At 43.8% G+C, this 60,948-nt stretch overlaps 1 protein-coding gene and 1 long non-coding RNA gene across 3 annotated transcripts; one reads left to right on the top strand and one right to left on the bottom strand.

Moving 5' to 3' along the window:
• Positions 1–12,131: 12,131 nt before the first annotated feature.
• On the bottom strand, positions 12,132–13,334 carry LOC137665345 (uncharacterized). 2 transcript variants are annotated; one of them, XR_011048481.1, is made up of 4 exons: positions 13,302–13,334; positions 12,710–12,789; positions 12,333–12,473; positions 12,132–12,196 (listed from the first exon to the last, which is right to left on the bottom strand). It is a non-coding gene; the product is annotated as an uncharacterized lncRNA (long non-coding RNA). The 2 variants fall into 2 exon arrangements; XR_011048480.1 differs by lacking the exon at positions 13,302–13,334 and having other exon boundaries at positions 12,710–12,867.
• Positions 13,335–13,454: 120 nt separating this feature from the next.
• SUCLG1 (succinate-CoA ligase GDP/ADP-forming subunit alpha) lies at positions 13,455–32,178 on the top strand. The gene is made up of 9 exons (XM_068403505.1): positions 13,455–13,591; positions 21,205–21,308; positions 24,815–24,931; positions 25,456–25,668; positions 25,757–25,814; positions 27,450–27,533; positions 28,175–28,326; positions 28,813–29,001; positions 29,974–32,178. Exons 1-9 carry the CDS (start codon positions 13,540–13,542, stop codon positions 29,998–30,000), a joined length of 996 nt encoding a protein of 331 aa, XP_068259606.1. The 5' UTR covers positions 13,455–13,539; the 3' UTR covers positions 30,001–32,178.
• The last annotated feature ends 28,770 nt before the right edge of the window (positions 32,179–60,948 follow it).

The raw sequence follows: 60,948 nt of genomic DNA, 5'->3' as shown, positions 1-60,948 counted from the left end.
AGATGTTTTGAAATTTTGAGTGAGACGTGGGTTTAAAAATCTAGGTGATTCATAGAAAAACCCCTGATGTGACACATTTGCTGGGTTTGTTCTACACCGAGGTGTGCTCAAGGGGATGATATGGAGATTCATGTGCTGAAGGTCCCACAAAACCTGGGTGGGAGTGGGAGAGGCTTTCTGGGAAATGCGACAGCCAATTTTTGCAGAGTAAGACTGATAGCAAAACACTCAAATTTATGTTGTTTACCTCACCGTCAGATGGATGATGAAAAGTGTCTGTGCTGGGGATGGGGATACTTGCCAGGCAGCGGGTCACTCTCTGCATCCGGTGCTTGCCACCGTATCAGTCCTGCCATCACTTTCGCCACCCATGAAGGTCTGATTTAATGCACTCAGTTGCCAGCAGCCAGGTTGCTAAAGAGGCTGGGTTGTGACCAAACCTGACCAGCCATGGGGATGGTTTTTTTGTGATACACTTCCAAGAAGACAAAAGAGACAAGGGCTCTCAGTTTTTTCACCTGGCGATACTAGTTGTCACCCCTGTTGATAAACAGATGGTTTGAAACCATCCTGGCTTTCTGGAAATGGACAAGGACTCTCCAGACAAATATATGCAATGCCTGGGGAGGTCAGTCCACACAGTGGAGGCAAAATACACAGTGCACCTTGGGGGTCTTGAAGATGGTCACCTAGGGCATCTCTGATACAGCTCCATCCCTCCATGCCCCAAGGATCGGCTGGTCCAAGTGGCACAGCTTGGGCAGTACGCAGAAGGGAGGAAGCCTCCCTGGGTCTCACATGGGGCTTCTCCAGGCTGACGTAGGGTAGAGGATGGGTTATATCTACAGGTATGATTATTAATATTTTCATCTAGAAATAGCTAGATTGACTTAAGAAAAGCTGGGCTATGTATTGAGGATAGGGGGGAAAAAGGTTTGGTTTTGTTTTTCTGTTCTATTCTGATCTGTTCTGTTCTATTCTATTTTAAATATCCTACCTGGGATACATTATGGGCTGAGTTTCTTTTCCCTCCAGACAAGAAGGGCAGTTGGCATCAGGCTTGGGTGAGCTGTGATGTGGTATTATCTCAAAAGAAAGCGTCACTGAGCCTCACAAAAATGCTCATTTAGCAAAGCGTGTAAGCCTGTTGGCCTCAGTTGGTTTTAGTCTGCATCTGAAGTCAGACAGACAAAAAAAGCATTGCTTTGAAGTGCAGACGAGGAATTTGACTAAAGCCGCTGTAATAAATAATCTTGTGACAGGCAAGTTGTGCAAATTAGGTGAATGTAGACAAACAGGGTGGGAACCATCTGGCCAAGCTTCCAGATGGGTGAGGCAGTTTTGGACACCTTCATGCCACTCTGGGTTCCCATTACAGTCTGTCAATGGAGAGCTGTGGTCCATCGCCTCCCCTGTGGTCCATGTTCTCCTCTGCAGTCCACCTCCTCCCCTGTGGTCCACCTCCTCCCCCGTGGTCCACTTCCTCTTCTGTGGTCCACCCCCTCCCCCGTGGTCCACTTCCTCTTCTGTGGTCCACCCCCTCCTCTGTGGTCCACCCCAATGTGGAGGAAGCAGATCCAGCAAGGTAGAAGGTCAGCGTGGATGAGCAGGGGACACTGGGCTGACCTCAAAGGCAACAGGCAAGTGCACAGGAGATGGATGTGGGGAACTAGAGACAAGGGGAATATAGGGGCATTGCTCCAGCTTGTGGGGATGAAGGTGTTGGACGGATACTCAGTGAGCAGATGACTCTGCCCCTGCAGCTAGGACCCTTGGTGGCTTTGCCCTCCTGCATGCTCAGATGATGCATTCAAGGTCTCCTCTGTGGCTGCATGTGTGCCTTTTCACATGTAATAATTTACTTGTCATCTTTGACTAATTAAGACTTCTAAGATGGTGACTCTCTGAGATCAGATTACAACCCTAGCTTTCCATTATACAATGTTTCCTTAATTTGTTTGGTCATAAGGATGATGTAAATAACTGAGAAACTGGCCTTTTTAAAACTCATCTTCTGAATGTCTGCGTCTATCATCGCAGAAGGTGCGATTTTCATATTACTGCACGGTATATCCAATCAAAACCATATTTTATCACCTGAAGATGTATGATGAGCAGCGTCTCACTGTGGCCTTCTTTGGGACTTGGCCTCTTGTAATTCTAAGCCTGTGAGTAATCCCAGCGATTTTCAACCGAATTCAGTATTGCCGATATTTCTGTTTGACGGTAAACGTCTCTGGGTGTTTCAGTGAAGTGTGAAAGCAGACAGCTAACAATCCTCTGCGGTACCCACTGAAGTGGTGTAACCAAGCAGAAACCCCACTGAGCTGAAAAATGCCCCTTGCTCAGGAGAAGCACCCTGCGCCTGCGTGCTGCCGATGCCCCGTGGTGGGACCACCTCCCAGAGAGGTGGGAGAGCCTCCAGTGGGATTCCTGTTACCCACTGCAGGTGTGATCCAAAGCTCATTCAAAAGTGCCATTTATTTTTGTGGGATTTTTAATCCTTTTCCTGTTAAATGCACTCAGCTTTTAGAAAAGAGTATTCAGGGTATGAATGAAGTTAGCTGAAGAATTTAAGTGAGGGGACACAAAGTTCCTGGACTTTTCCATTTCATCTCCATTTTAGGGACGAAATTTAATCAGGTTTTTCCTTGGTTTAATCCTTGCCTTGGATGCAGAGTAGCAGCAGCCACTTTTGTTTTCTTTTTTCCTTTTTTCTTTTTAAATTGTTTTTAGTCTTTATTTTTCACCTTCATGGAATGCTTTAATAGCAATTTCACAGTAATTCAGTTCTGGTTTTATTTGTAATAAATGTTGTCATTGGAGTGAAACAGGAATCCACAGGAGCAATTACGGGTCACGACAGAGTGAATAAATGAATTAATTCTCTTCAGTTTGTTATTATTTTCATCTGCCTAATGATGACACAAGCTGGTGCACTGACTACAGTGTGTTTAGAGAAGGAGGAAAAATTCTCTGAAGAGCTGTGGGAGATAATGAACCTACCTCTGGAAAAAGTTTATTTTTCTTTTGTGGTAACCTCAGTGCTAAGTCCTGAGGATGAGCAGGTTTCTACAGACGACACCAGAGAAGACAGAAATCAGACTATCCTGGAAAGGGGGGGAGGATATTCTTCCCCTGACCTTCACATGGGTTAAAGCAACTGTGCTCGCTCCTTCACGTTGCAATCATTTGCCTCTCTGCCACAAGCTGCTAAAATAGAGCAGAGATACAGCCAACCTCTGCAGCAGTTTGGCACTATAATTAGCTCCCTTTGACAGAAAATGCCCCGAGTTTGGCCTAATTACGTTCAAATGATGTTATTGTTATTTCTTAACTATTTCACTAGGAGGAGGAAGGGTGTTCATGAGTTCCAGGACCAGCAAGCATAAATAACCACAGCAACAACACAAATGCCACACGCTAACTCTAGAGAAAGTACAGAAAAGTTACTTCCAACACTGAAATCATCAGAATAAAGGAGACAATAATATCCTTGTGGTCACTTTGCTTTTGTGCCTTCAGCAAAGTTTTTTGTGTCCCTCTTCAAACTTCTCCCTGATTTTCTGCTGTAGCTTCAAGGAGTCAGGGAAGTCCTGCAGGTTTGATAGCTCCCTTCAGATTGAACAAGTTGAAGAGACTTTTTGTGCTTGAAACCAGAGGATTTCATAGAATCATAGAATCACAGAATGGTTTGGGTTGGAAGGGACCTTAAACACCATCTAGTTCCAACCCCCCTGCCATGGGCAGGGACACCTTCCACTAGACCAGGTTGCTCCAAGCCCCATCCAACCTGGCCTTGAACACTGCCAGGGAGGGGGCAGCCACAGCTTCTCTGGGCAACCTGGGCCAGTGTCTCACCACCCTCACGGTAAAGAATTTCTTCCTAATATCTAATCTAAACCTACTCTCTTCAGAAGCACATGAATTAATTCTTTGCTCAAGAAAGGTCTGTCCTAAAGCATCTTGCACTTCCTGAGGGCAAAAACCTGGTTTTGCTTAGTTGCATGGTCCTTGCTTTTTGCTCTTCAGCTTAACCTGCAAAGGTCCTTCTCCAGCCAAGGCTGTTCGGTAAAACAGCCCTGGGAGGAAAGTCAAACAGTGAAGCAGACGTGACATCTAGTGGTGCTTGGGGCTATTTCAGCACAGAGAAAAATACACCCTATAAATATAACCGTATATATATATATGACCACCTTATGATCAAAAGAACAAGCCTTCATGACCAACCTGCACTTTTCCTCTACGATGAGGCTGCAGGAAAAAAAAAAGTCATCAGACACCACAAGGTCTCAAGTGCTGCATTTGGAGTGGCTTCCCTGTTTGTGCTCCAAATTTAACTGCAAGTATGTGAAACGAGGATTAGCCCCTGTGTATTTAGTTTAGACATTCGTCTACATTTTGTAGACATTCAATTTTAAGCACTAATCCTGAAGCAAAGAGTTTCAGCAGAACATTAACTTGGTCCTGCAGAGCTCTGCACCGTGAAATTGCTGAGTCAGCAAGATTTCAGCTAAAGGGAAAACCTTAAAGAAAAATCTTCACTTTACAAAGAAGCTGGGTACTTTTTATGTTGTCAGTTATTTTTGCAAGGACTAAGGTGAGTTCCACACAAAAACCCTCCAATTTGAGCAAAATACTTTAGGTGCAAGACAAATCCTGCTATGGGATAAATCTATATATTTTGTCCTGGAGTTGTTCAGCCTGCAGAAAAACAGTGGACAGAACTTCTACTCTTCATCAATTCCACAATGCCTGAAAACAAAAGCAATTTTAGTATGAAAAAGTTCAACAGATGCGTTCGTGAAGCTGCTGTTACCAACACTGGGATATGCAGATTGTACAGGTGACTTATCTGACTACCGCAGATGATCTGACAGCATCCAACAAAAGATAGTAAAAAGGTGAAATCTGTCAGCTCTGCATTTCTTAAGGCTTCAACATATATTCAGATGAAAATAAGAGTTACAACTGAGCTTTGCTTTGTGCTTTCATACCTGTGTCCCCAGGGAAGGTAGGTGAACATCACTGAACCTAAGGGAATGTCCCCATGAGACTGCTAGGGGCAGAGGCTTATCACCTGGGTCTAAAAAAAGCCACCAGTTCCTGCTCCAGGGCCACACAGCACAGCCCAGCCAAGTGGTCCTCCTGTAGTTGTCCTAGCGATTTCTCCATGAAATAGCAGATGGTGAAAAAGATGGGGAACAAGAGAAGATGGAAGGAGCTGGATCTGCTGCTTTGCGTGGTGAAGGAGCTTGTTCCATGTGTCTTGCGACCTCTGGGGACACAGGACCAGACCTGATCTGTTATAGGCTCTGCTAGATTCAACTAGGCCGAGACCTTCTTTGATGTGGCTTTTGGGTGTGCAGAGGGAGGTTGTTCCCACTCCTTCCCACTCTCTTCTTTCCTGATGCTGATTTGCAGAAGTATGGCTCTCTTAAACCCCACAGTGATAAAAAAATAAAATTCCTCCATGCGTAATTATGAAGAGACAGAGGAACCAAAGTGTTTCTGGGCTGCTGAGGTCAAAGAGGAGGTGCTCATTTCAACCGCTGCAGCTCTGGCCCTTAGACATCAGGGTTGCATCAGCTTTCAGCTTAGCTCATGCTGAGATGCACCCCACGATCCTGAAGCCTTAAAAACCATCTTGGCCTCCAGGGAAGGAGAGTTGAGTTTATTTATCACACAGGGATTCTTTGTATATGCGGTGGCAGTTTCTTTCAGGGCAAAGAATTAAAACCCAAACTCAGGTGGACAAGCCATGAGGAGAGGCTTTTCTGGCTTACGCATTTCAAGGAACCTACATCCCATTTTGCTCCTGCTTCTTCCTGGATGGCAGAGGCTCTGCAGGATCCTGTATCCTGCTCCAACACCAGGATAACCCCATGCAGGGTTGTTAAGAGCAGAATTTTCCCCGAACTGCTGTTTTCCTTTTGTGAACTCCTCCCATCCTCAGATCTGCTCCGTTCCTCATGACCAGCACGGCAACCTGATCATCTGGAAGAGCTGGTCTCCAAGATGTGAACATTTCCCAGCATGGTGGGGTAGCCCCAGGTCTGACACCTGTGTTTTTAATAAACCAGATCGTTGTGCTCCACTGCCCTGTCTCCAGGAGGAGAAAGGCAGCCTGACGGCTACTCTGGCTGCAGCCCAGTAAACTGCTACAAAAGCCCATCAAATGTCAAGCTTTTCTTTAAGACCTGGAGTTGCTGAAGCATTTCTGGCAAAATTTACTGAATAAAATGAGTAAGCTCCGATAAGTCCCTGATATGTGACAGAGCCAGACTTGCTTCAGAGCACACAGCAAAGGGGAAAAAAAAGGATTTAGACAAAGATGACCACACGTCTTCAGCAGCATTTTCCTTCCTGGAGAAATCCAAGCTGTGATGGACCTGAAAGGGTCAGTCTGGGGCTGGTGGGCTGCAGGTAGCGGTTTGGTGTCCATCCTTGGAGACTTCCCCCTAAAGTGCTTCTGATGTTGATGCTGTGACCCCGATTGGTGCCAAGATGGAATTTGACGCACTGTTTGTGAAGCACCATAGAAATGTCAGGCTCTTCAGAAATACCAAGCCATGGGCACCGCTTAGGGAAGAAGCAGGTAGTGTTTGTGTGCTTATTTATTCTCATTTGGCACTGCTAATACTGAAAAAATAATTAAAATAACTATACCAATAGCAATACCACCAAAGTTTGCATGATGTTTCAGAAGCAGAGAACAGAATATAAAATTTGTTTCCTGAAATCTGTATGGGGATTGTGCAGAAAAGGAGCAAGCGAGATGACACCACCACTACCTGCCTCTCCCTCCCTCTTGTAAACTCTCAACTAGTCCTTCCCTCTGCTATCTGGAGTTGCATCAGAAGTCACAGTAAGCCCATTTCTAACCAATTCCTTAGCAGGTGCTCTCAGCCACGGCTCTGTTACTGCACAATCTCAGGCTGTAGGGAAAAAAAAAAGCAGGTTAAAGCACAAGTGTGGCTAATCCCTCCAGAGGGAATCCTCACCCCTGATTTTCTCTGTGCTCTTTACAAAGGAAAGGAGAGCAGTGGTCCAGCTCCTCCTGGTGACTCTTCCAGGGCTGAGATGCTGGAACTATTTTTGCTTACACCCTGTAAATTAAAGTATAGCAAACCACAAACGAGCCTGTTTTTGGAAGGGTCAACACCCTTACTTGATGGAGACTGGATATGGGCAAGGCCAGGGTTCAGTTTCATGCTTGTGTCCCTGGCTCAATCCAAGGGAGATGGGAGGGAGGACTGATTTGTTTGCACATTCTTAACTTCCAGTGATAGGAGGTGATGATGCCACTAAAGCTAACGAGATGCATGAGGATTTCAAGCTGCAGGGTTGTTTCAGTGAGGGTAAGAATGGGAGAGAGTGATCAAACATCAGCTGGTGCCTGGAGCGTAGGTCCAGAGTCACTGCTGATGTGAGTAAGGGCTAAACCAGCTGAAGAGCTTGTCCCTGGTTTAGCAATCCCCCAAATACAGGCTTTCCCTCAAAGGGTGGCCTTCCTGCCAAACCCTCCCTGCTGGAACCTGCGTTTGTCAAAGGGATGTCTTTTAGCTCTGGCCAGCACCAGGAGACAAACCTGTTTCTGATTCTCAGTAGGAAGTCTGGGGTATATTTTAGGCTATTAAATATCTGCCCACAAAGTCCATATTATGGCTCTACCAACTGTGTTGTTTGTACAGCTGCTAGGCTGAATACAACCGTATGTTTTCAGTATGTCTGAGTTTACTACATGGATCAAGTGTGTTACTCCTGCCATCATCCCAACGGATTTCTGTCTGGCATGAAGTTCATCACAGTTTGTGGCATGAGGGGCTGCAATCCTAGAGCAGTGAGCAGTAGGGATGTAAATGATGGAGCAGGTCTCTTGCTGGCACCAAAACATCCTCGAACAGAGCTCCAAACAGACCTTTTATCCTGGCTACACGGAAGGGAAATGCCACTTCTTATTTCCCATTTAATATGCAATCTATATTTGGAAAACTTTGAGGTTTGCTGTCTTTATGCCATGTTCAGGATGCATGTCCTGTTATGGAGAGGTCTGCAGGAGCATGATGCTCTTGACCGGCATTTTCTTCAGCTCAGAGATAAGCGCTGACAGTCCAGGCACTTCATATTCCCGGGAAGCTGTGCTGTAGTGAATGCTGAAGAGCTTGGGGTGCAAGAAGCTCGTTTCAGTTTTGAGCTTCCTTTTTGGGAAGTGGCAAGAGTCCTACAAGCACCCACACAAATCAGTGTTACAGAAAAAGATGGCAGGAGGAACTACTGGACTGGAGCAAAGAAGAAGGCATCCTGCTTCCTACTGCTCTCTTATGATAATATTTAACAAAGACATGACTGTATTGACATTTCCATCTGTGGAAACAGTGTCTGCTGAAGCTGTCAGTCAAATGCAAGGCTCAAATCCCTGAGAAACTGGTGGCAGCATTTAACCTCCGGCTGTGCAAATGTAAACGTGAACAGCAGATACCCTGTGATACACGCTGGCACAGGGATTCCCCTGGTGATCATTTTATGTTGTCACTCTCTGGCAAAGCAGTAACAGGGCTCCAAGTCATTTGTCATGACTGTGGGGTAGAAAAAAGTGTTAAAGGCTTTATTCAAGAAAAGCAACTGTACTTTCACTTTCATGCTGTAACAGACCACTCCGCCTGGTCTGCAGGTCCCATTATTTCACAGGCTTGGAACTGAACCTTTCCCCAACCACCACATTCGCCTGCCTGTCCCTGCCTCTCTTATTTAGCAACACATTTCACTGTGTTCAAAATACTTTTGAGTTGGAGTCAGGTCCAGCTTCAAACACCTCCTGCAGACATACCCACCATGCGCTGCCTCCACATGGGTGGGTTTCTAAGCTCTTGTTGCAACCAGTGGAGATTGCCTAGCCCTGTGAGGAACCCAAGAGAGCAATTCAAGCCTCTTCTTGCAGCAGACACCTACAGACAGCATGGGAACTGCTCTCTTGTCTCTGCTGGCTGCATGGACTAGGTTTCCATTGGCACAATGAGAGCTGGGACGGCACACACGTACACACCTGCCATGCAGACACCTCCAGGTGGTTGAATCTGGACCTGAATTTCAGCCTTAGTTGCATACTGTTCAGACAGAGAAGTCTCACATTAGGTGTCTAAATATAGGTGCCTAATGCCATGTGGGGTGCCCCACGGTATCTGAGAGCTCTGCAGAGGACTGGCTAATGGGATACAGGACTTATGGGAAACCCAAGCTTTCCTGGAGAGGCAGAAGGAAGCAGGACAGGGTGCTGCAGGGCGGCTCAGGCTGCACTAGATGCCAGTCCACAAGCAAGTGAATTGAGCTGCAGTTCAAACATGTCTTCTATGTTATCTGCAGCAAGACCAAGATCAGTACGAAACCCAGAAGTGGAGATACATGGATTCATACATGGAAACGTGCAGATGGAAAAAGGATGTTGTGTGAGTCAATGAGTGGGCTCCTCCTGTGGATGAGGAAGACTGAGACTGGCAGGCACTTGCTGCATCCATCAAGGCCTCGTGGAGAAGAGAGATATGGGGGGTTGGTGCAGGTGACAACTATATCTTGGTGTTTCTACGTGCCAGTGCCTGGAGCACAGTCAGTTTTTATTCCGTGGTATAATATCAAACCTGGACCCTGGGGTGTAAACAGGACACCCTGAAAAACCTGGGTATCTAAAGTGTTTTTGCTGCTCTTAGCGCTAGTAAATCCAGATGTTTAAGGGGCTAGTGATTTATTTGCGTTGTGCATTTTTGGCTGATGGTGCAAGTAAACAAAGCATGAGCAATGACTTCTCGTATGGAGAAGAAACCAAGGCTGGGAGAGATAGAGTGATTTCAGTGATGACCCAGAGGAAGCGTGCAGCCAGCCAAGCACCACACCCAGGTCCCTCAACTTCCCCACCAGGATCTAAAAGAAGAAAAATGTCTTACCATTAGTTTTAAGGAAGTACCAGAAGAAGTTGCATTTCGTGCATGCAGTGAATCTCCCTTTCATCTAAAGAGCTACGAAAGGGAAAATGTTAGCAGACAGTGTGTTTTTGTTTTCTGCTAGAGCTGGAACTCCTGGGGTAGATAAACATTAACATGGTATTCCTTTGAGCTTTTTACTAGCAGAAGGTCAAGTCCTCTGCAGAGGGATACTAAGCAGAAAGTCCTGTGTTTAATATCAGGAAGATCTGCTTTCAAACAGGATTAAAGACTGACTATGAGTAAGAAAGCAAGAAAAATGTTTTCACTAGAATTCAGTTTGTCCCGGGGTTTGTGATTTTCGTTCGGTTCAGCTCCAGGATCTGTGTTGCTCTTAAAATGCAGTTGCTTACTTAATGCGCTAGGGAGAGACTCCACCCCTTATGTGACCTTTGGGCTTTCTGCAATGGATGAAAAGTATTGTTCTTAGATTAAATCCCCAAATCTTTCTTAATCCTTTGGCTACCCCACTCTGAGCCAGCACTGGGTCTGCCCTGAACTTTGCAAGGCAGCCCCTGTCATTGCTACTTGAGTGTTGCTAATTGCTGTATTGTTTCTCCCTGGCTAAATGGTTTCTTTCTGAGCATATGATTAAATCAGCTAAATTAATGTTGGTGGGACAGAATGTTCTCTGACAGGAACTAAACCACTGCATTAAAACAATTAAAATAGGGTTATTTTTTCTCAATTCCATGTATGTCTGGCCAATTATATATTGTACTGCTGGTTTCCATACCCTGACCTTTTACTGTTAGGGTGGTAATGACGTGCATCAATATTAAGACTCAAAAGACTCTATATGCATTCAAGTTTTGAATGCAAATGACTAAAGAAATGTTTCTGCTACTGAGATTTGAAAAAAAACCACCCCAACAACACAAACCCTCATCGTACACAATCCTACTAAAAACACTAAAAAATTGCAGTCGTCCTTATTTTGTCATATTGACTTCATGCCTGAGTTATTTTAAGTGCATTTGATATCCAACAGATGGACTTCTGACACTACCCAGCTTAACATAAAGAGGGGAGAAAGACTAACCCACTGTATAATTTTGCTGGGATCAAAAGCTCCAGATCTCTCTGTTGACAGGACTGGGACTCTTCTCTGACCCCTGGCAGTGGGGACAGTCCTGCCTGTCACTGCCACCTATGAAAAAAGGTGAGGGGGATCACTTAGGAACAGTTGGGGTTCTTATTGTTCCCTTTGGTTTTCTGCTATCCAGACTCACTCGTTTCTTTTATGTGTCATTTTCTAGATCAGCGTCTCTCTCTCCCCCTCCTGAAAACAGGGTTTTGTTGAGAAACTGCTAGACGCAAAATCTTCCTGTGTACAGAATGTTCATACAGTGGCATCTAACTCAAATTCTATAATCACCACAGGAGTCTTAGTGAAAGCCTCAAGTCAAGGAAAAATTGATTTGGAAATGGATCCAGGTATAAATCTTTTAGTATTGAGTGGGTTCCTTACAAAATCAGTGTGTATGTCCTCCTGAGGGGATCATATATACCTCATAAGAAGCTGAACATTTGGTTGCTTCATTTATTTATTCTGGCCTCAGTTTTATGGACATGAAGTGAATGAAATAATCAGGATGAAATCAGAGTATGACTCTGCATGTTTACTTTTGTCCTAAAGGAATACTTTGTCCCTTCTTGCCCCACTCCCACGTGCCCCTGCCCACAGATACACAGATATATGCACGTGGCAGCTGAAGGCATAGGTGATGAACAGAGCTGTGTCTGAAGCTCGTGTGTAGAAGTTAAAGCATTTTAAAACCCCTTGTGGGAAGCCTCATTGTAGCATTCAGTGGTTTCTTGTGACACCGATCTAAGGTCAATTTACTTGTGGCTGCAAGAATTGCACATTTTTTACTAAGTGCGCTGACAGCTTTCCCTGACTTTTCCAACTTTCCTACAAGTCCCAGGTACAGATATATCCTCTGTTTGCTCTGGAGATGCATCTCCCGTAATCCCTGTGCCTGACACGTGCTCTTCTTGTGAATGTTTGCCTTAACTCCCTCATCAAAGAATAGGAGCTGAGCCTTTCTTGTGCTTCATTAACCATTTTCTCTTCCAGAACAAATGCCCCCTGAAGTTTAGCAGAAGGAAAATGCTGCTGTTAAGAATCTCTGTAGGGAGGAAAGAAAACACTAATTATTGTTTCAGAACTGTGTTGTTTCATTTATTCAAATACGTTCCTTTTCCTGGCTCAGGGTTAGCTGGGTGAGTAAACCGTCCATGGTGAATGAGAAAAAGGATTGTCAGTTCTCCTCCATTTTGTAAAACGATTTAATCTCAAACTATTTAGCCCCAATGAAGCGTTGGGTGCTCAGGACTGCTGCTTATCAGACTGACCATTACAGCTGAGTCGCTCTTCCTGGTAGCATCATGTGTGTCCTCCTTGTGTCGTCCTCGTGTCGTCCTCATGTCTCTCAGCATTTAATTAGTGCTCCCTTGGCATGGTTGAGATGGGGGTTTTGCTCTCTTTCTACAGCACTTCACAGAAATTAATAAAAAACGAGGATGCATTTGTAGAAACAGGTTACATATTTAATTTGATTGCCCGATTAACTTGTACGTGGATTTATATGTCAGGTACTCAATTAGAAGATACCATGTTTCCCTGAAAAGTGTGACTTTTTTAGAATTTGCATGCCCCCATGGCCACAGCATACTGTGAAGCCTCCCTGACTGCAAACCCCTTTGGCTTGTTTGGAAATGCTTCCCCTCACCTTTATTGACCATATCTGATGTACCAGGGTGGCTTTTAAAGGGCAGCCACAGCAGGCACCCATCAAAAACTGGCTTTGGCCTGAATTTAGCACAAGGTAGGTGCTATCAGGGCTGGCTGTCACCTTCCTCCCGCGCTGCAGTGGTGGCAGCAGCCCTGTCACCCCACCGCCCTGTCACCCCGCGGCCCCATCACCCCGCCGCCCCGTCACCCCGCCGCCCCGTCACCCGGCCGCCTTGTCACTGAGCTGCCCTGTCGCCCCGCCGCCCTTTCACAGCCCCGCCCTGTCACGGCCCGGCCCTGTCACCCCGCGGCCCTGTCACCCCGCCGCCCTGTCACCCCACCGCCCTGTCGCCCCGCCGCCCTGTCACAGCCCGGCCCTGTCACTCCGCGGCCCTCTCACAGCCCGGCCCTGTCACCCCACCGCCCTGTCACCCCGCCGCCCTGCCACAGCGCGGCCCTGCCACCCCGTCACCGCCGCCCTGCCACAGCGCGGCCCTGCCACCCCGTCACCCCACCGCCCTGTTGCCCCGCCGCCCTGTCACAGCCCGGCCCTGTCACTCCGCGGCCCTGTCACAGCCCGGCCCTGTCACCCCGCCTGCCCCCGAGGCCGTCGCGGACTACCACACCCACAATGCCTTGCGGCGCGTCCCCCGGCCCCGCCCCGCCGGCTCATCTTTGATTGGCTGCCGCTACCGGGGGGCCCTTCGGCTGAGCCAATGCGCGCGCGGGGCTGCCCGGAACCGCGCCGGGGTGGGCAATGCTCAGGCGCCGAACGGGGCCGCCCGCCCGCCGCGCTGTGCCGGGCCGGTGTCATTGCCGAAGGGGACGATGTCTCACTGCAGCCGCGCCGCCGCCCGCCTCCTGGGCCGCTTCCTCCGCCGTGAGTACCGAGCCGCCGGCAGCCCCCCACCACGCGCCGGGCCGCGGGCGCTGCGGGGCCCTCCTTGCTGCCTGGCAACCGCTCTCCGCCGGGGCCTGCTCCCCCCGCGGCGCCCCTCAGTACTAGGCCGCGGAGCCTGGGGTGGGAGGGGGGCCGCCGGGGCCCAGCCGCCTCCGCCCGCCACGGGAGGGGAAGAGGCCGGGCCTGTGGCGGGGCAAGGTCACCCGGGGGAGCGTCCCGACCGTGCCTCTGGGCGCGGGGTGTGGCGAGTAAACCCCTCTCCCGGGCCTCGGTCTGCTGGCGGGGCTGGGTCTCCTCAGTGCGGAAGGCCCGAGCGGGGTTTGAGTGCTGTTCTCCGGTGCCGGCAGCCGCTCCTCCGGAGCGTGAGGTGAAGACGCAGGCAGGCTCTTGTCGGAGGTGCGCGGCAGCATCGGGGACGGGGCATAGGTGGCTGCAAGGAGAACTGCTTTTAAAAGTTCGGAAAAGTTTTCGCATTGCCGGTGGTCAGACGCTGGTGTGGGGACCCAGAGAGATTGTTCTTTCCGTTATATCGCCGGAAATACTGAAAGCTCGGGAAGGCCCAGAGGAAGTTGATGGAGTTGGATCTGGTCACTTCAAGTGGTGGTTTGGACTAGAGACCTCTTGAGGTCCCTAAATTATCCTGTGGTTTCAACACAAGTTGATAAAGTTGTTCTTTTTTTGTCAAGAATAAGAACATTAGCCTTTGGTTGTGGAGAACATGAGCAGTCTGATGCTTCAGCTCTAAAGTTTTTGTATGTGTTGTTCTGAAGATCGCAATAAAAAATAAAGTGCTTTTTTTTTTTTTTTTCTTTTCAGTGTGCTTTATTTGTGCAGTTACTGCTGCATCCCTTACTGAAATCCGTATGGGTATGCCTAGGCGTAAGAGCAGTTTCTTGGAATCTAAACTGAGGAATTGGTGTATAAGTCTTGGTTCTTGCAGCTGAGAATAAATGGACAAACTTAAATCTACCTCACTTCACTGCACGCAAAGTTTTTTTTGTCTCAATGTGGTGGTAACTTGCAGGTCAGGGTCTAGTAACATGATCCCACAACATTTTAAGCTGGTCTGCATTGTTCCTGTGGCACACCTACCATCCCCTTGGGTATCCCTTCCTGCCTCTTGTCCTCCATGAGGAGAAAACTGTTTTCTTACTGTTAATTTCTGCCAGTTCAGCTCGTTGAATTGGCTCCCCTGAGTCTGATGAGAATTGGTTCTGATGGAGGGGAACAGATGGGAATGTAGCACCTCCAATTTAGCTTAGTTTATACTCCCAGCAAAGCTACTCTTGGGTGCAGTTTTGTGTGTTAAAAACCTACATCGTTCCCTTTACAAATAGCAGTAAGATACTCAGGGAAGACTGCTTAAGATGATTTTGGGGGGTGCAGGGGAAAAAGTGGCCTAGGTGGCTCAAGAACTGTTCTGTTTGCAACAGTTCATGAAGTCTTTTAAAGAGACTCGTGCAAGATGAAATAGTCCTTCATTTGAAGGACTTCAATTAAAAGACTGCTGAAACCTTAAATTTGGACTTTGCACATACATTTTCAGTAACAAATAATTAACATCTGCTTCTCTCGGTGATTTAAAATCATGAGTTTCTATTGTGTTCTGTTGCAAAAGAGATGCAATATCTGTTTTTGTTGGTGCATTGCTGAAGCAAACATGCAGGGTGTGTATCTGTTAAAGTTCAGTTCAGGAAGTTGTGAAAACGTAGTATGAAATATGTCAATGAATGGTAAGTGCTTGCTCAAAGGTCAGCTTAAAGCACTGTTTGTATATGGACAGAGTCAAGAAAGGCCTGTGATGGTCCATACCACATTTTGAAGAGAGTCTTTGTAGGTACCTTAACTGTGGTCGCAGAGTCAGGATTAGGGATTTTATGTTCTGGGCATGTTAGAAGACTTTGGAGAGTTCTTAGATTAAAAGATTACAGTAAATTTTGTGAATAACCCTGGCAAAGAATTGCTGCAGAAATAAAAATCCAAACTGAAGAATTCATTAGTAGTTTTTATGTCAACAGTGTGGAGGGAGGAAAGCTCACAAACCTCACAAAGCTGCACATAGTGGAGTGGGGAAAAAGTTTGTTGGCTTACAAGAAGTAGTTGGTTTGTGCTGCAAAGAACATGCCTCTTTCCTCAAGGGCCTTCTGTTTCACCGAGATACTTCACTTCAGCTTCATAAATTTGGGAGAAAGTTTTTCTTTCAAATGCCGTCGTGTCTTCCGTGCCCCCCTGTAGCCAGTAATGTCCATTGCAATGAGCGGGGATTTTTGATTAGGAAAGAGAGGTGTGTTGAAAGGTCTGAAATTTTTCTGAATGTCATTTCCCGTTAGTCCTAGTTTTGTTATAATGTGGTAGATGTAGCGTAGTCATTGCGTCTGTCCTTTACAGCCTGATTAATTTGCTTAATTTCTCAACTCCTATGCCGTGTTCATAGATTGGGGTTTCCATAATTAACGGGAATTTGGCAAGGGAAGGGTGAGAGAAGAGAGGCTGGGGAGTGATACCTAGAAATCCTCTGAGCACATAATCTTAAACAAAGGAATAAGATATTTTGAGCAATCCCTCAATAGCATGAAAACTTCTTTGTCAATAAGGATCATCCTCTACTAATGTAACTGATATCTTTAAGGGTGGATTCTATAGATGGGTTTGGGGAGGGGAGAGAATTATCCGAATGTAGTTGTGTGTGTGAATACATACATATGGCCTGATAATGAAAACTGAAACCTAATAAAGAACAAGATGGGAAACTGCATGTGGAATGTTCTTGTCAATATCAAGGTTCTAGTCAGTAAACTCTGAAATTTTCTGCAGCGCTTCAGTCTTTGGGAAACTTTTTTAAATGTCTATACTCTTCTGTAATGTAAGAAGCTGTCCAGAACTGTCTCTGTTCTGTCCTCTTCAGGCCATGCATTTGTAGGCAGAGGAAGGAGAAAGGACATGGTCATAAAAATGCAAATTAAATGTGTACAAAATATTGAAAGGATTTCTCAGAAACAAACTGAAGGTCCGTAACTGATGGGAAATAAAAGGGGCGGGAGGAATGTGTGTGTGGAAAAAAGACTTCTTGGCATTCTAAGTAGTGCTCTTTGTACCTCAGTCCTTCCCTGAGTTTCCCCTGCGGTGGCCTCCATTTTCCCCATTTCTTTTGGAGCCCTTGTGATTTCTAAGGCTTTCTTCTTTCTTTACGTAGGTAATAGAAAGGAAAAGGAATATCTTCCTTCATCTCCAAGTTCTCTGGCTATTTCAAGGAGTAACAGAGGAATAATTTCACTTACTACTTTTCAGTCTTCTGGCAATGTAGATATCTGCTCAGGTCCTTCTAGAAAGGAATTTCTGCTCTTTCACTTTGCTTTTATGTTGTGCTCATTTTATGAGCACCCTCAGATGCTGCCTCAGCTTCCAAATGTTATTATTTTTTTTTGTGTGGGATAAATAGGGGTAAGAGGGAGGCACTTGGATTGGATTCCTGTTCGTAGCTCTAGGAAATCTTACAAACCTGAAAATAACAAGTTTTCAGCCTCGTATAGTTTGAGTGAGGAAGATGTTTAGCCCTTAGTATCTTTACTGCCAGCTGGCTTGCACAACCCAGGTAAGCTGGGCAAATGTATCTTGGGTTGTATGATTTTAAATGAGGTTTGTGCTTGGGAGGTGTTGCTGCTCAAGGAGTGCCTGCAAGCTCAGTGTAAACAGTGTTTACATTGGATGTGTGCTTTTAAATACCTTGCAAATGGGTCAGTTTTCTTTTGAATGTGTAAATTCATGTTTGGACTTCATGATAAATAATAGGGTATTTTTCTAGAAAGGCTTGTTAATTGTAATGCACAAGTGAGCTTAAAGTCCTCATCTGAGGCTACAGAGGATTGTGAGTTTTACGTAGTAAATGGAGCTGGGTTTTGCTGTTCCTTGAACTGCAGGGAGTTCTGGGCTGGACTTGGGGTCTCGTTCCCTGGAAATGTGAGAGCACCTACCAGCAGCGTGTGTGCTGGAAGTAACTCTGTCCCTTCATTTGTAGTAAGGTTTCTTTACTGTAAAACAACTGATGTTTTATATACAGGCTTATACCCTTTTGCTGAATTTAGATCTTGCTTTTCAAACCTACCCTGGGACAGCGGGGTTTTGGTATTTGAGGACTTTTCATAACTACTTTGTTGTCCTGTACAATGGGCTAAAATAGGTCCTTTCCACAGTACATCTTTTTAGCTATGTAGAAGCTGAAGTACTGGAAAGCCAAAATACATGCATCTTGTTACTTGTATAACTTTTTTTAAACCACAAACGGTGCAAAACAGAACAGGGATGGGGCAGAAGTGAAAGCATTGCCTGGGAAAGATTATCCAGTTTCTTATTTTATTTTTAATACTCTTTTCTAAAGGTCTGTTACAGGCCTTTGTTGGTCACAGTGATGTTATGTTAGAACTCTGGTTTGACAATATACAGCATTTCCACTGTGCTCTTGGTGTGATTTGGATTTGATAAGACTTGTCCTTATGCTCTAGGACTTCATCTGGAGCTGGCACCTTCGTAACTTGGCCTGTAATTTAGACGTGTGCATTAAAATAGCATCACCAATGAGTTTGACTTTTACTGGTTCATGGCTGAAGAGCAAATTTTTTTTTTCTTCATGTCTTCTTGACACAACATGCATTTACACTGGGGCACCCTAATTTGTTCTAGCAAAAGCAATTGCCTGAACAGGCGTTGGGAGCTGTGAAGCAGTACGAGCTAGTGAATGAAGGTCCTGGGTGGAAATTGAGACTTGGATTCTATTTCTGACTCTTACTTGCTGTGAACTTGGGCGTCCCATTTCCATTTTCCACCTGTTTCTTTCTCATCTTTTATCTGTCTTAACTATTGAAATTGCCAGCTGTTTGCACCCAGGACTTGCTGTTTGTGCCATGTATAGCAGAACCTCATCTTGACCGATGCCCCTGCTGCTCCTACTGTGCTGATATGATAACTGGGGCAAACTTTTCTGCTTCAGTCGGGACCACGGACAGAAATACAGAGAGATGTATCTTGTCAGTTCAAAAACCCTCGAAAACTCAAACTCATCCAGCCCAGAAAGTGCAAGGTGATATTTTTTAAATTTTAAATTTCTTCAAAAATGTCTCACTCCCCAGACATGTGGCCGTCCTAAGCTGCCTCTCTCTGAAGACAGCAAACGGCTCAAGCCTATAGCCAGGCTTTTTGGAAGCAGCTGTATTTTCTCTGAACCAGGGCTCTTCAGTAATATAAGAAGCACATAACAGTAAATCCATACAAAGCTTGGAATTTAGGCTGTCATTTTGTTATCAGTGCCTAAAATTTTTTTTTTTTTTTGGTACTTTGATAGCTTGGAAAATGCTCAAAAGCTTCTTATCCATGAAAAATAAATCTATATAATCTTCTCAAAACTGAGAATTGACAAACTTAAGTTTTCAAAAACATTTTTGTGCAAGGTTATAAATATCTGAAAATAGATGTGAAATGGACAGCTGAACTGGGACTGTAGAATTGCTTTTATGGTATAGAGAAAGGAGTGACTATTATTTGTCACTTTTTTTTTTTTTTTCAAAATTCTGAAATTACTGCGTGTGTGCTGTGTGCCTGGCAAGCAACCCTCTCTTATTTTGCAGGTGGATTTGTCAGTGTTGTAGCACAGAGAATACATGTAATAACTCAGATTTGAATTAGTTTAGTGTTGCCTGTTAATTCTTTACCCTTGCAGGCCCATCAGAGGGCTTTCAAAACATGCACTCCCATACTTCTGGAAGCCCAGACTGTTCTCTGCGAGGCATTGCTGGGGGTCGGTCATGCCTGTAACAGCTTCTTCACAAGGGAGATCGTCCTCTGTTTTTCTCGAGGTTGGGTTTCACCCAGTTGCATCCCGTGGCAGTGAGGGATTGCCCGAATGGCTGAGATCAGGTAGACCGATGCCCTGCTCTCCTAACAAGCAGGTCAGCTGTTTCTTTGCTTATTTTGCCTCTCCTTTGCCGGAGACAGGCTGCTGTTTGGCAGTTGTGTGTTTAAGTGACCTGGTGTTGCAGCGCAGGTGCAGCCTAGGAAGGCTAAGCCATTGGCCAAGCATGAGGACTGGGCTGTGCTGTATTCTGTAGCCGTGGCACTGAACAGCAAGACTTTCCTCCACCCTTCCACAGACAGCCTCGTAACCCTGTTCGTTAAATCTTAGCTTCAGACATACTTTGTCCGTTACTGCTTTGTATTTCGCCTTGGTATAACAAGTTTTGTAACAGCATTTGTGGATAAAGACGTGATTTAGGTTAGAACCCTGCAGGTCAGTAAGCTGATATGCCCTTTTACTGCTTTTGTTACAAGTTTAGTGCATGCTAGTCTGTACATCCCTCTTTAAAACCTGGGTGAATTTTACTTTATGTTGGCCTGAAGATGAGATGCTGCCACAGCTCCTTAGAGAATGGCAGGAGCTGGTTGGAGTTGAGGTCCTGTGTTTCTGTCAGCACTTCTTTAAGAACGGAGTAAGTACCTTAGAATTAGCAATAGCACTGATGTCTGTAGGCTGCTTCTGGCATGGTTTTAATTTTCTTCTCACTTTTTCTGAATAGTAGTAAAGCATAAAAGCAACTAAAGTTTAGTTGGCAAAAGTACTTGTGGAAGAGTCCTGTGTAGCTCTTTGTGATAGCAATGTGTAAAAATATGGATCTTAAATTTCTGCACCTTTTTACTACTCTATAGAAATTGTGTTATTACATGATGTTAATAATGTATCTCAATAAATTCTATGCATTAACAGTTTATATTGAAGAGTACTTTTCCCCCATTTTTCCACTTAATAGCTTTTGCTTCCTTTCTAAAAAAAAAAAAAAAAAAACAACCAAGAAAAAAAAATCCCTCTCTTGTTCAGGCATGCCCGAGCAAATACGTGGAACAATCCAAGGACCATGATTCAGAATTTCTTATTTTTATTTCAACTTCACTTTTTATTTCCTCAAATTTTAAGTGGAAAAAGTTTTAAAAGAGCTAAGGAGGTATATAGTAACTTACTGGTATCAGTTTCTGTACTAGAATTGTACCCTCTCATGTTCAGTCTAAGACCAAAATAGTTTTTTTTATCTAAAACACTTGCAGGGAGTAAATTGGTTCAGTATCTCTCATTGTGTAGTGTGAACTGTGCTATGTTCACAGAAGGTATAATGTAGTACCTACATTGTAACAGCCTCTGGGATATCAGGATTTTAGTTCTGCTTTATCACTTCGCAGAATTTCTTGGAGTATGGGGACATGGTCATTTGCAGATGAAAATAGCGGTTAAGATGATGTTTCTGTCTGCTGTTTGTTGTGACTGGAGTTCTGATATTAAGTGCCCAATATGAGAAATACCTGGCCTGATTCCTAGCCAACTGGGTAATCACAATGATAAGTAGAGTAAACTACAGGTGTTTAATGTCTTAGAATAACAAGTCCTAAATAGTTACGACTTTCAGAGCTGCTTTTTGAAAACGAACTACTGGATCAATTTGTCTTTTGATATTAGCATTAATATATATGCACGTGCTTGATAGGATGTTCCTTGACTCAGAGTCTAACAAAGCAGTGGATTAATGATTTGCCCTCTCTTTTCTTTTTTTGTCTAGTGCAACAGAATGGAGTACGACACTGCTCCTACTCAGCATCAAGGAAAAATCTGTATATTAACAAAAATACAAAGGTTATCTGTCAGGGTTTTACAGGCAAACAGGTATGTATATGAACTATTTCTTCGGTTACCCTTTCAGTTCAGAAAGTTACTTGGCCAAAAGCCATAATAACCTATAAAATGGATTATATACTGGATTTGCCTGTGTTGATGGGCAGCTGGACTTCATGGTCAGGAAGGTCCCTTCAGCACTGTTCCTCCCTTTTGTTGGTTCAAATAGGCTTTTTTTTTTTGTAGATTCAGTAGACTAGATAATTTTATTCCACTTGTGCACAAGCTTAAAACTTGGTTTTGAGTCATCTCTGTGATATTACTTTTGATTTTTGTTGTTCATTTTGGTCTTAAGCCTTTTTATTGTTGTCTTTGTTTAGCCCGCACCCAGGGCTAAACAATAAGCAGTTTTTCTATCACCCAATGTCCCTTCCCATGGGAATCCCATGGGACAGGGTACTAGAAGGTAAGGGGGCCCAAGATAGTTGGTTAGCGTTCAAGGACTGCTTCTTCCGAGCTCAAGATCAGAGCATCCCAACAGGTAGGAAGTCAAGGAAGGGTACCAGGAGACCTGCATGGTTGAACAGGGAACTGCTGGGCAAACTCAAGTGGAAGAAGAAGGTGTACAGATCGTGGAAGGAGGGGCTGGCCACTTGGGAGGAATATAAGTCTGTTGTCAGAGGATGTAGGGAGGCAACTAGGAAAGCTAAGGCCTCCTTGGAATTAAACCTTGCAAGAGAGGTCAAGGACAACAGAAAGGGCTTCTTCAAATACATTGCAGGTAAAGCCAACACTAGAGGCAATGTAGGCCCACTGATGAATGAGGTGGGGGTCCTGGAGACAGAGGATAAAAAGAAGGCGGAGTTACTGAATGCCTTCTTTGCCTCTGTCTATACTGCTGGAGGCTGTCCTGAGGAGCCCTGGACCCCTGCGGCCTCAGAAGAAGTCAGGATAGAGGAGGAATCTGTCTTGGTTGATGAGGGCTGGGTCAGGGACCAATTAAGCAACCTGGATGTCCATAAATCCATGGGCCCTGATGGGATGCACCCGCGGGTGCTGAGGGAGCTGGCGGAAGTCATTGCTAGGCCACTCTCCATCATCTTTGCTAAGTCATGGGCAACAAGAGAGGTGCCTGAGGACTGGAGGAAAGCGAATGTCACTCCAGTCTTCAAAAAGGGCAAGAAGGAGGACCCGGGGAACTATAGACCGGTCAGCCTCACCTCCATCCCCAGAAAGGTGATGGAACAACTTGTTCTTGGTGCTGTCTCTAGGCACATCAAGGATAGGGGGATCATTAGGGGCACTCAGCATGGCTTCACCAATGGGAAGTCTTGCTCAACCAACTTGATAGCCTTTTATGAGGATGTTACCCGGTGGATAGATGATGGTAAAGCTGTGGATGTGGTCTATCTCGATTTCAGTAAAGCGTTTGACACGGTCTCCCACAGCATCCTCGCAGCTAAACTGGGGAAGTGTGGTCTGGATGATCGGGTAGTGAGGTGGATTGTAAACTGGCTGAAGGAAAGAAGCCAGAGAGTAGTGGTCAGCGGGACAGAGTCCAGTTGGAGGTCTGTGTCTAGCGGAGTTCCACAAGGGTCGGTTCTGGGACCAGTTCTATTCAATATATTCATTAATGACTTGGATGAGGGATTAGAGTGCGCTGTCAGCAAGTTCGCTGATGACGCAAAACTGGGAGGAGTGGCTGACACAATGGAAGGCTGCGCAGCCATTCAGAGGGACCTGGACAGGCTGGAGAGTTGGGCGGGGAGAAATTTAATGAAATATAACAAGGGCAAGTGTAGAGTCCTGCATCTGGGCAAGAACAACCCCATGTACCAGTACAAGTTGGGGACAGAGCTGTTGGAGAGCAGCGTAGGGGAAAGGGACCTGGGGGTCCTAGTGGACAACAGGATGACCATGAGCCAGCAGTGTGCCCTTGTGGCCAAGAAGGCCAATGGCATCCTGGGGTGTATTAGAAGGGGTGTGGTTAGCAGGTCAAGAGAGGTTCTGCTCCCCCTCTACTCTGCCCTGGTGAGGCCGCATCTGGAATATTGTGTCCAGTTCTGGGCCCCTCAGTTCAAGAAGGACAGGGAACTGCTAGAGAGAGTCCAGCGCAGAGCCACGAAGATGATTAAGGGAGTGGAACATCTCCCTTATGAGGAGAGGCTGAGGGAGCTGGGTCTCTTTAGCTTAGAGAAGAGGAGACTGAGGGGTGACCTCATTAATGTTTATAAATATGTAAAGGGCAAGTGTCATGAGGATGGAGCCAGGCTCTTCTCAGTGACATCCCTTGACAGGACAAGGGGCAATGGGTGCAAGCTGGAACACAGGAGGTTCCACTTAAATTTGAGGAAAAACTTCTTTACTGTAAGGGTGACTGAACACTGGAACAGGCTGCCCAGAGAGGTTGTGGAGTCTCCTTCTCTGGAGACATTCAAAACCCGCCTGGACGCGTTCCTGTGTGATATGGTCTAGGCAATCCTGCCCCGGCAGGGGGATTGGACTAGATGATCTTTCGAGGTCCCTTCCAATCCCTAACATTCTGTGATTCTGTGATTCCCCAACCAAGAAAGGGAATTGGGAAAAGGAGGGAGACTCCTGGGTTAAAATCTAAACAGATTTAATAAAATAAAGAAACCAATATCAATGCTAATACGAAAGACACAAAATTCTACTTAGCCCACAAAGTTGTGGCAAGTCCCTCCAGGGATACCAATCATTGAGAACGAGAAAGAGGGAGGGGAGAAGAGAGCAGAGCAAAAAGAGCCCTAGCCCTCCCCACAAGCTTTCCCATTTATAGTGAACGTATGTTAATGTTATAGAATACACCTGTGGGCCAGCCTAGGGCAGCTGCCCTGGCTTTCACTGCTGATGGCCCTGATCACCATCCCACAGCTGGCCATAAACTGAAACAAAATGTAACAGAAAAGTGATTCTATAAATTTTATCTCCACGAAACCAGGACAATTGTATACAACTAAAAGAGTTTCTTTGTAAAGGGAGATTTGCAAAAAAACTACAAAAACCTTACCATTTTACAAGTGCCGCTTTCACAAATGCCTTTGGATGTCAATGCTGATGAATTAAATTTGTGTTTATTTCAGAATATTTAATAATTTCTCTCACATTCACTCTTTTACACATTTGCAAGGGGAGAAGAGTTCTTTTTGCTAAAACTATCAGCTAGTCATGGATGAGAGTGCTAATTTCTTCTATTTCATTATAGTGTTTGTCATCTGCCAGACTTGATGTGGAAAATAAAATGTGGCTGCTATGTCTGCAGGTGTATTAGCAACACACAACAAAATACCCTTTAGTGTGCAACCACCGTGCTCTGATTTAAAAGAAAAAGCATAGCATATTCTGAACGCATTTAAAACATGTTGATGCACTCTTCAAAATAGCTGATTGTATATATGTAGTGAAAACTTCCCTTCTCGTTGTAAATTTCAGTGCCATAAATTGCCTTCAGAACTATAGATCATGTCAACTTTTTTTTTGGTTCCTTTTATTTGCTATTACATGCCTTTTAACTTTACTTATTTTCTCTTTCATAGGGCACCTTTCACAGCCAGCAGGCATTGGATTATGGCACCAGTTTAGTTGGAGGAATTTCTCCAGGGAAGGGGGGAAAAACTCATCTGGGTCTGCCTGTGTTTAATTCTGTGAAGGAGGTAATTTGCAGCAGTGACTGGAGGGCAGAGAATTTAATGCTGCTGGAGGGCTCCTTATTTCATTTCTCACACTGAAGAGACAAACATTTGAGCCATGGATGTCACTGTGCAAGGAGTGAAATAGAAGCCTTGTAAAAGAGGGAGCATTCAGTGTGGTCAAGCATGAATTTGGCTTCCACTGTGAAGTTCACAGAGTCTGGATACACTTACTTTATGCATGCAACTATTTTCTGATTGATTCTGGTGTGTACGATGAACTTTTAGCAAACTATTATCTAAGCATATTTATGATGGTGTTCATGGGGCAGATCCTTTCCAGACAGTGGTTAGTTCTCAGTTCCCTAGTTGCGCTGTATGTGTCCCATCTTCAGTGAATTTAACACTTGCTTTGATTATAGTAAATTAATACATATCCATTTACTTAATTTATGCCTGTGAACGGACATATTTTAAATGACTAGTTGTCAAATGTTCTCTTCGGCCCCACTAAGTGCTCGATATCTTTTTTGTTATGTCCATTGTAGGCCAAAGAACAAACTGGTGCTTCTGCCACTGTTATATATGTACCTCCTCCGTTTGCTGCTGCTGCGATCAATGAAGCAATCGATGCAGAAATGCCCTTAGTTGTATGCATTACTGAAGGTATTCCCCAGCAGGATATGGTTCGGGTTAAACACAGACTGCTTCGGCAGGATAAGACTCGACTAGTGGGCCCGAACTGCCCTGGAGTCATCAATGTAAGTGACTTCTGGATTTGCTCCAAGGCTGAACCATTCTTAGTGATGGTTTGAATGTTCCATCTGACTTCTCCCACTCTTTCCTTAGCCTGGAGAATGTAAAATTGGTATCATGCCTGGTCACATTCACAAGAAGGGAAGAATTGGTGAGTTTTTGAATGTTTATGCATCATCTAAAACTTAAATTTGGTACTCTAGTGATCTTATTCATGAGGCTAGTCACATCCTGCCCTGAAGACAGATGAAACACTCGTCTGTCCTTCAGCTTGTAAGTGAACTTTGCTGTTACCAATCCTGAAGGCCAAAATCAATCAGTCTACCGTAGCAGGCACTGAGTACTGCTGGTAGAGGCAAAGCAATTGGAAGTTTCCTTAGGTAATGTGATTGACTTAGTTTCCTTAACACTTGCCTTTGAGGATGCCTTCATTTGTCTTGGGATTTGAGAGCACTAAGTTCTCAGTGCTATTCCTTCCAACAGCTTGACTCCTGAGGACTAGGATCCTACACACCCCTAGTGAGCTCAGTAGTATAGCAAAGAGAAGAGATTACAGGCAAGTTTATAACAGGATAATTTAGACAACTATACCGTGGTGAATGGAAGTGACATATATACCCACTTCTCGGACAGTGGAATTAAGGTCACAAAGGCAGTGACTTGTTCATAATCATATGGTAGTTACACATTCTGCATGCAAGTCACTTGTCCTGACTTCTGTTGGTTCCTTATTCTAAACTACAGAAATGACAACTTGTTTATTTTTAAAATAATGCCGTTCAGGAGCTATAAAGAAAATTCTTCCAAAATCTGCATTTGTAGATGTGGCGTCCAAGAATGATTTGATAATCTTGGGATGCAAGCTATAAAAATAGCCCCAGTCTTTGGACCTTTATCTGTAGCTTCTGTGAGGCAATCTGATCTTAATAGTAAACAGGAAGCCCTTTGCAAACATAGCCAGAAAAACACCTTTGCTAGCAGACATCTGCACTGTCCAACAGTATAAAGAGTTGGTAAAACTAAAGTTGTTAACCTGATGCTGTATTTTTCCATCTGTTCATGCAATATGCTTATTATATTCCTTGTTAGATGGCTTGAAGTAGGTAGAAGATTATGTCTGTCATGTGTCTATGACTTGGAAAAATGAACAAAAAACCATGCAAATATTTTGGCCCTGATCTAGGCTCTGTATTACCTTCCATCCTGAATTTAAAATATGGTTGTCATCTCTTGTAATATTGTAATGTAAATGCTGAATGTGTGTTGTAGAGCAGCGAGCTGCAGCAACAAATACCTTGATAGTGATAACTTGCATTTGTGCAGCATATTTCTGCTCTGGAGGATCTCTCGTGTGTCTGGCCGTACTGGAAATCTGATTAATACAGAATTATTTTGATAACTGTTGAGCTGTAACGCTGTTTCAAGTTCAGTGCGTCAGCTACTCGCATACAAGACAAGAAGTATATTCTTCTCTATTGTTTTCAGTTTTCTTTCCTGGTAAAGCTGTAGCATGAGGAATGCTGTCTCAGCCAATATTACTGACTTTCTGGGCAGGTTTAGTCTGTTGACAATTAAGTGTCAAAAAATGCCAACCAAGAAACAGTACAGATAGACAGATAGAATCTTTATATAGAGAAAGTTTTCATGTTTTGGCAAGGATAGCTGGAAAACCTGGCATCTCCTGTTCAATTTATTAAGGTGATTTTCATGAATATAAGAACAGCTACCTCTAGTCACGCTTAGTTAGATATGTTAGTGTTAAGTTTATCTCCTTTTTTTCTTAAAGGTATTGTGTCCCGATCTGGAACCCTGACTTATGAAGCTGTTCATCAGACAACGCAAGTTGGATTGGGGCAGTCTTTCTGCGTTGGTAGGTTTCCTCAGAAACAGCCTGTTGCACCTAGACTAATCTGCTTTTTCTTTACAAGACGAAATCCAAAGTAATTTCTTTTTGTAAGAAGTTGCTGAATGGCAGTTATGTTGAGAAATGAAATCCTTATGTGCTGTGAAGAGTATAACCCTTCTCTGGGATCATTTCCACATCAGATTAATAAAAGCCTGAAAACCAGCTTTGAACGGAGAACTGCCAGCAAATATGATGTCAATTTGGAAACGAATTTTCCCAAGAATTTTAATATTATAAAGGGATAGGGCATTCTTAGACATTTAGTTGGATATGTTAAGTAAATTCAGTTTTCTTACAGCAAAATTCTAGAGCTGGAGTCTCAGTCCTGCTGTGTCTTAGACAGAGCCGCTGTATAAGGCATCATATTTTGCTTATGGTTTGAAAGGTGATTGTTCAAATATCAAAGCTTTCTGTAAATTGTGAGGGAGATATTTGGAGCAGAAATTTGGCACACTCTGACTTGGGAAGAGCCTTCAGAGCTGCCCATTTTATAAGCCTTTGAGAATACTCTTCATGCTGAAATTTACTTAGAAACTTTTATCGTAAATACAATATCATTATCTTGAGTTAGTCTTTTTTTTTTCGTGCTTTTAATTTGTTTTCAGGGATTGGAGGTGATCCCTTCAATGGAACTAATTTTATTGACTGCCTTGATGTCTTCCTGAAGGATCCTCATACTGAGGGGATCATATTGATTGGGGAAATTGGAGGAAATGCTGAAGAAGATGCAGCAGCATTCTTGAGAGAAAATAATACTGTAAGTCTTAAACAGCTTGATTCCAGTCACCTTGGAAGCCCACTTCTTTTGCCAGTTATCATCTTTTGCCATGTTGAGGAAAACTCAGTTCAATCTCTAATCTCTATTTACAAAAAAACCAAACAGTCATACTTTTATTAAAGAGTTGAAATTAGCTTTATCCATATTAAATCTAACTGGAGAGAAATGTCAACTTTAGATTTTTAGTCCTGTGATGGTATTTGTAGTGAACATTCTGGTTTTTGTAATATACGTGGCTCTGTAGAGAGAAATGTTTTAAAGTTCCTGATTGCTTCTGGTTTATGATGCTTATCAGGAGAGAAAGTATTCCACACTCTTCAGACTCTTGGTTCTGTGTTTTCTGAGTTTTCTAGCTGTTTAGAAACAGCCTGGCTAGTTAATACATTAAAAAAAAATCTGCCATCTGGAATTACTTTTCATCTCATTCTCCACAACGTAAAACAGAATCTTATCTTTTTTTCACAGGGTCCAAATGCCAAGCCGGTAGTGTCATTCATAGCTGGTCTGACTGCTCCTCCAGGCAGGCGGATGGGTCATGCTGGAGCAATCATTGCTGGGGGAAAGGGTGGAGCTAAAGAGAAGATAACTGCTCTTCAGAGCGCTGGTGTTGTTGTCAGCATGTCTCCTGCTCAGCTAGGTAGCACCATCTACAAGGTTCGTTGCTTGGAAATTGGTCTACATACTCATCCAGAGTGAGAAGCTACTTGTGAGGGAATACACAGGTCAGGAGTCAGGAGTACATCTCTTACCCAGATATTCTGTTGCTCTGAACTTGGTTAAACATAAGAACTCTACTGAGTGAACAAGCTGCAGTTATTACTTAGATAATATGCACACGTAGTTTTACGCAATGTTGCCTTTATAGAAAAGTAAACATGGGAAAATAGAGAAGAGATTACATTTTGCTTTCAAGTGTAGCAACTTGTTGAATGGTGTTTTCTGTTTTCTGGATGCAAAGAACCCGAATTAATTTATATGGAAACATTCTTTGAAAGTATGGTGTTTGAGGAAGGAAAGCCTTGGCGTATAGGTCTATCTATTTTAAGTACTAATTCAGAATTATGGTTGAGTGCATACAGCTGGAAAACTTATGTATGGAATAGGATTATTTGCATTTTTCTTAATTCATATCTGAAAAAAAGGCATTGCTTCACAGCTAGAGGAAATGCATAATTAGCTGTGCTAGGTATTTAGCATCTTAACAGGCTGCTGTGGGATTCTTCTCTTCTTCTGTTGTGTTTTTTCCTTTACTAAAATGAAAATCTTTCCTTTGTTGCTTCCTTGGCTCGAATCCTTTACTGGAAGGATTCTACTGCAGTTCTTAGGCAGAATTAGGGTTTTTCAAGCCTGTTATGCTATGCCTGGGAGCAAATGGTTTTTTGACACATTGCAATTTGAGTGCAGTGCACTGACTGCACTACTGTTTTTTCATAGCCTGTTTGTTAATGTGGGGTGGGAGAATACTGGTCCTCCTGTCCTCTAACTTGCACACATTATGCATTTTAGATTTTAATTTTTAATTCCAAAAATCAGATTTGCTAAGATAAATACAAAGTAATTTAAAATAAAATAGTAAAAGAAGCCTTTTCTTTTTTTCCCACCTGTAATGTTTGTGTGTATTTGCAGGAGTTTGAGAAGAGGAAATTGCTGTAAGAGAAGACACTTGGGAATACTGTCTCCAAAACATCAGTGCAGCACCTGGCCTCCGCTTACCTTTTGTCTGCTAATCTTCAGTTGCCCAAATGACTGACACTGGTCTTTGACTTGGAAGCCATAAACCTGCTGGCTAAACCTGTTTTGATGTCTCCTTGGTTCAGAAGTGATCACCTCATTGTAAATCACAGCAAATTAATAAATCTACTTCTAAATCTGATTCATCTTTTGAATTCCTGAAGCAGAGCCGTTTCTTCAACCATCATAAGCAAAATAACCAGCCTTGAAGGTCTGAATCTTTTGTAACTTAAGCACTGCCCATTTTAAGGTAAAGTCACTTATAGAGATGCTTTTAAGGATCAAGGCACTGACTTTATGCGCATATCACACTTTGCTTTATTTTTAAAAAATCCAGTCTTACTTGTTTGCTGCTGGCAAGTATGTTTGCACAATAGGCCAAAGTTTCCGTCCATTAAACCAAAGCTGCTGGATCTGAAGGGGTTGCTTGTTGATCCACGTAGCTGGATATGCCTGAAGTCCAGACTTTCTTTCCCAGACTGATGGGCCATGCACAGTGTAGTCCTCTACTGGCAAGGAATTCTGTTTGTGGTGTGGAGAGCTGGAATTTTTATTCACAAAAATGAATCAAATTTCCCATGCAAATATATATTAAAAATTGTAACTGAAAATTATTTGGTCTTTAGCTTACGTTACCTTAATTTCTTTATCTTAACTAGGATGGCATTGCTTGTGTGTTCTGAAATCCTCATAACATTGGGACATAATGGAGGAGAATTATTATTCTCTGGAAAAGAATGTAGTAAGGTATCTTTCTTGTTAACCACTCCCAGCACTGTAATGGAAAGCCCTTTTTTTTTTTTACTTTGGAAATAGCCCAAACACTGTGCCTATGACTGTGTGTTACAAGTTTTATCAGGATGGACTAAACCCAAGATTGCTTTCTTTATATAGAAGATTGAAAATTCATGTAACCTGGCACTTGTCTAAAGCTAACCTCGTGTTCCATAAAGGTGCTGTTATGAAAACTTGTGTCGTTATTTGTTTAAAACTGGTCTTAGTTTTCTTACTCAAATGCCTGTGGAATTTCTCTTCCTAATGCAAGCAGTGAGCAGGTATTTTGATGCTGACATTTACGTTTTGTCAGGGCTTAGCTCTAGGAAATGCATAAAAGGACAGGTCATATCTCTGCTGCACTGAGTGTGTATTAATATGTTTCATATACAGCCAGGCATCAGTCAGATAATATAGGCCTTAGGACACAGAGACCAGATGCTGTATTATTCACCTTAGAATGATTTAGTAAAATGAAGCTGGCATCCTGTCACTAGATGGCTGAGAGCAGTATTGAGTGGTAAATCATTGGATAAATCCCATGACAACAGATAGGAATTTTCTTACTAGATCTGCTCAGTTTTCTGGTGGTGTCTGATTTAATCAGGAGCGGAAAGACCAAACGGTGCTCTCTAACTAGAGAAATACCAGTGCTAACATATCTCAGTCTGTGTAAGAGTGCAGTTCTTCACCTATGAATGTCAGGATATTGCAGCCTGTCTTCTTATAAGCCTACTAATCAAAGTAACTCATTGTAGTGGTGGGCTTCTCCACAACACATCTTTTGGGATGCGTAATGCTTCTTGAACTGCCTGAATTTCATCATTGCCACCAGTGTTACAACAGATGACCTTCCAGGACAATTGAGGTGTAGTGAGTTTCCTGCTAGGGATTGCTCCGTGGAAGCTCTTTCAGAGACACCAGCTATTTTAGATGACAGCCATAAATTTCAATGACCGTTGTCCCCTGAGAAAGTGTTTTCTTTGTATCTTGAATTAGAGGATGAGTTTACAAATGCGACCTTGATTCTAACGTTTGCAGCAGTCATCCAGCGCTGCACCTTAGCAGCTGACTCGTTCTGTTCAAGCCTAGGGCAGCAGTCTCTACCAGCCTGGAACTGAGCATCACCTAATGATGGGGAAGAAACCTGACCTTGTCTGGTAGAAAGGCTTCGTTTTTGCAGTTTTCTCTTGCTGCCTGAAAATGTGCACTTGGCAAGTATCATCAGAGCCTTTTACATTGCTAATGACAATGTCTCTTTGGAAAACATATTCACATCTGTTTAATACCATATGTACTTGTGAATAAATATTTCAAATAATCTGATCTGGAAAATTGTTCATTTATTTTTTTTTAAAAGTGAAACTTAAGTTAGTGTTGAACCTTAAACCTGTTGCTACTTTATAAATTAATAAGTAGTTTTTATGTGCAAGAGAAACATTACTAATGTTACTGTTTGAATTCTCATTACGTTTTATGAAATAGTCCTTTTTTTTCCTTGATCTGGACTTGGCAATGGCATCTGTCCATAAATCACTTGCACTGTTGAGGGGTAAATTCTAGGTGTTCATTTTGGTCAGGGGAATTCATTGCCACGCTGATTTTCTTGAACAAAGAGAAGATGATGCAGATCTACCTCATGCTTTTTTTTCTCTTACTGGGCAATATTTGTCTTTGAGTGATACCTAATACTCTCACAAGTAGGTGCTCCTTGAATTTGATCATCATAATTTTTTTTGAGGTTGATTAGAGGTCTGTCACACCTAATGAATACTATGCCTTTTGTGTTTTTTTAGAATGTATTTTAATGCCTGATTTTTTTTCTTCTGTGTTTATACTATTTTCCAGGATGAATGTTTTGTTATGTAATATTTTGGGGGAAGATAGTGGTAAGTTACTCTCTGTACCTTTGTACTTACGATGATGCTCTGACGTGAGACTCTAGCCAAGGGGATTTCTTAAGATTCACTTTATTGAAGCTCACCAAAGAAAAGAAGAGAAAACATTGATGGCAGTTCATTTGGTCAGATAAGGTCTCCTTTGTGCGCTGGAGGTGGAGAGGGAAGGAGAGGCTGCTGGAAGATGGCCAGCTCTATACTCCAGTGTCAAGATGTTCTTAAAGCTGTATGGGATTATTGAGATGATTCGTGGTGGATTTCTCAGCGGTGGTTTTCATAGTTTCTCAGGTTCACCACAGTTCTTTGAGTTGTCCCATTTTTTGGTTGTACTACTTTTTATGCTCTTGCTTACCTGCTTCCTTTTGTGGTGGGTTGAAATTCCACAGGGCCCTAGCACAGCACTGAATAAAATTGGTTGGCTTCTGTACTGAGATGAACTAGATGGTTTCAGTTGAATCAAAGATGCAACTTAATTCTTTGCAGATCAAACAAAAGATTTCAAGCCTTAAAGTGAGGAGAAGAGCCCTCACTAATGGGCCTCACTGTTGACAAGTGGATTTGGCAGAAGGCTGCTAAGTAGACTGAAAGTACTTACAAAGTCACGTTGTCCTTCAGCCTGGGGTTGTGACTGACCTCTGCTCAGATCCAGGCACTGGTCCCCGGCGGGTCTAGTGATTGGATCCCCTGGTAGCAGCCCAGTGAGGGGTGGGGGCAGAGCAAATAGGGCCAGAAAATTGCCAGGATCTGAGCCCTGAGAGACATAAGTGGTTTCAAGAAGAGCCTCAGGCGCTGGCTTCTGTGCTGGTGGCTTCAAAGTGGTAGCCAATTTGTGATGCCCAAAGAATAAGCTCTTGTGTTGAAACTGTGGAATTAAGTATTACCTGCACTAACATAATAATTTGCTCAATTTACCATCACCTTTTTCCTCCCTTTCCTGCTGCCTGTCACTGGTCAGGACTAGATGAACGCTTTTCTTAAGAGGGTCTATGTGCAAGTCTGATAATCCGGGCAGGAGCCTGATGGTGGTTTCTCAAGGTGGTGATAAGGGTTGTGCTGCTGTGGACACCTGGCAGGCAGCAGGTTCAGGGCGTTCTATGCAGCGGGCTGTTCCTCCTGGAGTGTGTGTACAGGGTTGGGAGGGCTGAGGCAGCCCCTGGCCTCGTGGTGACTAGAAATAGCTGGTGAAGAGGGGAGAGTCCAGGTTTGATGTTTCCACAGAAATTGTAACACCAAAAAAAAAAAGGTCTCTTGGACATCAAATTGCAGTACCCCACTAGAAATTAAATGGAGTTTGTGCTACATGTCTTTGGCCGTATTGTTAAATAATTAGTTCTTCTGAATTATTTAATGTGGGATTAATTTATTTCACTATCAGAGATACATCCTGGTGCTGGGCGGTACATAGGTCTCCTGTAGATAAGGTGTGCGAGTTGCTATAGGCAGCAGCACACACAGGAATTGGTGTTTAACTTGCATCTAACCTTTGCTCTGTGCAGCCCAAAGTGCTGAGGACCCTTCACAGAGGGCCGATTGAGATGGGTGGTGGTGGAAGCTAAGTAAAGTAATTCACGATTAAGAGTAAGTAATGCAGTGTTCTGAATTTATAGCAACGGCTCATCTGCCTCTCTTCCTCCTTTCCCGCCTGGTCTGTGTAACGAAGCATGGGAGCCCTGAGACTGGATGTGTTATGGGGATGATTCATGCAGGAATTAAAACCTGATAGGTACCATTTTCAAGGGGGGTTACTTCAATATATCCCCTTTCTTTTTAAAAAACTTTTTATTTTATTTAATTAGTTCCAGTCGAGGCTTTCTGGCCCATGGTGTCTTCAGCCTGATATTTGTCAGACCTGCTGAGCGTCCATAGCTCACTGGCAGACTCAGACCCAGACAGTTCACTGCTGCTCAAAGCACCCAAAACTTCTCATTAAATCTGACTTGTTTTCTGCAACAGTTACGTGATCTCAAAAGAAAAGGGAAGAGTTTGGTCTCTGTTTACAGAAACCACATACATTTATAGAACTAGGAGAATGAATGTATTCCTGTCCTATAATCACCAAACCACACGCGGCAGTGCTTGCGCTGGGAGTAGGCGCGATAGCCTATAACGATGTCTGTGCTCTGCAGATACATAATTAAGGGTCTATTAAAATCTGTTTTGTTGCTGTGAAAGACGGCACAGCAAATTTATAGTTTTCAGCACACCTCTAATGTTACGAGATAGATAGTTGCTTTAAAAAAACAACCCAACAGCCTACAAACCTATTTCTTTTCATTTGCGGTTTTGCTCTCTAGGTGGCAGGTTTTGACACTAAAACATGGTTTTGGTTCCTGCTCTGAACTCAGGCGCTCAAAATGTGCTGGAGAAATAGATGAAAACAAAACACTACTACTTTATTCTTTCTGGATGTTATATTGATTTATGATCATATCCTTTTATGTGAGTTGGAGAGAAGTGGTAAAGAACCTAGCTGGTTTTCCTCCCTGTGTTCTCAGTACGCCCGTGATGTTGAAATTTCTTCCTGTTTTTCAGGCTGGTATGAGTAATGTTGTCTGAACTGCGTGGCTTTGGCAGAGAGAAATAACCTATCTTCATTTTGAAATGGAGAAGAAATGGCTTAAGACTGTTTCTTCAAGGGCTTAGCCATTCTGTCTTTTCTTTTTTTGCTTTTATACAGTTGCCCAAGGCTGGAGGGCAGAAGAGGGGGAGGAGAGGTAGGGCTGTTAGGGAGGAGAGAAATGAATTGTCAGGCCTGAAAGGATTTTTTTTATTTACAACAGAAAAAAACCCAACCAGTGTGTAATTAAAAAACCTGAAATAGTCACCAACTGCTGATTCCCTAGAGAGAAGCAGAAGGAGATTGAGTTCCTTGGAAGAAAAGCATCTTCCACACTGCTGTGTCCGCCAGGCTCTGTACGCTGGAGGTACCCAGCGCAATGGGTGGGCAGTGCCATTAGGGCTTGGACCAGTCCCGCTTCTCTGAGTGCGAGCTGTAGGATGAGACCGATTTGGTTCATGGTCTTTGGTGTGAGCCCTTGCATGGAAGAGGCTGCAAGGGGTCTTGTGGGCTAGGAGCTGTCTTCGAAAACAGCTGCTGTGTTTGTGGAGACAGGTGTGTGCATGCACCTGCATGTAAAAGTGTCTCTGAAGGATTCACAGCCTGAAGGACCATGTCTTGCTCAAGGTCATCCTCTCCTTTCTTGTTCTGTTTTCAGACTGCAAGTCTTGCTATTAACTAGCTCTAGCTGCAAGGAGAAGCAATAGGTGGGAATAGAATAGGTGGGAGATTTAGACTCCAATCATTTCAGTCATTTAACTGGTACATTTTATTTATCTTTCTGTAGGCAACTGTTATGTTTGTTCAAGAGAGGCACTAATTTTTTTTTTTTCTTTCCCACAGTATAGATGAATTGGGAGTAAATCCAGCTGAAGCTTCATAGATACTAGCCTAGACTCTGATTCAACCCTGTCCTGAAACATGGAATTTGGGGCAAGATCCATATCCATCTCCCAATGTTTAGACACATGGCAGAATTGGGTGCTTGGGGAATGCGTATGAGAAACAAGGCAAGGACAGCAGAACCTTTGAAACAGTCACGTAGACACGTTTGATCATTGATCCACATTTGATCATTGATCGCTACTGGTTGTACAAAAACTTAAGACACCCAAGGCACACATGTTCACACCTACATAGAGAGAGAGCTACACCAGGAGGACAGCTAGGTTGGCTCTATCTGGAGATGTGCTCCTCCTCCACTTGGCCAAGTGACCTAATCACAGAATCACAGAATCAACCAGGTTGGAAGAGACCTCAGGGATCATTGAGTCCAACCATTGCCCTGACACCACCCTGTCAACTAGACCATGGCACTAAGTGCCATGTCCAGTCTTTTCTTAAACACATCCAGAGATGGTGACTCCACCACCTCCCTGGGCAGCCCATTCCAATGTCTAATAACCCTTTCTGAAAATAAATTCTTCCTAATGTCCAACCTGAACCTCCCCTGGCGAAGCTTGAGGCTGTGCCCTCTTGTCCTATCGCTAGTTGCCCGGGAGAAGAGGCCAGCTCCCACTTAACTACAACCTCCCTTCGACCGGCCGCCAGTTGGACTTTGCCCCATTCACCACCACTCTCTGGGCTCGGCCATCCAGCCAGTTTTTAACCCATTTAAGAGTCTACCCATCCAAGCCCCAGGCAGCCAGTTTGTCTAGGAGGATGCTGTGGGAGACAGTGTCGAATGCCTTACTGAAGTCTAGATAGACTACATCCATAATGAAAGTCATGTTGAAGGTTTGTGCCAGGCCAGACACCAGGCCAGCTCTCCTGAAGCCCAGTCACACATTTCACGTGTCACCCAAGTTTTCCTTCCAATTTCAAGTTTATACTGTTTATACTCAGCCTGCGCTGTGTGATCCTCACTTCTGGTGCACTGGAACTCAGCAGCAAATCCGTATTTTTCAGTTTGTCCCGTTTATGGTACAACCAGTTTCTCTTGCAAACACATTGTTAACAGTTTATCTAATGTGTCTTTTATAAATCATTTGAGCGCACTGAGATCTGATTCTTTTACAGGGAATGAAATCATACAGCATTAATCCACTCTTTCTTGGAATGATTCTGGCAATGATGGAAAACAATATAATTAGAAGCCATTCTTTCAGCCTGGAAATTGTAATTGGATTGTGAATTTTATAGCAGCAGCTTTCAAAAAATAAAGAAGAATTAGTCAACTAAAGAAAATACGCTCAGCTTGTTTCCAGCAGGGGCTGTGTTCTGTGGTTAACTTTAAGGTGGTGGTTGCTGTTTTTTCTTTTTTTTTTTTTTTTTTTTTTCTCCTGGCAAATAAGGCACCCTTAGGGGCTGCAAACATGGGTTTTTTCCCTAGGGAAACCTGCTGCAGTGCCAGTCACTCAGCCTCAAGCAGGCACCTGCAGTCCTCCTGTCCTCTTTGCTTTCCGCCTTGAAGTTTGCTTGGAGCATCTCCGGATGTAGATGGTCTAGAGCGCAAGTCTTATGAGGAGCGGCTGAGGGAACTGGGGTTGTTTAGCCTGGAGAAAAGGAGGTTTGGGGGAGACCTTATCGCTCTCTACAACTACCTGAAAGGAGGTTGTAGCGAGGTGGGTGTTCGTCTCTTCTCCCAGGGAACAAGCGATAGGATGAGAGAACATAGCCTCAAGTTGTGCCAGGGGAGGTTTAGATTGGATATCAGGAACAATTTCTTCACGGAAGGGGTTATCAAGCACTAGAACAGGCTGCCCAGGGAAGTGATGGAGTCACCATCCCTGGAGGGCTTTAAAAGACTTGCAGATGTGGTGCTGAGGGACATGGTTTAGTGGTGGACTTGGCAGTGCTGGGTTGATGGTTGGACTTCATGATCTTAAAGGTCCTTTCCAACCAAAACGATTCTATGATTCTATGTATTAGTGCTCCTGTGGATCAGATTTACTTTGAGATTTGGTGGAGAAGCCAGCATATCCCAAATGGGGCTGATATAACAGTGTGCAGAAATGAAAGAAAAAACCCCAAACCCTCGTGAAATGGGCGTGTTGGAGAGCCTCAGAGACAGAAGAGGGAAGGCAGCAGGGGAATGGTGGAGAGGAAGGGGAGTTGTCTGTATTTACTGCTCACCTATTTAACGCAGTTGAGGTTGAAGCACAGAAAAAAAAATGCTTGTCAAGGTATTTATTAGTTCTGCTTATGATAAATAGGTAGAAATTGTCTTGCGTGAGGCACTTAGTGAGAACTGGGTAGAAAACAGGCTTGTCATCCAGTGGGACCTTCCTTATAAGCCTGCCAGCTCGAGTGAAGGTGGTGGCTGGATCTGCAAAGCCATGTATGTATCTCGGGGCATCTCCTGCACAGTTTTTTGTGTCTCAGCAGCCTGTGAACATGGGTGTTCTTCCTTAAGGCACTTAAGTCGTGCTGTTGCCTTACCCTTATCCCTTTGGCTCTGTTCCAAGATCCTCTCTAGCAGACCCTCCCAGGGAGATGCTGCGGACAGCCTTTCCGGAACCAGCCCCACGAAGCACTCTGGGAATGTCAGTGCCCCATCTCTGCTGTCACCCATGAAGCAAGAGGCCTCCAGGCTTCGCGTGTCAGCCACCTCCATCCAAGTATCTGAGTCCCTCCTGCTGAGGGAGTTCTGCGTTGGGTGACAGAGTGGCAGCTGGGTATGATGTAAAGTGCTGTTTCTTTCTCCATGAGTTTTTGGGGGCCCCCAGATCCTCTACAGGCAAAAACGCTCAAAGAAACCTCATAAAGCGTTTCAGGCTGGAAGAGATTGCATTTTCCAAATGACTTCAGTATTCACTATTAGAGTTTTGCTCAGCTGTAGCTGAAAACAGAATGTTTCATGTGAAGAAGGAAAAGAAGCGGACAGGAACTTTTCTTCTATGTTCCTTTTCTCTCCTTAAACTTGACCTCAGGATTCCCAGAGGTAAAACTCTTTCCCATCTATCTCCAGACAACTAAATTCTACACTGTCAACTTACACAGTAAGGCCCCATTTGAATTTTATTGTCAGACAGTGAAAAGTGAGGTTTGGTAAACACTGCGTATTCTTATGGAGACTTTGTTACCTTTGGTTTATGGTTAAAATAAAACCAGTAACAACAGCCTCTTGAAAATGCTCATATCCATAAATCTGAGATCCCCCCGTTCTCCCCGCAGCCCATGAGGTTTTGCAGTCCTCCTCGCTACATCACTGTCCCACACACAGCGCTGAAGACCCTCCCCTGACAGCTTTACGGCTGATGGCTGAAGAACAAACTGTTACTCCCTGAAAATTATTTTCTAGATTGCCACAAAAATATACATCATTGTGTCACGGGATGGCAACTATATTAAATCTGGTTAGATAGTTAGGGTAGGTTGCTGTCATAAATCAGCCTCTGCCTGCCTTGTGGTGGTGGAAATGCAATCAATAGTTGTTGCAACTGTTTATATAGTTAAAAACATTTCCTTTTGCAAAACAAATTCTTAATATTCTCCAATTCATTAACATCCTGTCTATTTACTGCTTTGAAAAAAGTCAAGCACATCATTCTCTTGGAAATCTGCATTGTCACTCCAATAATGCATCAGTATGAACATTTGGAAGTTGTTAAAAAGGGGAATTATTTCATCATGATAAAAAAAGAAGAATGAGACCAGCTCAGCTGAAAAGATTGCATTGTCAGTTCTGATTTAATGTGTGAATAACGCTAGCAGGATTGGGAGAACATCTTCTCCTAGATAGGTTGTTTTTATGTTGTCAGAGTCTGTGTGCTGGGATTTACAGCTCGAAACTATTTTTTTTCAGAGGATAGTTGTAATGAACTGGGGTTTGTTTCATTTCTCTTGACTATAAGGATGACCTGAATGTCAGTCATGCAGAAGCTTGAAGATGGTTTGGATTAGAGGAAGTCAGCCTAAAGTCTGGACATCTCTCAAGTTCTTGTTGTGTGCCTTGTCATTTAATTCTGCTCCTTAAATGCCCAGCTCCAGGAGGCAAGTGTCCCTGTGAGGTTGCCAGCCTATTGCAATGACCATATCTTTATTGGGGGTGGCAGTCTGGTAGCTCTTACCCTAGGGCTGTGGAGAAAAGCTTGAAAACCTGACTTGCCTGCAACCTAAGAGCTCAGAAACTTAAATCAGGTGAACTATATTGCATACTCTGGAGACAGGTGTAGCCATAAAATCCTTTTGAAGAGTTCCTTTTGGCAAGGGCATAAACAAGGAAGCATTTTTTTTTAATAGGGTTAAAGAGCTGGAGGTTTGAGGACCCTTCTAACCCTTGCAGCAGTTTCCCATCTTTGAAGCCATTAAGCAACCTGGCCAAAGTTCCCAGAGAGGATCTGAACACGGAGGAAACAGAAATGTTACTTTCCTGACCAAACCTCTTCAGTGGATGTGAGTCAGCTACCTCAGGTCTGGGGGTTACCTGGTGGTAAGAGATGGTTTCCACGTGGTCCACAGGAGGACAGTGGAGAGCTGCACTTCGTGGCTTTCTAACCTGCCTCTGTGCCTGCATTGTAACGGGAAAGTGATAGCCCGCACGCGTCCTTCTGCACAGAGAAAGCATTGCAAGTTTAAAAGCTTTTCTCCTCGCCCAGTAATTTCCCCACATCAATCTTTCATAAAGAGGATGGTTAGCTGGAGATTTCCTGGGGAGGGAAAGGTGATGTAGAGCAGGCTGTTCATGGCCATGAGCCCATGTGAAAAGCACACCCAAGTTTCTTGGCTCCTTTCAGGCCTATAAAACACCCTGCTCCCATGTGGCTGCAGAAATACCCAACACTATGTATCCTGAGAGCTTGGGTTTGTGGAGATCTTGCAAAGTTTGTGCAGCCTGGACTCTTTCCAGTGAGAGCATTGTTTGACTTAGCTAAATGAACCAGGTGATTAAAGAGAGGGTGAGATTAGCAGCTTGCTGGCATTTGATTTGGGAATATTTTTATCCTGTTCACTTACTTGTTTTATGTGTATCTTCTGATTAGAGAAGTGAATTCCAGCCTTCGGACTGAAAAATGATGTTCTCCACAGATGCGGCTCTAAAGAACAGCTAGTAAATGCCAATTATCCCAGGTAGCAGAAGGTCCCTCAAGGGCAGAAGGTTGCAAAGTCTGACGACTCATATGAGGCATCGATGACCTTTGGTTCACCTACTGTTTGCATCAAACTGTTCCTGCTCTCTTTCTTATGGTCTGGCGAAGCCCTCCCAGGCAAATATTAAAGCAGCAGACCTAGATGTGAACCACTGCCTCCACAGATGGGACAGCTTAAATCCTGCTCGTCAGGAATAAGGTATCCTGATTATTAATGACTTACCTAGTAATTGATTTTTGTTTTGCCCCCTAAAGAGCCTGAAAGCTCTCTAGAAACATTACAAATTAACAAATGATTCCTTGAGTGGGAATTTAGGAGACAGTAAGATGGAGCGGAAGTGGAAGAGACATCTGATGGTGTGAACTGTTGGCACAGAAGGGGAAGAGAGTGATTTTGCTCAGCTCGAGATTCAGGCACCTAAAGCTAGCTTTTGCTAAATGTAGGAGTCAGATTCAACTTGCCACATGGAGATGCCAGGTAGCCAAGACTTCCACGTGGGGCTTTTGCATATGATACAGCATCTGTGGAATACTCATGGGTTAAAGGAGAGCAGATGGAGTCCAGGGAGGGCAGCCTGGGACATCCAAACTGGCATCAGCTGGTTGCTAACTAATTTGACCATTACATCTCTGCTGAGACTTAGCTTAGACAACCAGCTAACTCCTGTATCTGGGTGCCAAAATGTGTAGGTGTCTGGAGCCACATCCCATTTTTAATGTTACTGAATTAAAAACAAAAGGGGTGTGTGTGTGTGAATTTTGACATAGAGAAGGCTATGTTCATTAACTAACTTCCTCCTTTGTGGGTCTCTGTCAGCCAAGTTGCCTGTCTGACCAAAGTGACAAGCATCTGCGTTTCTGTGCTCTACTGCTGTTGAGGAGGTCTGTGCTGCCAGGCCAGTGTGATCAGTCTGTCTTTTTGTGATATGAATCCAAGTGTTCAGCTACTAATATATTTATTAAATTGGCAAAACATTAGAAGTATTTTCAAATTCCTCTCAAGCCTGTGACATAAAGGGTATGTTGTGTCACTTTGCATCACCAAGAGATTTAAGAAGTTATTTGAGTCTGGGTCAGTCTTACAGCTCTTTTCACTTTGATGTGACCTCCAGACTCAGCCTTAATCGCAGGTTGTGAGCCCTGTGGAGAGAACAGGGATGACTGGAGAAGAAAAGGCTTTTCTTTGAGGTCTCCTTTTTCCTTCTGTGGTTAATCAGCAAGCACCTGGGTCTGCAAAAGGATTACAGTGCCTCTTTCCTACACTGGCATCCTCTTAAGGGCTTAAGATCTTAAGGTATCTCAACTTCTGAAGGTGTTTGCAATGGTTCTGCATTTATGAGCAAAGTGATCATTGCAAAGAAGTGTTTGCTGCAGATCATTGGCTCAAATGCTTTGGCCCGTGTCAGGAAGTCACACTCAATGGCCATGATGGTTCTTTCTGGCTTTTAACACCCACACACCTGTTAAATCACTTCTATTCTGCAGACTTCGATGTATCATCCCAGGGCTCACTCCTAACGTGCGCTTTGTTTTGTTTGAGCCTGCAAAGCATCCGAAATAGTGGTCTGGATTTGTAACACGGATAATGGTTCTTGGAGGGCTTTAACCAAAGTCTGCTAACACTTTATCCCAGAGAAACTCAAGCTAAGTACACAACCCAGATGGCAGGAGGTGGGTGGCTGGGGGATCATAGGATAATACAAGTTGGGAAGGGACCTCAGGAGGCCTCTAGCTGAGTCTCCTGCTTAAAGCAGGGTCAGCTAGGAGGTTACTGCAGCAAACCCAGGCTGGCAGCAGCATTTGTTTCAGAAAGTTGCTATTTGAAAGCATAGCTTCTTTTCTCTGCTCTCTATCCCCACTGTAATCCTGCACTTCAGTTTCATCTTTGCAGCTTGATTCTGCAGTATCCCCAGTAAAGTTTAGGTATTTTAAGCTCTTTGTCTGTATGGACACTTGAATTGTCTCTTTTAGTAGAGCCTAATTGTCCTTCAGTACTCATTGCCTGGTCTACAAGTGGAGGGACTCATCTTCAAGCTGTGTCAAAAGAAATAAAAAAGAAATCTTACTGCTCTTGCCTATCACAGTTAATATGAAAGTTGGGTTTCTGCTTCAGGATTTTACTCCCTGGACCCATCCTCTCTGAAGGTGGCACTTGAAAAATATGTCCAGTGAATTTCATTGAGAGGGGTGAAAAAGGAAGGAAAAAAGCTTCTCAAGTGACAATAGTGATTCAAGGACAGGTGGGTAGAGGCTGGACATGGGTATATTGAAACTAGAAATATGAAGAAATCATTCATGTTCTGCCTCGCTCTACAGTGGGAAATGAGAAAGAAGAGGCAAGAAGCCAAGCCAGTGTGATGTGGAAGGTGACATGAAATATAGCTCGGTGGCCCTGGAGGGTCCTTCACTACTAGGCTCCACCTTGCTGGGACCCATTCATCACCTTTGCTGTTGCAAACTATTTCAGCATTTTCTGTAAACTGCATGCACGTTTTGGGCCATATTTATAATTGAGAGGAAAAATAAGGGAGGCAGGGAGACAAAGGAGATGATAGTGCAGAAGAAGTTCCTTTGTGTTCTCTTTCCTTTTAGCTATCTCTTTCTTTTTTCCCTCCTTTGACGTCTTCCTGGCAGTCCCCGCACAAGATTAATCATTTGAATGGGAGAAGTGCCACTCTGAGGTAATTGTGAAGGATTACATCCATGATCATTGCAAAAGAGCTGAGGTGCTAAATTTAAAAACGCTGCGTTTGCGGAGCCGAGTGCGGATCTGCTGGGCTACCTGCACCAGAGAGAGCCTTTTGAGCTACCCACATGGAGTGATGGGCTTTATAGCAGCAGCCACCATGTAGGGGAAAAGCCTCTGTTGTCATTTTTGGCAGCTCTGTGCCCCAAAGCAAACAAGATGGTAGATTATATTAAGAACAGATTTGCAAATGTCACAGCGTTGTGTCAATTTGAGACCCGTACCATGAGGCCTGTACTCTGATCACCTTGTTGGAGAAAGCACAGGGTAGCAATAAGAAGAGCTCAGAGAAGGGAAATGAAAATAATCATCCCTATGAAGAAGCCTCTGTTGAAAGAAATGAAAACAAACTGATGCTGTAAAGGGTGTCTGTCACTCGTGCTTTCTTAGTCATACTAGAGCAAGGACCCTTCCAATGAAACACATTTTGAAGTGATAAAAGCAAACACCTCTAAACAAATACAGAAGTACCTGGAAAAACTTCAGCCAGGAGGTTTCCTCGAGAAAAGCACAGTGAATTAAAGGAGCTGATACTTTTAAGTAACTGCCCTGTGGAGCAGGTACTCCCCTGACTGCATGGACACTGATGTAGCCTAGCTCAGGTTTAGCTCACACAAAGCTAGGGCCACTTTGTGCTTTTCTAACCAAACATCAGGCAGGAGTGCTAGGTGGCTTAGGAAAGGCTGACATTGCCCAGTGCAAGAGAAATTTTTGTCCTTAAGGATCAAAAACTTGTTATGGACAGTGCAGCAAGAAAAGAAAAATATTCCTGACTGCTTTCCCTAGCATATGTACTTTGAATGCTTCTACCTGGATCCTTGCTCTCTCCTTGGAGAACCATGGTACTAGGCTGGTGGACTGAACTTCACATGGAAACTGGCCCCATCTGCCATCCAGTCTGCTCTGAGACAAGTACTTTCTAGAAAATAACGTCCTGACTTGGCAAGTTTACCCTACGCACGGATCATTATGTCTGCAAGACCTGTTTGCCTTTGAGGCTCCTTGCCACCACCTCTTCTGCACCTGGCCATTCAGTATCTGAAGCAAGCTCGGTGGGGAGGGAGGTGCAAAGCAGTCTTATAAACCAGATTATTATTTTCTCTCATTCTGAAGCTCTGGAGTCTTTGAGGAACTTCATAAGAACAATTCCTTATACAACTCCATCTGAGGCACTTTCCACCCATATGTTTTGCTCTCTCTGTTTCTCTTAAGATTTCCTTATATTTCCATTCCCTTAATCGCATTTCATCTTTCTCTCAGTGCTCTACCATGTGCAGTCATCTTGCTGACATGGTAAGTTTTTCGTTTTCCACTGAGAAATGACTCATTTATTACAGTAGGGGTTCCAGCTCTTCACCAACTGCTTACTGATGCCCTCTGAATTGAGCTTTGAATGGGCTTCATGAATAATAATACAAAAATAACCCAGTGATGTGATTTGACTTTGTCTTTTAGAAACTCATAAATCATCTTAAGCACTATCAGTTAAAAAAGTCCACTGTGGAGAAGAGCAAGCATTTGCCAAGCCAGAAATAGGCTCTGTGCAACCTGTTTACAAGACTTTTAAATCCAGACAATTGGGGAAAGTAGGTCATTTTTGGTCACATGTAGAGACTTGGACAGGACATCTATTGCTTTGAGAGCTTGGAGACATCCATATCAACACCGTGAAGATGTCACAGTCCAGATGGCTTGTGACCAGCAGGGAATGGCACACCTCAGAGGCAGAGGGTGTTGATGGATATGAAGCAGTCTGGGTTCAGGCTGCAGACATCTTCTTGCTCAGCATGGAAGAGAGTCAGTGCAAGCTCACACGAGAAGCAAATGTCTGGAGCACGGTGCCATATGGCAGGATGAACGGCTTGGCTTCAAGATCTCTTTTCCATTTCAGGAGGTGGGTGCAGGTGGATGGAGAATGACCGTGGTGGTTGGCTGGCCAGCCCCAATGGGGTAACCAAGCAAGGGGCAGTGATGTGCTGCCTCTTTGGGCTGAACCATAGGGGACTGAGGGGAAGAGAGACCCAGCAGTCTTGGCTTTGCCTCTTGTCCATTACCTTGCTCAGACCTCATGGACAGAGGCGTGGGAAGGCTTGGTAGGTGTGTGGAGGCCCATGAGGATGGGAAGATGAAGGGAATAAATTTGCTTCACAGGATCTGCTCTGTGCAATGCAGCTATGTGCCTTTGCATGCAGCTTATTTGTAAGCAACACTTTAGTCTCACTGGGCACATCCTCATGAATGCTTTGGGGTTAACTTTTCCTCTTCTTCTTCTACCCTGTTATTTGTCAGTGAGTGCCAGACAATGAACCAGTCCTAGTGTTTTTTTGATGTTTTTCCTTTGATTTGCCTTTCTGTTTCTCTCCTTTCAACCATTTAGTTTGTTGTTTTTGTTTTTGTTTTTTTTTTCAGGGAGAGGGGGAAATGCTTCTTCTCACGAGATGCTCTTCTGTGAGAATAGTCCGTTTATAGTTCTCTTTTTGTGGGTGCCATGCCAAACGTGAAATGTCTATAATTCCAGTAGTACCTTTCAAGCTGGAAGAGTCCAGTGTTAGTGTGGGCTGAGACCCAAATATCCTCTCTGTCCTCTCTGAAATGCTACATTGGTATTGCAGGGACAGAGGCAAAAGGAGAAAGAGTGCTCCCTGACAGTAAAAGGTATTTTTTCCCCTCTTTTTTTGGTGTTTAGTGGCTGTTTGTTCTGCTAGTGAGGTGTTCTGCTAATGGTGTAACTAACAGAGCGGTGTCTCACCTGTAAGAAAGCTGTGGGTGAGCCCTACCTTGCTCTGGAGCTGGTTGCTATTGCTTTGCCAGCATCTTTGGGAGCTGAATGTGCAGTTGGTCTGGCACTGTTGGAGCCTGTTACTGCAAAACTTGATCTTTTTGGCCCTAAAGCGTTTATTCTTAGGAACTTTACTGGCTGTGCATGTCTGAAACAGGACAGTAAAATTTGCTAGGCAAACTCGGCTTGAACCCTCATCACTTCAGATTCAAGGATCACTTATAGTCCTTTCCTTCATGGCCTGGTGAACACAGCAGTGTTTGATGGAGACTAGATAAATTATGATGAATACAGCTGTACGATAATGGGCTGGTTGCATCTCTGCCAATGTCATAGATCAAATTTGATTCAGCGTTTCAATGTTTCGACTAAACTGATATCCTGAAATATTATGTCTGCTAATTGTGACTTAAATGCTTGAACTCAGTCGAAGCTTGGCGGCTGACTGTGATTAATTGTCATATTTTAGTACCATTGATGCTATGGACCATAAAGTTTGTTTCAACAAAATGCCAGCTAAAGGGAAAGTTAAATGTATTAAAAGGCAGGAATGGTAAAATTGTCTGGGCAGAACACCAAGCTTGGGACCAGCACTTTTTTTTCCCTTGCTCTGCTGCTAACTGTAATAAATTTCCTGGGTCTGTCTTTGCCTACTTCATCTATACCCAGCTGAGGAAAGGGACTGTCTCTTCAAACCCATCTGTATGGTGCCTCAAGAAACGGGGCTGTAAATACTGCAGTGTGTCTGTGTGCTCCTGTAGTAGTAATGGTAATTCGGTCTCCCCACAAACATGTCTAAAATACGGTTATATCTTAAAGCACACCCCAACTGAGGTGAGAGAAAAACCAGATGAGGAAGGTCATGGATGAGACTGGGAGAGAGAAGGGGGATTTCCATGGTGACCTGAGAGCCAAGCAAGATGGTGAGGGTGATGGGACTGGTTGCTGTTTGAAGCACCAGTGGAGAAAGGAGAGACACTGGCACAGTGGGACCTGCCCTGTGTGCTGAAGTGGTGACCAGTGGTTTTCTTGTATATGAAAACATAGAGAAACATGAGTGTTTCATGGTGAGCTTGGTGCAGCCTTTCAGGGGATCCAGACCCTGCCCCTGATTTCTGCTCTCTGATATCTTATTTTGGTTGTCCAGCCTGATATGCTGGCAGCCAGCCAATAATCAGAGCCCATTCCTTCTACTTCTCCATGTATTAAGCTCAAAATCACGTCCTTGTGACCTGTGTCTGCTTCTTTCAAGACTTGGTTTTCTTGGCAGTGAGACCACTTACTCCAGGTGTTTACTTCCCTGTGCTGCTGCAGTTCCCTGCTCCATCAGTGAGATGGATCAGGTTAAACACAACCCCATTTCCTTGGTGTCTTTAGGGAAATAAGGGGCTTAATTGCTCCCTTTGTTAAGAGGAGAATGTTTGGAGAACCCATTGGTTTTAGTGATTTTTTTTCTGTGGACTCCAGACGTCTTCAAAGACACCTCTCAGCATAATGTTTTAAAAGAGATGATTTCTAGCTGATATCTAGCTTCTTGTGTTTGTGTAACGATAAAAACAACAGGGACAAGTATGGGAGATGGCTTGTCCCCTGTTAATGTTCTGTGCCATGTCATTTACTTGTTCTGAGCATGGGGTTTAAAGATACTGGCCTTGTCCAACTAGAGAGTTAGGGCAAAATCTGTAGAAACTGTGTAAGTAGTCAACAGGCTTTAGAATTGACATGAAATAACACTGAAGGCTGAATCACAGTTTATAGGGGAAAGTGAGGCAGGCTATGAGGAAGGTGTTGCTGAAGAGCCATGACTTGTCAGGGTAGCATGCCATGATCCAGCTCCAGGAGACATCAGGCTACCAGCAGGAGCTTGGGTAGGGCCTACAGCTAAAATGGCATTTTAAACATAGGGAGAACCAAACTTTGAATATGGTAGAAGGTATTTGTGTTTTCTAGACCCACCTTCATGGGAGAGAGATGGGCCTGGCTGTGGTGTGGATTGAGGAGACATTGATCAAGAAAAACTCCCTGGAGGGTCCAATGACTTTAAAGGAGAGACCAGGTGCTATCTGAGATGCCCCAAATGTCCCGTTAGACAGAAGGGCACAGGGCTCCCATAGGTCCTGTGTGGTCTTTGCCCACTCTAGGAAGCTGTCTGATACCCCAGTACATCCCAGATGGCCCGAGGTACCAATTTTGGGCATTGAATCATGTCTCTGTGTGTTTCTTCATCTTCTGTACCTCAGATGGAGGATCTGCACTCTGCTTCCCATTAAACAGTTGGGAGCTGGATAGACTAACCAAAATCTGTGTCTGGTGCTCATGAAATCAGCTTCTGTTTCATTGCAACCAAGTCCTCTCTTCCCTACTGGAGCAGTTTTAAGAGGTTTTCAAGGCAATTGAGACAGGCTCTCTCTCTATGTGCTTATTTAAAAAAGGATGCAGGTTCCTAATTTGAATGTAATCTCACCACTTCAGTGCTGAGCAGAATGCCATTGAGTATGTCAGACATATTTTAGCAGTAGGAAGTGCTTAGCACAAGATCTTAGGCAGTGTGACCGCTTCAGCAATTTCTAAATGCCCCGTATATCTATTTCTGTTGTTACTGTGTCTTTCTCCTGGTTGTTTTTATGGAAGATTTTTAGGAGGAAATTGGCAATTAGTCACAATAACAATAATTATTATTATTAGCTGTAATAAGAATAATGATAGAACAGAGTTTACCATCCACATAAAATACCACCAAACCTAGATGAATGAAATCAGTACAGAAAATATATGGGTATTAAATTCATAAAGTAATTTCCTTCAGTGTTGTTATCATATCTTCTAGTGTAATCCAAGAAAATAGATGGTCACAATGCAGCTATAAATATTCATCTGCGCAAAAAACTTTCAGTCTCTCATCTCCTGCTATTGGTTTTTCATCGTCAGTAATGGTGTTACGTTATTTCCTTCAAAGCCGAGCGTGAGAAGGCATCAGGTGCACAATAGCAAAGTTAGAGATAACACTTACTGAAATTAAATTCACTCCTGATGAATCCTGATAAACATTTCTTATCTCCAGAGCCGCTTCTGTGAAGAAATGTTTTTATAATCTATTTGGCCATTAAGAGGAATAAAAGGGCTCTTGGGCCTGTTTCATCGTGGAATAAAGGATGTGGACATGTGCAATGCCCTGCACGAGGTGCCCCAGATCCTGCCTACTGTCTCCTAGCTCCTGAGTTAATGCAAACAATATTATGTTCCCTAAAGGGGTTTTATAGTTAGAAAGAGTTATACGGTAATAAGAGTTATATAGGTGCAATGCACTCGGGGTATATAAAAATGCTCAAATTGCAACCCTTTCAAAGGAGTTATCATCCTTGGAAGCGGCTATAAACATATGGGAGCAGGAACTGAGGACTGAAGGGGAAAAAAAAGTCAGCTGAAGTTTTCTATTCGAGTTTCCCTTGCCCTCTCCTGTGAAATTCAAAGTTATATCAAAATCCATTGAAGTAACCCAGAGCCCTGTATGATGTAGCAATACCGTCTTATGAGAAACCATAATGCTGGTAAGAAGCCATAACCATACAAATAACCCTCCTCTCTCAAAATAAATGACCGTATCAAAAAAATCTATAAATGCAGCTCTACGCACACAACTATATTTCATTTTTCTTTTTTAAGAAACGTCAGGAATCCTACAGATGTTGTTTTAATTCATTTTATTATATAGCTATTTATTTTCTAACCCCCTGAGGAACATATTAAAGTAAAACAACATGTACTTGTACTTTTAATTTAAGGAAAAAAACCCAAACCTTTGTTCCTGTTCCACTTCTGCATTCACTCTGCAATATGTTCTTTGAAAAGCAAAATAGATTCAAATATTTGCTTTATTTGGAAATTTCCTGCTGAAAAAAAAGGATTTAATGGTTACTACACAAAAGGTTTCATTGTAGAATATAAATTACTTTTGACAAAAATCTGTTTTCCAGCAGAAACAAACCAATGCATAATCTAGTCACCCTCCAAACATTGCAGTGAAGTTGCATAATCTTTCATATAAAGTTGATTTCAGAGATTAATTTTTTCAATCGTTCCAGAAGAACTAACATGGTAAGTCCTTCGCAAAAACCTGAAGCAAGATTTTCGTGGAAACTATCAAGCAAGCACAAAACCCTCTATTTTTTAAAATCCAGGTGCATACAAATCTCATTGATCTACACAAACAAAGGCTAGAAAATCTCTCTTCCAAAAGGCACAGAGATGGTAGGTGTGAAAACACAGATTTTTTTTTTTTTTTTTTCCCCCCTGTGTAACTCATCTAAGTTGTTTCAAATTAGCTTTGATTAAAAAAAAAAACACCAAACCCAACACATCACAATGATGTCCCTTTATGCTAGGTTTTATATCATACTTTCTAACACTTTCAAGGCACGTGGCATTTGTGAGCTAATATGGTATCTGACTCCCTACCTCCTCTCGTCTTTCTTAACACAGTAACTTATATGGAAGATGGTTTCCAAAGACAAAGGGACCTATGGGAGGTATTTCTACCAAGAAACAAGAGGGAAGGCAGCTGCAGATATAAGACATACTGCTTGCAAAACTGGTTGTGTGCGTATTACTGATAATTCCTTTAATATGAGTGCCTTTGTATAAACAGTAATAAAAAGTTAAAAAATAAAGTGATCTGCTTTTTGAGATGCAAGTAGGTTCCATTTCTTTCATGAGGTTAAAAACATATTTGCTAAGCTGGTAGTTTTAAAAGGCTCATCCCTTTAAACTGAAACACATGAAATTATTCTGGGGGAGTTATGCTTGCGCAGCAACAAAACAAGCAAAATTCGAGTTACCTATTTTTATTGCTAAAATCAAAGTCTCTTTCAACATACTCCAAAGCCTGGCAGGCTGGATGGAAGATGAATGACAACTGTTTCAATACAGCCTTGGGGAACAGCTCCAGAGCGTTGTTCTTAACAACCCTTTTACCTCTAAACCAGGTAAAGCAATATCCATGAATTAACTATTTATGCTGTGACTCTACAGTAAATTTGGGCTACCCTATTCTATTGATTTAGCGTAACTACAGTCACATTTGTGGCACAAAAACATTGAGTTATAATGTCAGATATAACCTTGCACATTAATTTCTAACAATATCAAGTCGAAACAGGTTGTCTTATGAACCAGCTAAGAGGTGTAGATGTCAAATAGTTTCTTTGATAAAAACTTATTCCAGACTTAACCAATAAATACATATCAAGGCTTTTTACCCTATTTTCTTATCAAGAAAAGCCCAAATAACATTTCTTGAAGGCAAGTCATTCGTACTTTGCTATCCATACTTATCACCAAAGCTTGATTCTCATATGACTCTAATAAAACTCCTCAAACGAAAGCCCTTCCAGGCAGCCAACACACCAATCTAAAATGCATCAGAGTTGAGATAGATCCATCTGTCTTGGCTTTTGGAAGAAGGTGGAGGGCAGAGCAGGGGAAATGTGTGTGCAATCCCCTGCCTCTGGCTGGAGCACTCCAGGTACTGCAGGACCATTGAGAGCAGTCGTGGGGTTGTGAAATGCTGCTCAAATTATAAGTCTGTCAGTAATATGATGCCAGTGTGAGCACTTCAGTGGGATTTATCTGGGACAAAGCAAGTTGGTTGTCTGTAAGGTCAAGGTGGGAGCATCCTGGGAATGATCGTTGGTGTTCTCAGGCTTTACCCAACTCTGCCTTTGCTTCCTGAGCCTAAGCTTTTTCATTTGGACTTCTTGGGGGTGGAAGACTGAGGGGGGATTTTTTTTTTATGGCTTTATGGTAACAGGCCTTTGGCCTCTCTTTGCTCCTTGTAGCCAGCCCACTTTCGTTCTCAGAAGCAGCTGTAATGATGGATCTGGGATGGTAGTGTCATCTGCTAAAACTGATACTTGGGTTTTTTAGTTTTGTGACCTGCTACCCTGCTATCTGGTCACCGAGTACTTTGTGCATTAGTCAAGGGCATCGTTACAGAACTACCAAGAACATAAATAAAGCTGCCTGGATGGAGGCAAGGGGAACTGCTCTTCCTTGTGGTTATGTATCTTCCTATCTCAGGAAACTGAGTTGGTTTGCAGAAGCTTCTTTTAGCACTTTAGAAAAATCCATCCTGCTTGCTCTTACAGCCAGGAGAGGATTAGTGAGCTTGGGTTGTAGTGGTGCTTAAAGATATAAATTGACAGCAAGATCCCCTTGCAGTGGCCAAGGCTCAGACATCTAGTACTGGTGCTGGCCCTGCTCCAAAGACCTGTGATACAAAGGCACAGAGCAATGGGATAAGAATCAGAGGAGCTGCCCTTGGTCACACAGCCTGCCTTAGAAAACTCAAACAGGAACCAGCTCTCTGGCCTCCCTGGCTTGCATTTCTCAAGGGGAAAGTCATCTGTGTCATGGGTTTCTCATGCTCAGCTGTAGGGCCAGCCTCAGCGCTTTCCTCCCCTGTGCATCTGCTGCCAGGTCTTCCCAGCAATGTGTCTCTCTGTAACTCCATCTAGGTAATCCTGCTCCGGCAGGGGGATTGGACTAGATGATCTTTCGAGGTCCCTTCCAATCCCTAACATTCTGTGATTCTGTGATTCCATACCAGCTGCAGTAACTCCATCCAAGCAGCAGTGAGGGGAGGTGAGGAAGGAGGTACCTGGGAAGATGATGCAGGGCACATCTCTAGATAGAGAAAGTTTCCAAGGGGGAACTTGAACTACTTCCCTCCCCCCACCACCCAAGAAGCTCACCAAGGGTGAGCTGGGAGGAAGACCCACCTTACAAGTTTGATGTGGCCAAGAGGCCAAAGGTCTTGGCCTCCTGTTTCTCTAATGTAGAGCAAAACTAAAATAGATGGGCAGGGAAATGTGAAAGGAAAGTTCCTGTTTTATGTTTGCTTGTAAGCAAGTTTCTTATTCCACTTCTAAATTGCACCCGATAGCTTTTACATGTTGGTCCAATAAAAGTATAAATTCGACTGCAGTCGTGATTTCTGACCCACTGTTACTGAGAATTATCTCTTGAGGCAGTGTAACTACTTAATACTGCATATCCCTTGTGTTCAGTCACAAAAGCTGCCCGCAGGGTCCAGCATTTCTAAACTGGGTGATTATCTATTGCTAATTGCACTCTCTAGCCAGACATGGGGAACAGATATAAGGCTAGAAGAATGGCTACATTTTTTTCTCCTTCCTCTGCTTTGGCTGCTTTCTGCTAACGACAGCACTTCACCTGTTTCCAGACCCTGAAAAATGTTGTAAAATCTGATGGAGTCAGGGGGAAAAAAATAATTGCAAACAGCAGCTTCCCTTGGCAGAAACGTTGTTACCCCTGTCATCAAGGTGCTTTTATACCACGCAGCCAAGCTCGTTAGTGGAGAAGTCATTAAAATCAGCCTGGACAAAGAACTGGAAAATACACATTAGGGAAAATCTTGCATTGGCCCTGAGATAGGCTTAATGACCTAACTGGTCTTTTAATGCAGTAGCGATAGCTGCAGAGAGAGCATTTGTCTTGCAGCAAGGAGGTCAGTCTCTGCAGGAGTGCTGGGCAGGAGCAGGGACTTTTTTAAAATGCTGTAGCAACCTGCTCATGGAAAGTACCTGAATGGTGTAGGTACTTGTGAGCACATGGAGTGGGAAGGGATCGCTGGAGCTGTGAAGTCAGCACTCTGCTTTCATAGCCATCTAAACCAGTTAACCCCTTCAGAAACCCACTAACACCTAAATTCAACCTCGGGTTTGTCCTCCACTGGCCTTACTAGGTAGGTGCTCTGTTATCTGGCTACACCTCATTTCCAGTACAAATCTATACATGAAGCAATGTGTATGGCTTGACCTTTGTAGCTTTGGTTTAAATAACACTTCCCATTTGCTGAGTCTTGCCTCTTGTCACCTTGTAAATAGGGATTAAATATAGCCCTTACACTCAGAAATCCCAGTGTGTTTATAATAACTCAGATTTCAGCAAAGCTCTGAGCATTTCTCTTGCAGGACAGGTGTCCCTTAAGGTGCCAATGTATGGGTATTTAAAGCAGGTTAATAACACTATGGATGATGTAAGCACATGGTCATAGAAAGCAAGGCTGGAAAAATGCTTGAGACATCATCATACTCATCTTCACTGCCTCAAGATTGGGTTAACAGCATCTTGGCCTTTGTAGATGTCCTGGTTTGGCCCAAACCAGGCCAATTAGTCTTAGAGAAACCAAGGTCACTGCTAAATTCCTCACTGCTTATGAGTGAAGAGCCAAAGGGGGGTCGCACCTGCAGGGAGGAGCAGGCAGGGCAGGTGACCCAAGATTGACCAACGAGGTATTCCATCCCATACATGTCATTCTTACTTTCCTGTTTATCACTAACCCACTGCCTCCTGGAGGTGGGGCCCAGGAGGGAGGGGCCCTCCTGTCTCCCACTGATTGGTACCAGCTTTGCCAATTCTCCAGTTAAAAGCCTGCAGGTGTGATGGCAGTGGGAGCTATTGCATTTTCCCCTCTGCCCGTGCTGGGTGGAGCTACTGCATTTTCCCCTCTGCCTGTGCTGGGGAGAGCTACTGCATTTTCCCCTCTGCCTGTGCTGGGGGGAGCTACTGCATTTTCCCTTCTGCCCGTGGTGGGGGGAGCAACTCTGCCTGAGGAGGATTTCCAAGCTCTTGATCTTGGTTTTGTACATATTTGTATATATTTGGTTATTTCTATTATTATTGTTATTATACTCTTTTTCATTATTATAGTTTATTAAAACTGTTTTAACTTTCCAACCCATAAGTCTCTCTCCCTTTTCCTTTTCCCTTTCCCTTGGGGGGGGGGGAGAGGGTTAACAGAGAGCATCTGCCACTGGGTTAATAGCCAGCCCAGCTTTAAACCGTGACAGTAGAGCTGTTGCTTTTGGGAATTTGGTCAGGGAACACGCTTACGCTAGGCTAGGACAGGCTTCATCTCATGGGAACACAGTGTCTGCAGTGGGGATGTTTGCTGAGCTACCCCTGCCCAAGACTGCTTATACAGTGGAGATAAAGAGGAGTGTTAAAATGGTGGGTAATTCAACAGATGTATTTGGGATATCAATGTCATCATGAGAAGACCTGCACCAGAAGTCCTTTCCCTCCACTGCTGATGAAGAGCCTGGGGAGACGGGCTGACATGGAGGTGCCTTTTATGTAGACATCTGCATTTAGTCAGATGAATCCTGCCTGAAATAAATAACTGATGGCCTCTTGCACCTGAGCGCCTGGAGACTGAAGGTGTAATTCTTGTCCCTCAGGAGGGCAAAATCATCCGCTGGAGATGCCTGACTTACTGTTGGGTGAGCAGGCTTCCTAGTCGCTGCAGTTAGCTTCCTGAAGTTTGATGAGATTCAGGAAGACCTTTCTCAATATGTCTCTCCCACATCAAGCCTTTATTTGCTTTTTTGAGGGTTGAACAATGTCTGGGCAGTATGTCTGTATGTACGTTATCTACTAATGTGGGGTCCTGAGGCACGACAGAAATACATATGGTATCAGCATGTCTGATCCCAGCCATGCTTATTATAGAGTGTGAACTAGGTCAGCATGGCTCAGGTGGTAGCTGCTGACCACAGCAAAGAGCGATGGCAAAAGCTGTTTTATGAAAGGGTAAAGCTTCAAGTCTGTGGTCCTTAAATGTAGAATACTCCAGACAGCTCCTGTAGACTTGCCCAAGACTTTGGCTACAAGGGGATTTGCAAATTCCCTGCTAATTATTCATGCTCAGATACTTTTCAGTGTCTATGGTGTTTCTACTTTGAGGTCTGAGTACTTTCATGGCCTAATTTAATGCATAGAAAATCTGGAACTAATACACATATGAGTCTACAAAGTCAGTGCCTAAAGCCTTATACCCATACAGTGTATTGTAGCTGTGACAACTTCGTAGCTACTGCTAGAGCAAGTATTTTGAGCCATCAACAACTCTGTTCCCTGTGGGCAAGATTATGGCAGTCCCTTGAAGTTTAAGTCATCCTCTGAAGTTGTCGCTGGAGCAGTGCAGTAAAGGATGAAAGAACAGAAAGAGGTTAATCAGTGTGGATAAGGATGTTGCGGTTAGTCCCTCAGCAAGGGAAAGTTATTTTTTTCCCAAATATAGTTAGTTTGGCTGCAGATGTACACAACTATGTAAATGTACAAAGCAGCAGAACCTGAATCAAGATCTGTGAACTGCTGGTTGTCCATGAAACCTTGGAAAGCTGTGTGCTGATGGTCAGTGGTGTGCACATGGCTTCTTGCTCAAAAGGGCTCTTAACAGAGAATGAAGAACCACTATGAGGAACCACTTAAACTCTCATTGCAGTGGCCTTTCCCTGCCACCAGATCTTGCAGACCAGCTGCTTCTCCCTACATAACATGTGATCTGTGTCAAGGCTTATTTCTCCAAGCTGCCCTTTGAGACAGGGAGCTGCTTTTACAGAAGGACCAATGAAGAGGTGGTTGTCTAGTGCTGTACTGCTAATTTTCAGTACGACAGTGTTTGGCATGTTGATACAAATTAAAGGGTTAGAAACAGGTGTTTGGATTGGGAAAAGGCTTTTAATGATGAAGAATATACTCACTGAGTGACAGTTCTGCAGTTAAATGGGTCTGTCATCATGATCCTGAACTCTGTAAATAAACAACACCCAAACATTTAAAATTAATTAGAAATGTTACAAAGACATATGCTAATATTGAAGCACAATGACATGTTCACAGACTGCACAGCTGGAAAGAATTGTGAATTTTTGAGAAATCCCATCCCAGCTAGAATTACTTCTCTGGGAAAAGAAAAACCCAAGGCGACAAATTTCTGTGGATAGCTACTGATCTGCAAAAATTGGTCAGACTTTCCAACTGTTACTTTGCCTGTTGACAGAGTGGGTGGGTTAGGTGCAAAACTGAACCATGAGGGTCCAACAAATGAGCTCTGCTTCTTAAAGCAGATAATCCAAAATGTTACTTCTCCTGTCTGTCCACCCCATCCCTTTGGCAGAGGAACAGAGAGCTGTGGATCGAAACCTTCTGAAACCACCATAGATGGCTAGCTGGTGCATGTGAACCCATTTGTTCACAGTCATCCCCTGTCCTGCAAAAAGCCTCAGCAGCCACTTGTTCCTCTAGCCCATCAGGTCTCCCTCCCCCTGACTCTGCATGACCTTGGCAATGCTGGTGCCTTTGATGCTCCTTTCCCATTTGTTCCTCTTCCAAAGGATGAAGTGGTTTTTGCTCCTGGGTTGTTCTGGCAGCTGCCCTGACTCCAGAATCAACATTTTGCTCACTGCCTGGCCAAGCTGCCGTCCATTAGCCTGTGGCTTACAAGGTTGTGCGTGGGAACTGAAGGAAGAAAGAACAAGAGGAGACAGCTGAAGATAAAAAAAGGATGTGGGCTTGAGTAGGAAGGGGAACTTGTAGGAAATCACAGCACTTTGATGATGAATCAGCATCCAATAAACCGTGGGTGATCTGCTACTGTGGCCAGCAGAACTACCCTGGTGCAGAACTGAGCTGGTCTTCCCTTCTGGTCCATTTGTCAGACTCCTGTCCATGCACCTTCAAAGGGTTTCTCTACACATGTTGTAAGTCCTCACCCTCTGTGCTGAGACTTGGTGGCCTTGAGATGCCTGGGTCTCCCCTTAGTGTTTCCAGCCTTGTTCCTTCTAGCCCTGCTCTTTGGATAGCTCTCATGCCTCAGTCCTGAGACATGCTCTGCCATGGTGGGAAGGAAATAATCATCTAAGCTTTGAGATCCAGGAAGGTTCAAAAATGGTGGTGGAAGGAAAGGGGGAAATACATGGACATATGCCTCTGGAATTAATCCTCCAATTGCAATTCAGTCACTGAATTCAGAAAGAAATAAACCCTGGGAACTGAAGTGCAAATGACTAATGATTTGCCTTTTAATCACTCTAAAATGTACTTTACTCCAAAGAGCTTTGCTGGGGTGGATTTAGCAGCAAAAAGGCAGCCACGGCCCCTCCTCTGGAGTCTGCTTGGATGACTGAAGAGCAGAACCAGTCAGCGGTGACTCACAGCTTGCCCATAAGGAAGAGCAGCAGTGCCTGAATTACAGGGACTTAAAGAAGGTCTTGAGTAATCACACTCTGGGGCTGAGTTAAAGGGATTCATGGGGAGTGGGAAGGCTGGGAAGGGTTGTGAACCTTCCAGGACTCTCACCAGTGTAAATGGTTGCAATAGTTTGAATTTTCCTTAAACAGGAGGTTAGGACAACCATTGCTATAGCAGGTGTGTTCGCTGGAGCTTTGCAGGGCGGTCTGCTGAGAGGTTGCATCTTTTTTCTCCCTTTGCAGATGGATTTTCTAGCACAGGAGCCTGTGGCTCGGAAGGCTGAGGTGGCAGAGCCGGCACAGCTAAATCTGAATTTCTTCCCAGGCAGTGCAGCCACAAGACACAATCAATACAACACCACAGTGAATCTGAGCAGACTGATTTATGTTGTGGCTTGTTCCTGGGTTAGGTGGGCTGATGACTTTCTTTATGGTATCATCTTAGCCCTACACATGTATCCGGCGGTTGTGATCTAGCACAGTTGACCTGATTCAGCCCCTCTGTCTCTGCCTCTAAAACAAGTGCTTTTATGTTGTCTGAGTCTCCTTCCAATCCCTCCCTACAACACATCCTTCTCCTCCCTGGCAGCCTTGTAGAGTTAAAAGTTAAGGACCGAAAGGAAACAAAAACCTATCTAGCAGAGACAAATAAATGAACACCACGCGTGAAAACAGCTTGCCTTGAAACTTAAATTGCTTATTAACTTTGTTCTGGTTTTGGCAGGGAAACAGATTATTTGCAGTGCCCCAGCCTTAGGAGCTTGGCTGCTTTTCAGTATCTGACTAGGGCTTCAATGTTGGGAATTTTATTGTCTTCAGCACCTGCAAAGGCAAAGCTGATAAGCAACTGAAGTTTCAAGGTAGAGTTTGATGCTGCTAGGTTTGTTAATTGAATTTTTAGCCTGATTTCCTGAGGAAACAAAGCTTTCTAGATGTGTGCATGTGTCTTGCCATTACATTTTGAACCAAAAATTGACTAGAAATGGTACCCAAAGAGACATAAAGTGTCCAGTTAGAGATGAGAACTTATTTCTAGTCTCTGAAAGGGAAGAAAAACAGCAACGTGAGGACTTTGAGTATCCCTGGGCAAATTCACATAAAGGCATACCGCCCAAGTGCTCCAACCTACCAAGGAGCCTCCACCCCGATCTTACACCTTGTCCTGCTCTATTTTAAGCCTTTTCCTGAGCCATTTCAGCTGTGGGCTGAATACTGTTGATCTTTGTCACGGCAAACATCTCATGCCTCCTATGGGGTGCATGGATCATCCTCCTTCACTTCATGTTCATTGCACCTAAGCCCTAGCCTCCATTACATCTGGGGCCAAAAATATTTGGCAGCATGTTAAGAAGATTTTGGGTGATCCGGGTTCTCCCCAGAAGATAGACTAGATGACCTGGGGAAGTCCTTTCCAGTGCTTTTCTGTGGGTTTCCTCAGTTCTCGTTTCCTCTACATTATGCTGCTGTTCCTCAGAGAAGCTCAGGTACCTCCAGTGAAGACCAAGTGCTAAGATCTACTTGAAAACTCTCCTCCTGCTTCTGTAGCTCCCAATTTCTGATCAGTGTATTGTGTTTGACACCTACTGAGTAATTAAAAGGAATATTTTTGCCTGCTTTTTACATGCATTTAGCAATTTTTGTCTTGTAAGAGGAAGAGAGAGTTGTGTAAAAGAATGACACTATAACCAATTAGACACCAACCTGCAATCTTTCCTACCTCTTGCAACAAAAAAAATCCTCGTAAAACTGTCAGTGTTGCACTAAGAAAAAATCAACTCCCACAAGTAACACACACCAGACACTCAGTTCACCAGGGACTTTTCAGTTTCTATTCACATTATGTACAAGGTGTTGTGCTGTTATGCAGAACTTAGGATAAAACTGTTGGATGGGATGAAAGCCGATTGCAGCCGATTCAAGAAAATTAGAAGGAAATATCTCACCAGTTCTTCTGAGCAGGGCCACACAAAGAGTTGTTGTTCAGTTGCTTCTATTCTTGTGAACATGTTCCTGAATCAACAAAGACTTAGA

This window comes from Nyctibius grandis, chromosome 6 (genome assembly GCF_013368605.1).
Source record: "Nyctibius grandis isolate bNycGra1 chromosome 6, bNycGra1.pri, whole genome shotgun sequence".
NCBI lineage: Eukaryota > Metazoa > Chordata > Aves > Nyctibiiformes > Nyctibiidae > Nyctibius > Nyctibius grandis.
Note: the sequence above shows the minus strand (reverse complement) of the source record. Positions and strands in the feature narration are given on the sequence as shown.

Bases quoted from the DNA above. Each gene is read 5' to 3' on its own strand.
- SUCLG1 (XM_068403505.1), top strand. From the start codon at position 13,540: ATGTCTCACTGCAGCCGCGCCGCCGCCCGCCTCCTGGGCCGCTTCCTC. The intron at 25,815-27,449 runs GTGAGTTTTTGA...TTTTTCTTAAAG, and splicing joins TCACAAGAAGGGAAGAATTG to GTATTGTGTCCCGATCTGGA. The intron at 28,327-28,812 runs GTAAGTCTTAAA...TTTTTTTCACAG, and splicing joins TCTTGAGAGAAAATAATACT to GGTCCAAATGCCAAGCCGGT.